Below are 72,089 nucleotides of genomic sequence, written 5' to 3'. Positions count from 1 at the left end.
TTTAACGGCTGGGCACTGGTGGGCATTGGTGGGCACTGGTGGGGGTCTTAGCCACACAGACATTCTGATGCTGGGCACTGGTGGGCACTGGTGTGGGTCTTAGCCACACAGGCACTCTGATGCTGGGCACTAGGGGGCACTGGTGGGGGTCTTAGCGACACACACACTCTGATGCTGGGCACTGGTGGGCACTGGTGGGGGTCTTAGCCACACAGACACTCTGATGCTGGGCACTGGTGGGCACTGGTGGGGGTCTTAGCCACACATACACTCTGATGCTGGGCACTGGTGGGGGTCTTAGCCACACAGACACTCTGATGCTGGGCACTGGTGGGCACTGGTGGGGGTCTTAGCCACACAGACACTCTGATGCTGGGCACTGGTGGGCACTGGTGGGGGTCTTAGCCACACACACACTCTGATTCTGGGCACTGGTGGGCACAGGTGGGGGTCTTAGCCACACACACACACTGACGCTGGGCACTGGTGGGCACTGGTGGGGGTCTTAGCCACACACACTGATGCTGGGCACTGGTGGGTACTGGTGTGGGTCTTAGCCACACAGACACTCTGATGCTGGGCACTAGGGGGCACTGGTGGGGGTCTTAGCGACACACACACTCTGATGCTGGGCACTGGTGGGCACTGGTGGGGGTCTTAGCCACACAGACACTCTGATGCTGGGCACTGGTGGGCACTGGTGGGGGTCTTAGCCACACATACACTCTGATGCTGGGCACTGGTGGGGGTCTTAGCCACACAGACACTCTGATGCTGGGCACTGGTGGGCACTGGTGGGGGTCTTAGCCACACAGACACTCTGATGCTGGGCACTGGTGGGCACTGGTGGGGGTATTAGCCACACACACACTCTGATTCTGGGCACAGGTGGGGGTCTTAGCCACACACACACTCTGATGCTGGGCACTGGTGGGCACTGGTGGGGGTCTTAGCCACACAGACACTCTGTAAATGTATTGCGACTTATATAGCGCACGTATCACCCGAAGGTATCAAGGTGCTTGCTTAGGGAACCCGTCCTGGTATTCCCCTGTGAGATACCCCGGCAGGGTATCCACAAGGTGAAAGCCAGGCATCCCACCGCGAGGGGCCGTAGTGGAGATTAAGCAAGCTATTGCCCAGAGTCGCAGAGTGTGACCCCGTGAGTCGAGTAGGCACCGGAGCGAGAATTGTCGAGTCCGTGGAATTTTTTAGCCCGAGACCCGCCGAGGCGGGGAATCGAACCCTGGTCCACGGCCGATCTCAGCTTCCGGGTCTGCCGCCTCTAACCACTGAGCCACGCTTCTCCACTCTGATGCTGGGCACTGGTGGGCACTGGTGGGGGTCTTAGCCACACACACACTCTGATGCTGGGCACTGGTGGGGGTCTTAGCCAAACAGACACTCTGATGCTGGGCACTGGTGGGCACTGATGGGGGTCTTAGCCACACAGACACTCTGATGCTGGGCACTGGTGGGCACTGGTGGGGGTCTTAGCCACACACACACTCTGATGCTGGGCACTGGTGTGCACTGGTGGGCACTGGTAGGCACTGGTGGGGGTCTTAGCCACACACACACTCTGATGCTGGGTACTGGTGGGCACTGGTGGGGGTCTTAGCCACACACACACTCTGATGCTGGGCACTGGTGGGCACTGGTGGGGGTCTTAGCCACACAGACACTCTGATGCTGGGCACTGGTGGGCACTGGTGGGGGTCTTAGCCACACACACACTCTGATGCTGGGCACTGGTGGGCACTGGTGGGGGTCTTAGCCACACAGACACTCTGATGCTGGGCACTGGTGGGCACTGGGGGGGGTCTTAGCCACACACACACTGTGATGCTGGGCACTGGTGGGCACTGGTGGGCACTGGTGGGGGTCTTAGCCACACAGACACTTTGATGCTGGGCACTGGTGGGCACTGGTGGGGGTCTTAGCCACACACACACACTAATGCTGGGCACTGCTGGGTGTGTTATCTACACACCTCTTACACTTACACTGACATAGCAGACGTATGTGCCACACATCTCCGTATTACACTGGTGATGTGCGGTGACGTACCGTACCCCGAGGTCGATGACGTAGATGCGGCACGTCTCCGTATGACACTGTTGATGTGCGGTGGCGTACCGTACCCTGAGGTCGATGACGTAGGTGCGGCACGTCTCTGTATTACACTGGTTATGTGCTGTAGAGTGTGGCGCAACGTACCCAGACATTACAGTTGTGCAATGGAGATGTGCGCATGTGGCACCACGTACAGGTATGTTGGACTTCGTTGTACTCACCTTCTGCGCCGCCGTCGGTTTCTATGTACGAGGTGGTGGGCATACAGGATTGGGATGACACGGACGATGGCGTTCATGTCCTGCTTGTCACGTACGGGGTGCGGCTCGTGCCGGAGTCTGGTTTTACGGTAGTTTTGAGCTCTCGTAGAAAAAAAGCTGTACGGAGTGTGTTTAACATGGATCGCACTTCCTGGTTCGGAAGACGCGTTCTATTTACGTTCGGACGTAGCGTGGAGCGTCAGCCGACTGCAATTCATATGGACCTTCGATTTGTACGGCGTTTTTTACGAGGCGTACGGAGTGACGCTTTTGGTTGGGATCGTACTTGCTGATTCGGACGGGGACGCTTACAGGTACGATTCGTACGGGGAAAACGCCCCGAACGGCAATTCGGAGCACTCTTTACCGGATCGGAATCGACCCCCAAATGTAAACCGTGTTCAAATGACCATTTATTTTGAAATCTATTTATTTGACACTATCCCAAAAAACTTGCAATTAAAATGTAGTTTGGTTCATAAAGCAGGTGTTTCAAATCATGGTTTCTTGATAAAGGAAAAATCACTTTTAAATACTTGGCTTCTGTGTTTGAATATCTATTTATCTCCTCGGTGGCTGTGACAGAGCTGATATCGTATGTAAATGTTTGGTGAAAAGGGAATACGGGAAATAAAAATCTTATCCTGGCGATTTAATGACAGTAATGAAACGTGTTTAATCTTTCAAGCACTCAAACGTGTGTTTGTTGGTTGAATGCTTGCATTAAGACGCTGAGCGCTGGTGGTACTGCAGTGTGTCGCCTCCTCGCAAGGTTGCAGTGAAGAAATCTCTACGCATTATCTTAGTCACTTTTATCCGCAGACGCCGGCCCCACACCCTAAAGGTTTTTCTTTAGGAAACCAGATTTTAAACAGGCACGGCACAGAACACTATGGTATCAATCATTCAATTTTTAATTATCCACAAAGATTCCCTCTAAACCAGGGTTTTAACAATCACAAAATAGAACATCATGGCTTTAATATACCAACTTTAACCACTTCTCGATGCTGTATGGGCTAGAAGGAGTGGATTGACTCCAGCCTACTGTCATTGAGAAATCTAGTATTCCTGCCAACCCTGTAACGTTTGAAATCTCAATAGTAGGAGGTTCAGACATTCAGGAAGAGGCTACCACGGTCAAATCCCCTTCAATGCAATCCATCCGGAAGGTAGATAATATGGCAGATCAAAATAAAGCTGGAAATCCCATGGGAGGAGTTATCCCAAATATAAAAAAAAATACTGTGGACACATCTGTAGCTGAGGTGCAGTCGGGAGTTTATCATACCCCCCCCCCCCCCCGGAGGATAGTATTCCAGTAAATGAAGGGCAATCACTTAAAATCATTTGCTGGAACATCGCGGGCCTTCGCTCAAAGGTTGAAGACGGAAGTGCCCTGAATTTTATCCAGAACCATAGTGTCATTTGTCTCCAGGAGATATGGGCCATGACAGAACTACATCTGGTAGGATATAAAACCTACTTCACTTCTGCACTAGCAGTAGCCTCGGGTAGGGTTAAGGGAGGTTTCACAATCTTTATAGCTAACACAATTCGGGGATTGAAAACAACGGTAGTACACCTGGATGCAAACTATCAGTTGCTTAGCCTATCGTTTAACAACAAAGAGATCATCCTTCTGCTTAATTTTTACAATAATTTAGCTGAAGGACAGGTCTTGAAGGCCCTGGGTTCCCTACGTGACAAGTCCTCCCAGTTGATTCAGGAGGTAGGAGGTAGAGCTAGTGTAAGTATCGTATGGGGGGTGATTTTAACCAGCATCCTTGCACACGCAGTAACAGTAACATCTGTGGGTTGGTGGATGAATACGAAGAGCCAATTGTGCATTTTAGCCATACTAGCACAAGGTCATATTTGAATGAAGTGCTCTGGGGGCAAGGGACTACATCCCCCAGGTGCCCCGGCGGTCGGGTGACGTCAGCGGAGCGCCCGGAGGCGCGGGAACAAAGGCGGGAGAGCCGAGCGCTGTTGTGCGCGCTCTGGGGAAAAGCTGCCACCACAGGGGAGGTCTGCAGCACAAGATCCCGGTGCCGTGAGGGGAACGGCGGAAAACTCCACTTTGCCAGCAACCCGACCGTCGTGAGGGCAAGGGACTACATCCCCCAGGTGCCCCGGCGGTCGGGTGACGTCAGCGGAGCGCCCGGAGGCGCGGGAACAAAGGCGGGAGAGCCGAGCGCTGTTGTGCGCGCTCTGGGGAAAAGCTGCCACCACAGGGGAGGTCTGCAGCACAAGATCCCGGTGCCGTGAGGGGAACGGCGGAAAACTCCACTTTGCCAGCAACCCGACCGTCGTGAGGGCAAGGGACTACATCCCCCAGGTGCCCCGGCGGTCGGGTGACGTCAGCGGAGCGCCCGGAGGCGCGGGAACAAAGGCGGGAGAGCCGAGCGCTGTTGTGCGCGCTCTGGGGAAAAGCTGCCACCACAGGGGAGGTCTGCAGCACAAGATCCCGGTGCCGTGAGGGGAACGGCGGAAAACTCCACTTTGCCAGCAACCCGACCGTCGTGAGGGCAAGGGACTACATCCCCCAGGTGCCCCGGCGGTCGGGTGACGTCAGCGGAGCGCCCGGAGGCGCGGGAACAAAGGCGGGAGAGCCGAGCGCTGTTGTGCGCGCTCTGGGGAAAAGCTGCCACCACAGGGGAGGTCTGCAGCACAAGATCCCGGTGCCGTGAGGGGAACGGCGGAAAACTCCACTTTGCCAGCAACCCGACCGTCGTGAGGGCAAGGGACTACATCCCCCAGGTGCCCCGGCGGTCGGGTGACGTCAGCGGAGCGCCCGGAGGCGCGGGAACAAAGGCGGGAGAACCTCTCGCACCGCGAGTCGCGCGCGGGAGCGCCGGGCTAAGCCCGGGCAAAGGGCGGGCCCTCTGTGGCCCTCAGAGGCACGAGGAGGACGGGACGGGCCACCCCTTCTGGCTCCTGCTTTGGATAAGGTACAGTCAAGCTCCTCTACTTCCATCCCTATTGCCTTGAACTGCCGATAGCTATCATCAGGATAACTGTACACAGTCACTCAACTTCAATGTCCATCTGGGAGGAGCTGAATGCCCTCTGTGGCACACACTACATCCCGGACGCTCTATCCCCCCCCATAGTGTCTCGAGACACTGCTCAAACTACCTGCTCCCCCCAGGCTTCCCCCGCTACCACCCTCCCTCCACTTACCAATTGCAGCTTCACAGTACCCGGACCCAGTACAGCCTCATCACCTGTGGACAAGGCTGAGTCTCGATCCCCCCTACAATCGTCTCTTCTGGCCCAAATCGAGCGACTGCTTGTTACTGCTCTCTCTCCACTGGTTGCTAAAATACATGATTTGGGAGATAGACTGTGCAGGATTGAACAAACGGTATCTCAGTCATACCCACCGACTAGAATCATTGTTACTCCCATACGCTCTCCCCCCACTAATACCCACAAAAGGCCTACAGACAATGCTCCCAGGATTTTACAAACATGTGATTCCCCTGTTACACCACCGACTCAAAGTGATCACAATATCACCCGTATTCACGAGCATGTCCCACAAAGAGCACCTGTGATCGCACTAGATAGAAGACACTGCATCGATTTACCCCCCGTAGCTGCCCCATATGTCACCATTCTCTCTGGGGTCCCTGCTCTCCGACCAGGAAAACGTGAACTGCATCGGGACCTTTTGAACAAAGCCATATATTGGCTCCAAAACAATAGACCATTACCTTCCCTGCTAGACGGTGGGATACGGGAGCGTCAGAAGGGTGGGGTGGCTTGGTCATCTGCCCAAAAATGTTCCGGGGGACTTGATTCTGGTTAGGTTTAAGGACAGGAATACTGCCCCCTACTTGCGTTCTATCCAGCCAAAACTTGGTGATGGCTCCATTCGTATCTGGGACCTCCATGACTTTTATCCTGGCCCTCGAGCACCGAATCACAATAACAACGGGTGAAAAGGGGGGATTCTGTGTATTGGGGTTTTTATTTTTTAACTGCTTATATGCCAAACTATTTTTAGTTGGGTCTTATCTAGTCCAATCCAATATTCACTGCACTTTATATTGCACTTTATACGCACTTCCAAGGCGACAAATATTACGGCCCCTTTTATTAAAGTGGGGCATAAGAAAATCGAGAGATGCATATAATAAATTGTGAACCCTGGAAGATTACTATTTAAGAGCAATATTGAAATCCAGACGGGACATTACGCTAGAATAAGACAACGGTTCCGCTCGAGGTTATGCTCTATTTATTACTGAATTCATAATTTCCACATGTCGTTTCAATTTTAGCATATACATGGATTTTTTATACTGTTTTTGTAACAAGAATTAATTTTTCTGCTTTCTTGATTGTATGTATGCTTTTATGAATTGTTTTTAACATTTCGAATAAAGCTTTTGAACTGGAACTGGAATGAAGTGCTCTCAGATCTGGGGCTCACGATGGTTAATAAACTAAATGTAAACTCCCATCGGCTGGATCCAACTTTTTTGGGGAGGGGTTATGAGACAACAATAGATTATATCTTAGTATCAAATACTCTGGCCAATAGATTCATGAGCTTTGATTTATTGGTGATCTTCCTCACAGCTCATAGCCAGTGTCTTAACCCAGAACACTCTGCATTTAGCTAAGACAAATGGATATTCCCTAAGATGGGAGAAGGTAGGTGCTGGGGAAATAACCATAAAAGTGATATGTGCAGTTTATCCCTCTATAGGTAAATGCTTAGATCTGAGAGTCCCGGAGGAGGAAGTCCTACATAATTTTGAGGTAATTCTAGGAAAAATAAACGTATTACTAACAGTCAAGATACAAAGAGATTGTCCCAGGAAAACAGGATGGTTTAACCATAAATGTACGGCAGCACATAAAAAACTGAAAATAGCACTAAACAAAACGAACAGAGATCCAGAAGAAATAAGAATTTTAAGAAAGGACTATAATATAGCATGTAGGGAGAGGAAAGCCGAACTAAAACAAGCCCTATGGACCAACTGCATGAAAGCTCCATAGATAGAACTAGTGAGGCATTTTGGAGAGTGCTAAAATCTCCCTTTTTAGTAGATCGTAAAAACCTCCCAACCATGGAAGTAGCCATTGAGCAATCAGCCTGGGTGGAACACTTCTCGAAAATATTCCAGAAAGGCCCGGAACCAGTAGGGATTGACGCAGTATCCAGTGGTAGCGCCCCCCACGGTGGCATATCCCATCTCGCTAGAACTTGCTATAAGCGAGGTTCTTCAAGCGTAAATGCAAGGAAAAATGGGAATGCCCCGGGCCCAGACGGGGTTCCCGTAGATTTGTTTAAGTACAACACGGACCTGTGGGCCCCAATATTGACCAGGGTGTTTGGGGCAGCAATGAAGAAGAGTTTGCTGGCCTCCTGGACTAAATCCATCATGGTCCCTATATTTAAAAAAGGAGACAGGCATGAGGTATCCTGCTATCGCCCGATTTCACTGCTGGACTCGCTGGGCAAGGTGGTGGGGAGAGTAATGCTTGAGCGTTTACAGCAGTGGGCTGACGATGGTGGGATCCTCTCTGACCTCCAGTTCGGGTTCCGAGAGGGCTTTGGGACGACCAAGCAAGCCCCGAATTTATCAATGTTGCTGGGTAAATACGTCTGTGCAAAGCAGGGCAGGTTATACATGGTTTATGTTGACCTGTCCGCTGCTTTTGACTGTGTTTCCCATGTGAAATTGTGGTCCGTCCTGTTATTAATGGGTGTTGATGTTCCTCTGATTGATTTCTTGAGGGAATTATATTCGAATGCCTCCGCGAGGGTACGCTTTGGCGTAAAAGGCGAGTTGTCTGCATCGTTCAGAGTAGAGTGCGGAGTTCGGCAGGGTTGTGTCATGGCCCCCTTTCTCTTTTCACTTTATACAAATGGTTTGGAGGTGGCAATGTTGAAGGGGGGCCAGGATCTACCGCAAGTAAGAAAGCGCCCGATCCCCGCTCTGCTCTATGCGGACGACGCTGTGATACTGGCCCGCACCCCACGCGAACTACAGAAGGCCTTGGATAGGTATGCTGACTTCATGGGCAACCTTGATCTACGAATAAATATAAAAAAGACTTATGTAATGGCAGCAGGTTTAGGGAAAAAAGGGGGTAAAGATATATATTCCTTAATAAAGAAAAACTCGAAATGACTGGCCAATACCCCTACTTAGGCATCATAATTGATGATAGAATGAATTGGAAACCCGCAATTGAGGCCAGGAAACACCATCTAATGCAAGCAATTGCTGCACTCATAAGTTTTTCACAGAAGCTGGGAAAAAGGGATCACTGACATAATATCGAGCGACATAATATCGACTAGCAAAAATATCGTTGACAAAATATCGACAGACAGAATATCGAGTTTGTATCTACAAACAGGTAAGTACAAAAATATCGAGTTAAAAATATCGTTTACAAAAATATAGTTTATACAAATATCGACTTTATTAAAAACAGTGTTAAAATAAATTAATATTAAAAATTAATTACTAAAATATACTTAAAAATATTTAAATTAACTTATAATAATTAAATAATTAATGAAAGTTATATAAAAAAAGTGTTACAATCATATTTGTTAAAACATATATATATAGTAACATAATATAATTAAATAATATCCAATATTATTACCGTACGATAGTGGAAGTGTAAAAATTACTATTCCCACCCCAAAGAGTGCAACAGTAGGGAAAGCGTTGGATAGTGTAGGGATCAAAATTACTATTCCCACTCCAGTGAGTACAACAGTAGGGAAAGCGTTGGATAGCGTAGGGGTAAAAATTACTGTTCCCACTCCAGTGGGTGCAACAGTAGGGAAAGCGTTGGATAGCGTGGGGGTAAAAATTACTATTCCAACTCCAAAGAGTGCAACAGTAGGGAAAGTGTTGGATAGCGTAGGGGTAAAAATTACTAGTCACACTCCAAATAGTGCAACAGTAGGGAAAGTGTTGGATAGCGTAGGGGTTAAAATTACTATTCCCACTCCAAAGAGTGCAGCAGTAGGGAAATCGTTGGATAGCGTAGGGGTAAAAATTACTATTCCCACTCCAGTGGTGCAACAGTAGAGAAAGCGTTGGATAGCGTAGGGGTAAAAATTACTATTCCAACCCCAAAGAGTGCAACAGTAGGGAAAGTTCTGGATAGCGTAGGGGTAAAAATTACTATTCCCACTCCAAATAGTGTAACAGTGGGGAAAGCGTTGGATAGCGTAGGGGTTAAAATGACTATTTCCACTCCAGTGGGTGCAACAGTAGGGAAAGCGTTGGATAGCGTAGGGGTAAAAATTACTATTCCCACTCCAGTGGGTGCAACAGTAGGGAAAGCGTTGGATAAAGTAGGGGTAAAAATTACTATTCCAACTCCAAAGAGTGCAACAGTAGGGAAAGCGATGGATAGCGTAGGGGTAAAAATTACTATTCCCACTCCAAATAGTGCAACAGAAGGGAAAGCGTTGGATAGCGTAGGGGTTAAAATTACTATTCCCACTCCAAAAAGTGCAACAGTAGGGAAAGCGTTGGATAGCGTAGGGGTAAAAATTACTATTCCCACTCCAGTGAGCGCAACAGTAGGGAAAGCATTGGATAGCGTAGAGGTAAAAATTACTATTCCCACTCCAGTGGGTGCAACAGTGAGGAAAGCGTTGGATAGCGTAGAGGTAAAAATTACCATTCCCACTCCAGTGAGTACATCAATAGGGAAAGCGTTGGATAGCATCGAGGTAAAAATTAGTATTCCCACTCCAGAGAGTGCAACAGTAGGGAAAGTAAAAACTTCATATATTTTTTAACAAAATATAAATTAATATCTATAAAAAATTAATTAAAAGTAATTACCAATTTAATATAATATAATAAGTAATCAATTAAAATTACAAATTAAAATTAATTACAATTAATTACTAATTAATACACATTATTTACAAATTAACAATTAATAATTTAACATTTAAAAATTAATTAACAATTAATTCAAATTAAATACAATTAAATAAATTGATTTTTTAAATTAATTATAAATAAATTACTTCCCACCCTATTCCCCTATAAACCCACAAACCGCTACAGAAAATAAATTAGTAAAAATAACATATTTAGCAATTAATCAATTAAATAAAATTAATTGGCAATTCAAATTTAATTAATTACCCATAAAACATTATTTAACAATTAATTCTAAATAAATACCAATAAATAATTTTACATATTTAATTAATTATAAATACATTTCTTCCCACCCAATTCCCCTATAAATCCATAACCCGCTACAGAAAATAAATTAGTAAAATTAACATAATTGGCAATTAATCAATTAATTAAAATGAATTGCCTATTAAAATTTAATTAATGACCAAATATAAAAAATGAATACCAATAAATAAATTTACATATTTAATTAATTATAATTAAATTACTTCCCACCCTATTCCCCTATACACCCACAACTCGCTACAGAAAATAAATTAGTAACATTAACATAATTAGCAATTAATCAATTAATAAAAATTAATTGCCAATTAAAATTTAATTTATTACCAAATATATATTAATGAAGAATTAATTAAAAATGAATACCAATAAATAAATGTACATATTTAATTAATTATAATTAAATTACTTCCCACCCTATTCCCCTATAAACCCACAACCCGCTACAGAATTAAATTACGCAAAAATTAAAAAAACTAAATTCATTAATTCAAATAAATTATAACATAAATACACACTTTTCACACATATAATAACATAATAAACACTATAAAAAAATCGATATTATTAAAAATTCGATATTTTTAATAACCTATATTATATACTTCGATATTTTAACTTTCTATATTTTTAACATTCGATATTACATTACTTACCTTAAAAACAATATTTTTGGTGTCCATATTCTGTCCATTCGATATTTTGTATATTCTATATTTAAAACTCGATATTATGTCCATTCGATATTTTGGAGTCGATATTTTGACTGTTCACCGGGAAAAAGGCCACTCGTAGAATTGTTACATATCTATAGAGCTAAATGCCAGGCGATTGCCCTGTACGGGGCTGGACTGTGGGGGCATGCCAACACTAGTGGCGGAGAACACTTTTTAAGATTTTTATTAGCGGCACCTAAATGCGTTTCCACGTTTGCGTGTCACACTGAATTGGGGATCCCGTATTTGGTGGATTTAGCAAAAATTCAACCACTTTTACTTTGGCGTCGAATCTGGACATCAAGGAAAAACTTACTTACTAAGCAAATAGTGGCAGATTGCATGTCAGTAGACCGCTTATTTAAAATCAGTTGGCTTACGTATGTGAAAAATCTTTTGACTGATCTGGGGCTTGGGAATTATTACACCGCTCCTGAGATGATCTGTGAAATATCCAGAAAGGAATTGAAAGTGAGGGCCTTGAGCCATGTAGAAGAGCTGCGTATCGCCATGGAAGCAAGGAAACTTCCGTTCAACACTCAATGGAGATCCAGACTACCCTTTCAATTCAGCCATACCTATCATATGATCTGTCGCAATTTGAGCGATTTCTTTTGATAAGATTTAGATTTAACATCTTTTATAGACTGGTGGTTTTTCCGGTCCAAAATAGTTGGGATCGAATCCTTTCACCCTGTCGATGTGATGGAACATCAGAGCAGTCAACCATTCACACTGTTCTGTTCTGTAAATTTTATGATGGTCATCGTAAGCTCTGGTTGTTACCGCTGTTAAAATCACTGGGCTTTAGAAGATGTCGCCCAGCCATTGTCTTATAGATACTGCTTACCTATATACCGTGTTAAGTTAGCGTGAGCTTATTAAAGTGTTTAATCGCCATTTTTCCTTTTGCTGCTTTTGCACGCGACACATAATTGTTATTTTACCTTTCAACCTAGAATAGCGTTTTGATTTACATGAGAATAATATGTTATTGCTCTGATATCAGCTTTGTTTGGTAAAATATGTCTGCACAGTGAGTGCTGAAGCTTCCCAGGATAACTCGACACAGTGTTGTTGTAAGGTCTGATCTTTGCACCTTTCTAGACATAACATGAATGCAGCTGCTGCCAAATTCTGGCTTTACGCGCGTTTTATATTGCTTAGCTGAGAGCACACTGTAGTATTCTTGCATCTGGTTTATGCTTTACATGCTTTCTCCACCAGCAGTCCAGCTAGTAGAATGTTGCAGCTATGATGCACAAGAGAATGTTGGGTCTCTGTGGTCTTAGGTTGACAGTTGACATTGGGCTGAGCATCATGCTAGATGCTCCTGGTGGGGCCGTTATACCAACTTAACTGTATATCTTCTAATAAACATCTTAACTACATCTACAGCGTGGGACTACATTACTACATTATTTATGGCGACGATGTATCAACGAACCTACCACTTTTATTGATGAAGTGCAACTAATTTCCAGCAACCAAGCAAAAGAAACCTCTCAAGAAGGAAACCTACAAAAAAAAAGCGTAATTAAGAGAAAGACTAACCTGACAAGCAAGAGACAAGAGGTCACGCCTGTATGCCCCACCAGTGTCCATTTCACCAGACAGCTCATAAACTGGCGTGCATCAACATCTAAAAAATTGAAGCCTTCCAAGTCACAAGAAACCTGATACTTCAAAAAGAAACGTCTGCAGACTTTTAAAGTTTAGAAGGTAAACATGGGCTGTGTGTGTCATTTTACCACCTGGTAAAGGGTTAAAAAGTCGGAAGGTATCCACTTTACAATTTGTGACTGCACTTTTAAATTGACTGTCAACTATGAATGGAAGCGTGTGTAGTAAAATAAATGATCTAACTAAAGAATCTTAGCATTACTAAAGGCGAATGCTTTATCTTGTCTGAAACAGTGGAAAGTAAACTGTCATCGAACATTATATTTTGGAGCGAACAACCATGAAAAGAATGAGAGGCTAACTGAAATGGAAACTAGAACCATCTAGCATGAAAGTTATGGTAATATAGAAATAATTTTTTGGGAAGTTGTGCCATAACCGAACTTGTGCCTAATCTGTGTGGAAGTCAAAGTGACAATGTCAAAGTCTGTTCCTAATTCACCTTTCACCAATGAGTTGGAGAGACTGTGGCAACATTTTGAACCATATACCAGCACTTCTGCCGCTTCAAATTATAAACAAAACCTAGTGTTAAAATCATTGACATCCTCCTTCAGTGGTCTTTCTTTCTATTGCTCATCAGCAGAAAAGCGTTTTATTTTGTGTAAAGAGATGCTTTATTTATCGAGTAATATGGATGTACCTGTTTTAGTCACGAGACTAACTGCTTTCTTGGAGCCAGTACTTCCGTTGGTGAGGAGCTCCTTTCCTCTCCTCTGCCTGCTTGTTATGATGACGAAATAGAACCTTGCTGGAGGGTTCAGTGAAGGGGACGCGTCATCACTCGTCAGCACGTCAGCATGCTTCCACAGTTGTAACGCATCGTGAGCCACCCAGATCCACGTAATGTGCGTACCGCCATTATGGGTTTTCAGTCAGTTCTGGTGTCAATGCTGCTTTGAGAGTATGAGGAGGATAAGCCTTGAAATGATTGTTGGGGCTGCCTTCAAGAAACGAAGGTTAGGGCTGCTTTCTAGAAACGAAGGTTGAATGAAGGCAGTTATACAACGCAGTTCAGCACCGTGACCGGACATCATATTTCCGAAGGGTATTTGAACAAGGTATTTGAACAATGAAAGACAAATTTTACAGCACACAAGTAACGAGGTCCGTCATTAGTATTCCGAAGGGCATGTGAACTTTGATCTACTTTAAAAGAAGGAGAAAAAAAAAAGAACAGCACGCAGCAAACGACTGATGTGTGAAAAGTATATTTAAAATATGTCGTAGTTATACAATTTTTATTTCATGATTTTGTGTTACACTGCCATCTAGTGTCCTTTAGTAGCACAGGACTTCGATTAGGGTTTTATTCAAGTATGTGGAAGGAAATTTCTTTTCTTTGTTCTTCACTCGGATAGCTGTTTATGAGAAATATTTTTATTGGCGCTAGCACCTTTCTCTTTGTTTTTAGGGGATTTATTGTTTAGGAGCTGGTTTCCTTACATTTGTTATTCAGTTGAGGTAGTGCACACCTTTTTACTGATTTCCTTCCCCTTAGTTTTGTGTCTAGCAGCCTAGGCCATTCTTGCGTCTCGCTCTTACTTTACCATTTTGCATTGGCTCATGTAACAGTTCCATTTTTTTTTTTTTTTTTCTGGTGTTTGTGTCTAGGGGGTTCCAGTCCCACCTATGTAATTAGTATTGGGTGTTACTCCCATTTACTTAGTGTTTAGGGGGTATTAGTCCCACCTACTTCAGTTTTGGGTGTTAGTCCCATGTACTTAGTGTTTAGGGGGTATTAGTCCCAACTACTTCAGTTTTGGGTGTTACTCCCATATACTTAGTGTTTAGGGGTATTAGTCCCACCTACTTCAGTTTTGGGTGTTAGTCCCATGTACTTAGTGTTTAGGGGGTATTAGTCCCACCTACGTTTTTTAGTAATGGGTTTTAGTCCCATATACTCAGTTTTTACCTGGATGTTCTCAATATGGTATGTTTTTTCACCGTCCCTCATTGGGGCAGGATTTGGGTTGGAGTCCCTTTTTCCTTAGTTTTACATTCTATTCTTTAGTTTGAGAGGCAGGTTTTGGGTTTCTGTCCCATTATCCTTATTCTTACATTTACTGCAGGAATTTGGGTCTTAGTCCCTCTTTCCTTGTTCTTACATGGACATGTTACTAATTATTTGCTTATTTTTATCTTTTTGGTGGGAAGATGGGTAATGTTGACATCTTTTGTTGTTGTAATTTTTATCCATATTCTCTTGTGTTTCAGATGTTCACACTCTCGTGTTTTGATATTTTATTACTATTATATCCTTGAGAGTTGAACTAGTTTGTACATTTGTTCTTGTACTGTGCCTTTCCTTCTTGCATGCCTGTCTGGCCAGTGGGTGTGTCTGTCGGTTAGTCATCAGTATTTTCAGCTTAATTTTCCTCTTTGTGGTTTCCTTTTGTCCGGTTCTTGTCTTTTTCTTGTTATTTATGGAAAGGAGGATGGGTTTGTTCTTCTGCGTGTTTTTTTCTTTGGTTCTTTCATACCAGCGTTCTTTCCTTTTTGTTCGTGGTCCTTTCTGACCAGCGTTCTTTCCTTTTTGTTTCCATTGTGGAAGAGAGGGGATGATGTAGTATTCTTGCATCTGGTTTATGCTTTACATGCTTTCTCCACCAGCAGTCCAGCTAGTACAATGTTGCAGCTATGATGCACAAGAGAATGTTGCGTCTCTGTGGTCTTAGGTTGACAGTTGACATTGGGATGAGCATCATGCTAGATGCTCCTGGTGGGGCCGTTATACCAACTTCACTGTATATCTTCTAATAAACATCTTAACTACATCTACAGCGTGGGACTACATTACTACACACACGTAACACACTTGATGGTGCTTCGCATGCAGAGAGCTGGTTGAAGATGATGTGATCCTCTGCCAGTGAGATTTTGAGGTATGGGTCCGCCCTGCTAAAACCCAAAGAGACCTTCATAGATATAATATCCTATGCTAGTTGCCTCCTCGCAAGGTTGCATTGATTTTTCACCAATTAGTAGATGCGGATTGACTCGCTGCGCAGACCGATCGCCGTAGCGTTTATATGTAACTATATGGCATGGCTACACAGTGTAGGTGGGCACAGTCTACACTACACGTCCATCAGGAGCGCGTTCGCTCTACCCCCCGCTGCCCACAAGTACAGCAGCTGAGCTCACAGGACGATGCACCTGGCAGTCAGCGACTACTTAACAAATTTAAAGAAAGGACCCTAACTCATTTAGGGCCGGGCCCAGGCGCTCCCACAAGTGTTCAGCGAGGATTCAACATTACTTGATGCGACACAGAAATCCGGTTGCCCTGCACTCCGTTAATTGGAGTTTCGGTATTCTTCATCCTGGGGCATTTTTCTATCCTTTCTAAACGTTGTGGGCATTTTTAAGTAGAACAGGTAGGATGTTTACCTGTGCACGCCCTGCTTGATGCTAAATAAACACTACTTATTACTGTTCAACAAAGCGTGCGTGCTGTTTGGCGAAATGGCGGCCAGCCTGGTTAGATAAACAACAGCTAGTGGAAAAACCCCTGGTATACCAAACGAACTGCTGAAAAATTATTTTTTTAAAGTATGGCAATGAAATCACATGAAACTATGCATATTAATCAAACGTTAACCGATGAAGAATTCAATTTTAAGACATGAATGATTCAACTTCTGTATTCATTTTCATTTTCATGAATTACATGAAGGTTTTGATAATCTGCAAAACTTTTCTTATATCACAGAAAAATCTTCACAATATTATTGTTAAAAAGACAATATAAACATTACTGTCAATTTGCAAAACTAATAATTATAGATACATTATTTTAGTTACACAACCAGAAATAAATTGAAAAAGCCCAATGAATTTCAGGTAGATCCCTTCTTCACGGGCACTGTGAAAAGATAACAATAGTTCAAGTTTGAAAATTCGTATAGAGCACTACTCACCCAGAGGGTCTCAAGGCGCTTTGGGGGAGGAGGGGGTACTTTACTTATCGAATATACAAGTTTTTAGTTGCTTTCTGAAGGAGAGGTGGTTCTGTGTAAGGCGGAGGTGGGTGGGGAGAGAATTCCAGGTCTCGGCCGCTAAGTAGGAGAAGGATCTTCCCCCCATGGTGGATCTATGGATGCGCCGAATTGCAGCGAGGGCTTGATTGGACGATCGTAGTTGGCGGGTGGGGGTGTAGAAGGACAGTCGTATGTTGAGGCATTCGGGTCCTAGGTCGTAGAGGGCTTTGTGTGCGTGGGTGAGGAGACGGAATGTTATTCTCTTGTTGACGGGGAGCCAGTGGAGGTCTTTCAGGTGACCGGAAATGTGAGCTTGACGTGGGATGTCCAGTATGAGTCTGGCTGAGGCGTTTTGGATGCGTTGGAGTTTTTTCTGTAGTTTGGCTGTGGTTCCGGCGTAAAGGGTGTTTCCGTAATCCAGTTGGCTTGTGACCAGTGCGTGGGTGACCTTCTTTCTTGTTTCGGTGGGGATCCAGCGGAAGATTTTTTTGAGCATACATAGGATGTTGAAGCATGATGATGAGACGGCGTTGACTTGTCTGGTTATCGAGAGGGAGGAGTCCAGGATGAAGCCTAGGTTACGTGCGTGTTCCGTAGGTGTGGGTGCGTTTCCCAGGGCCGGTGGCCACCATGAGTCGTCCCAGGCAGCGGGGGTTGAACCTAGGATGAGGACTTCCGTTTTGTCCGAGTTCAGTTTTAAATGGCTGTTCTTCATCCACTCGGCTACTTCTTTCATTCCTTCGTGTAAGTTTGTTTTGGCGGTGTTTGGGTCTTTGGTGAGGGAGAGGATCAGCTGGGTGTCGTCTGCGTAGGAGATGATGTTGAGGTTGTGTTGGCGTGCGATGGCTGCGAGGGGACTCATGTATATATTGAAGAGGGTGGGACTGAGTGATGATCCTTGTGGTACGCCGCAGATGACTTCGGTGGCCTTTGATCTAAAAGGGGGAGGCGGGCTCTCTGGGTTCTTCCGGCGAGGAACGAGATGATCCAGTCGAATGCTTTTCCTTGTATTCCGACGTTGCTAAGGCGTTGTATGAGGGTGCTATGACAGACTGTGTCGAAGGCTGTGGAGAGGTCGAGTAGGATGAGGGCAGCTGTTTCTCCGCTGTCCAGTAGGGTTCGAATGTCTTCTGTTGCTGCGATGAGGACGGTTTCGGTGCTGTTTTTGGCTCGGAAGCCGGACTGTGAGGGGTCGAGGGATTTGTTGGATTCGAGGAAGGCGGCGAGCTGATTGTTGACGGCTTTCTCAATGACTTTGGCAGGGAATGGGAGGAGCGAGATGGGGCGGTAGTTCTTAAGTACAGTGGGGTCTGCTGTGGGTTTCTTTAGAAGGGTGCTGAGTTCGGCATGTTTCCAGCTTTCCGGGAAGGTAGCGGAGTTGAAGGAGCAGTTGATGACGTCACGGAGATGGGCTGCGATAATGGAGTCTGCTTTGTTGAAAATGTGGTGGGGGCATGGGTCGGTTGGCGATCCCGAGTGGATGGAGTTCATCAGGTGGGTGGCGTCTTCAGTGGTGATTGGGTTCCAGTCGCAAAGGATGTTAGAGGGCCGTTTTGGTTCGGAGGTGGGTGGAGTGGACTGGTCTTTGGATTGGTTTCCAAAGCTGTTAGGTATGTCGGCGATTTTGTTGTGGAAGAATGATGCTAGGGAGTCGCAGAGGTCCTGGGAGGGGGTGATGTTGTTGGTGCCGGCGGTGGGGTTGGTAAATTCTTCGACGATGTTGAATAGTTCCTTGCTGTTTTGGGCGTTGTTGTCAGTCAAAACTCACTTTATTCGATTAAATAAAAATCATAAAAGTATGCTATACAAATACATAAAAACATCTTACAAAACTTTAAAAACACTGTACATTTTAAAATTCATTAACAATGCATATAGAACGGCCTAGCACACAATAATTGCACTGTTATCAGGAAATAGTTCATATTCCTTTTTTTTTTTTTTAAATATATGTAAATTGGAGCAAAACTTAGAAATTAATTCATACTACCAGGTGTAGGGCAAACATTTACATTAACTCCATCTAGAGTCCTATGGTGTCTCTTCCGTTTAGCACGAATAGATGCAATCAAAAAATTGGCTACACAGAACATCACCCGATGATTTTCCATTAATTGTAAGAACAACAATGCTGGTTTCAGCTGTAAGAACCCCATTTCCCTCAAAAGAGGCTTGATATACTTTGCCCTGCCTTCAGAGAAGAAGGGACAAAAAAAGATAAAATGTGTCAAATCCTGATCGGAAAAATTATCACATTCACATGGGGCATTTTCCATTGGCAAACACCAATTTTCATAATTTCCCAACAGAAAGTGTGCCTGATTGAATCTAAATTTGGTTAGCAACCAACGATGGTAAGGACGTGTAACAACAGTCAGGTATGGTTGCATTGACATTGAATTAATCAACAAAAAATGTGATCTTACTGTTGGTTTAGAGATTTCAATCGACTCTCGATCCATTTCACGGGACCTAATGAAATTCAGTTTTACCCAGTTAATATCATCTTTGGTCAAATTTTCCGGATTTGAGTATAATTCCGGACGACCCATGAGTGCAGTAGATGATTTGATGTATGCCAACCATTTGATATCAGCCACTCTATCCCGCCCCAAACAATCCTTAATAATTTTATGATTCAGTGTAAGTTTGGGGTTAAGCCAAGTTCTGATCCATAATAAAAGCGGTGCCATGTTTAACATGTCCGCAATATAGCCCATACCCAGCTCTACATGGACCGCAAAAGATGAAGTGGATTGGGGAAGGCCCAGGAGAGATCGTAAAAATTTATTTTCCTCTCTCTGAATCAAAGTTAGATCTTTATAACCCCAGATTGCTGCCCCATACCTGGCTATGGCCATAGTTTTGGCTCTATAAATCGCCAAAATGGCCTCAGGAGGTTTCCCACCCAATCTTTTTGCAAAGCCAAGTATTGCGGCCGATGACTTTTTCACTGCTACTCTTTTATTTGCCACTTGGGGGGCCCAGCTACCCAGGTCATCAAACACCACACCCAGATATGTGAAGATTCTTACTTTTGATATTACTGAGCCATTGCACAAGAGCGTCTTGGTATTGTTCCTCCCTTTCCCCACAAACATCACATGCGATTTCTCCACATTAATTACAAGTTCCAGGTTTTGCATAAAATTCCCAAAGGAGTTTAAGAGGCGTTGCAAGCCTATGGGAGTCCTGGACAGCAGCACTGTATCATCAGCATATAGTAATACTGGTAATTTAGTACCCCCCATACATGGGACGTCTGCAGATGCCGCCGCCAAATTAGCACTTAATGCATTAATATATAAAGAAAATAACATTGGGGCCAAAATACACCCCTGTCGTACTCCCCTCCCAGATTTAAAATCAGCCGTGCACTTCCCATCTTGTGACATGCGTATAGCCGCTTTCAGGTCCCTATGCAAATCGGCCATGAAGTACACCAGTGCCTGGTCTAGGCCCATATCCAGGAGCATGGTCCACAGCTTTGACCTATTAACTAGGTCAAAAGCTGTGGACAGGTCCATAAACGCTAGATAGATTGACCCCCCTGCAGCCACAGTGTATTTGCTGACTATTAGTTGTAGGTTGAGGCACTGGTCCTCAGTGCCTCTGCCAGATCTGAAACCATACTGTGCATCGCACAAGATATCATTACCGGTTTCCCACGTTGCAATCTTATTTAGGATCACCTTCCCTAGTATTTTAAAAGACGAATCCAGCAATGATATCGGCCTATAACATCTTGCGTCCCCCCTCTGGCCCTTCTTGAAGATAGGGACTATTATAGACCGTGACCAGGTCGAAGGCAGTCTACTTTTGTCAATGCTGGCTATATTAAAAATATTTGTAAGGGCAATTGACCATATAGAAGGATTAGATTTATACATGTCTGCAGGGACCCCATCTGGGCCCGGGGCTTTATGGGCAGTTGTATCTTCAATAGCCTTTAGGACTTCCTTAATGGTAAAACGCAAAGGTGGCCCTGGTTGTTCACTTAATGTCGGTACAAATGGGTCTATCTGTAGATTACTCCCATATATTTTTTCTAAGTGGAGCAACCAGTCTTTTTCCGATATATTTAGTTCCAACGGGGAATTTTCCTTCTCGCTGAACAAGGGTGTATTTATGATTTCCCAAAATTTGGAACTATCCTTCAGGGTGGCCCTGTCATAGAGTGAGTCCCAAGCATTATTCTTAATCTCTTTCTTACGTATCTCTACAACAGATTTATAATTTTTCCTTAATCTAGCCACTACTTCGGTATCCCGGGGTGACTTTTTTAATGCTGTCAATAAATCTCTGTGGGCGTTGTTGTCAAGACGATCCTTGAATGCTGATTTCTTGGTGGATCGGATCAGTTGGTGGTGTTTGCGGGTGGCGTTCTTGAAGGTGGTCAGGTTGTCAGTGGTTGGGTTTTTTCTCCAGGCTTTTTCGAGGGTGAGACAGAACTTCTTGGATTTCTTAAGGTCATCGTTGAACGAGGGGGCTTTTTTGCTACCTTGCTTGGTTTGATGGTTTTTCAAGGGTGCTAGTTCGTCGGCGCTGTGGGTGATCCATTGTGTGAGGTTGGTGGCTGCTTGGTTTGGGTCCGATGATTTGGCGGGAGGGTTTTGGTGAAGCGATGTGAAGAGCTGGTCGGTGGTAATTTTGTTCCAGTTTCTTCGGGAAATAGGTTGTGGGGGGTTAAAGAAAGAAACAGAACACAGCGATAAGCATTTTGTCTGAAGTTCATATGTCCATGCTATTACATGATATTCACAAGATACATACTACTACAACGTCCAATAAACGTGCAACTGTGATCAGCCGAAAAGTCTTATGTGTCTTCTCGAGGTCAAAAGAAAACGGAAAAGTCAAGAAAAGCTACCAGCAGAGGTATCTACATGCATAGAAGTGCTTGGAATCTGTGCGCCTGTGTCAAACTCAGTTGCTTCTGAGTGACATAATCGTGAATGGTAACCAACGTGACCACAACCAACAAGTACCTATAAATAAAGACTCACTGCGTATTTTGGGTTGTGTGAAACTTGTCTGTACTGAAAAACTGTAAAGTGAGTATCCTCACTCTGAATGAACATGAAAATGAGGATAATAAGTGTTAAAACTAAAAACAACAGCTGGTGTCTTCCAGTAAACAACCCTCACATAAGTACTTACTGCAATGAGTACGGCAATGGGAATCTTCTCTCTGTAATGGGAATTAAAGCTACTGTCTCCCAAAATGCTGCGCTGAGCCCAAATCTGCAACAAGTCAAGAAACCAAAACTCGCCTTAGTTTTATGACACACTATTGTGACGCAAACCAGAGAAAAACCGTGTTACTGTGCTTGCGATGCTACACGAAGGAAAAACTCACCATGTGCAACTGAACTCGGCAAGTGTGAGGCTCCGTGGCAATGGGAATCTTCTCTCTGTCATAGGAATTAGAGCATACTATCTCCCAAGATACTGCGCTGAGCCAAAATCTACAACAAAGCAAGAAACCAAAACTTGCCTTAGTTTAATGACATGCTATTTTGACACAACCCTAAGATAAACCCTAGTAAATACACTTTTCGGTACTACGCGAAGAAAAAACTCACCATGTGCGACTGTACCCAGCAAATGTAAGGCTCCGTGGCAGTCCGACTAATAAAGATGTATCCACTTCAGAGAATCTCGATCTGTAACACAATGAAGAGAAACCTTCAGCATGTGCCCCCTCGTTGTTAAGTATAACGTGTTTATATTCTTCAGTATGAAGAAGGTGTTGAAAAGCTTACAGTGTGTAAAGAAGCCCTTCCGTGTATCAGCGTATCGTTTCCCAAGGGTAGAGAATCAGACTCAGCTGTTTGCCCACAAACTTACAAAAAAAACGGCGCAACCCGACCGTAATAAACGTAGAAATGGGACTCGCGGAATCCGCCATGTTGGTGTGATGATTCAAAATCAACTCTGATGTTGAACCTCAAAATGACTACACTGAACTAACGTAACTGAACACACAATAGTTGCTGAAATGAATGTGCCCTCCACATCGGTTGATGATGATGCGTTGCAGATCCCGGTAGTTGGCTGGCTACCCCAAGTTGGAGAACTGGTTCGAGAGAAGATCGATAACAAGAAAGAATTTGGTCTTTCCTATCGAGCTCCGGTTCCTGTGCTTGGCGTGAAGGGCACAAGAACAGCCATTTTACCTCCACTACCAGGTCGTAAGGAAAACAGGTTTATTTCAATTGACAATGTCAAGATACACAGAGTTGCCGATTCTTCTTAGTATGACTCCGGCGGTCTCCTGTCCTTCAATTGTGAGAAATTCTGTTTTGGCCACTGCTTCTAATCCTATGCCTGAGGTGGCCCTCGAAATGCCTGCTGTTTCCAGTCCTTTATTAAGTACTTTACCTATGGATCACGTTGATGAACTTGACTACACTTACCCAACTGACTTATCAATGTCAGATTTGCAAACACGTTTGGCCACGGAATCCAGGTTCTCTTTTGACTCTGTTTCACAAAATTCAAAAAAGCCCTCACATTTTGCGATTTATGCCACGTTATTTAAAAAACATTTTTTGATCCCCCCTTGGACATATATTTAGCTGGTACTTTTATCAATTTACCTTTTTATGTCTATTGGTTTTGTGTTTTATTTTTTTCGTCTTATCTATGGTCACTATGTCGAGGAAAGAACATGCATTCGGCATCTTAATGGAACTTTGGCCCCCTTTCCTCGTCACATTCAGCACACCGACTGAAGAGAGACTTGCATTTTGTTAACATCACGGCTTGGCCTGTTCTTGATGGTATTGTGTGGGATGCGGTTAAGTTTCAGATACATGGCCCCACTGAAGTGGTTAATGTCCCAAATGTGCTCAGAGGTAACATGGGGGATGTGGTGAAACAAAATATACGTTCTGATGATTGGGATGTTCAGGCCGTAGTAATATTATTTTCTGATTTGAAATATTATGCTGCCTTTGATGCTGAAGATTTATACTTAGATTCTGCTAATTATGGTGAATTATTTTGCTTCCAACATTTTGGCAATCATTATCTGCATAAAGCAAATTCCAGAAGGGAGACCGTGAATTACACTCAGTGGGAACATTGCCCGGCCCCTACACAAGGCAGTTCGAGTACTTTTTTGAAAAAGTACACTTATTTTACCGACTTCAATCAGTCCAATCCCAAGTCTTTTTATTTCAAAATGACACAGAAACCCATGTCCAAGGTTAGACTTACCGATACCAAATTGTTGTATTCGAAGTACTTTCTAGACAAATTGGCTGTTGAGGGCTATGAGCTATGGAAGGAAACCATTGACCTTAAATCGGTTTGGGGTTCTAAAAGTTGGCAGGTACAAGGCACTGAGGCTTTGCACCGTGCATGTCTCATCCGAAATCATATGTTGTTTTTGAATTCTACTATTTCACAGACTACATGCTTTGGATTGGCTACTTCTAAAAATTAAATGCACCATCTGTCCCTAATTTAGAAGAATATTCCGGTTGGAATAATGTTACAAAGTTTTCCATTAATGAATTGCAGGCCTTATTGCAAAATGCGTCCTTTAACATTTCCAGTTTGGATCCAAAAGGTTGGCTGATGTGGCACAGAAGTTCAGATTCATGCCAACGTCGTTTTCTGGGTTTAGCTGATGGGTTTACAAATGTTAGGCCTGATCCCCGCTTAGATACGGACCATTCTGTCACCACTTATTCAGTAGGAAAATTATGTCAGAGTTGGCTGAAACATTCTACCTTGGCTGCAGTCAAACTGCATCTAGCAAAGCTCACTGATGACGTGGATCTAAACGATTTTATTAAAGGCCCGGCGAGTGGTAGATCTAAAAGAATGATATATGCGATTTACAATGAAATCTGGAAGACTTCACAAATTGAGGCTGCTACACGCCTTAGAGCTATTGATCAAGCAAATTTAGAAAAAGTACTTGCAGTTGTGGATAACAGTATTAACATGCTTTCTTCCCGCATTTACACGTTAAATAACATTGTGTCTTCTGTTGTTGATATTGTGCAAGATGAGGTGTCTGTATTATACCATGGTCAGAATCAATTGCGTTCTATTATGCAATTTGCTTGGACCCTACAAATGCTTAAGTCTGGGTGGGTGCCTTGGTCTTACATGAATGTGTCCTCTCTCTTTTTCCCCTTTTAATTTAACTGACAAGCAGCGCTTGCTTTCAATGCGAGATGCATCTTTTTCCATGTTACACATTGAGAGATTGTATTCTTTACCGTTCTCTGTGGCAGAAGCCGCTGCTGCGACGTGGCTTATCCACGGGTTAATTACATTACCGTTTGCTTTGAATAAATTTACCAATTGTATGCACTATATTGCGATAGGTAGATATGAACCGCTGGGTAGTTCATTTCTCCATGAGGCGTGGTCTCTTCCATTCACAGATCGTTGCCTGAAAGACGAGAAAGAGGTTTATCTTAAAGGGGAGGAGTGCACTGAATCTCCAGATCACTCATTAATATGTAGACACATTCAGTTGCACGGTTCTTGTAACCAGGACGGGCCTAATTTAGCCTGTGTTTTGAAAGGCACTCCAGTTCCCGCAATCGTTCCTACTTTCACATTACTGGTAAATGGTAGTTATTTACTGTTAAATAACGAAGACTGTTGTGGGTTAATTAGAGGTGTCGCTTATGTGGTAACCGTATCAGTACGTATAGTGTGTTGCAAAAAAGTTCTGTATCCTTCTACACATGGGAATTCAGATGTTTCCACCTGGCCGCGAATCCCAACCTTGAAAGCAGAGTTCAATGGTATGAGTAGAATAAGAGCCCTTTTGTCTCAAAAAGAGGCGGCCCTGAGTTCGGCTCGAGAAACATTCGTCCTTCACATAGCTAACACACGCACAGAATTGCAAGCGCTATTGAATACTGATTTGCCATTGCATTTCAGCGAGCTGGTCCATCAAATCTTTCATGCCTCCTCCACTTCTGGCCTGGCACATTTTTTAAAAATAGTTTGCAGTGGTCTCGTGACTTCTTTTGAGAAAATATTTGGGGTCATCCCTGCTTTCTTCCACAGTATATTTTCGAGTCTGTTTGGAGGCTTTCCGGTTTTGCTGGCGCTGGCTGCAGGCGTTCTGGTGATATTTTGTTTTATTAAAAATGTATGCCCCTCCTGTGTTAGAGGCCGCTGAGCCCCTCCTGGAGCTGTTTCGCAACCGGATGCTTGAATACTATGGCACACTGCCGCTTGCGACTTTAGGCACGGCATTTGGATTATCTTTTCGATTTTCCTATTTTACATGTGTCCAGCCTGTGTTTCATTGCCTGAGCTGCGATTTCGACTGGGCCCTTGATTTGTGTCTCTGCAGGACGGTATCTCCTGACGTCGATTTTAATCACCTGATGAGTCCCGTAGTTACTCACGAGTTGGTTTGTTCTGGCAAAAGGATTATGGCCTTGGCAGCGATGCATGGACTAATCGGTCAATGGAACGTACTTGCAGCGGCGCAATATTTCTTGGCACAGAGCTATGTTGAGAATCCACCGAGTTGTCCTCTGATGATGCTAGAGGCTCCAGTGCTGGAGGAGCACGTATGTTCTTTCCCACTAATGAATTGGATGGCTGAGCTGTTTTCGGATGATGACAGTGATTTCATGCTGGAGGCTGTTGCTGCATATTTTGCGTATTCAGTCCTGTCCTAAAAAGACTTTCGTAACTTTTATGATGGCCCCTTCATATTTACAGAATTTTGGAACGCTTTTGCGTGCAAAATTATACACACCCAGACCTATTGACTTGAGTTATAGTGCATTATGGATTGCCATGGTTGAGAACTTTTTACTTGACCTCTATAAGTGATTTTTCAGCGGATATTACAAATTGACCTGACTTGTTGTTATTGAACTCTGTTTTCATGAAGTGCCCCTATTCTGGTCTTAGAAATTCCCGCTACATGGCTACATTCCTTATTTTGTCCGTTCTCGGATCAGTGGGGGGGGTGTCATATAGATACTGCTTACCTATATACCGTGTTAACTTAGCGTGAGCTTATTAAAGTGTTTAATCGCCATTTTTCCTTTTGCTGCTTTTTCACGCGACACATAATTGTTATTTTAGCTTTCAACCTAAAAGAGCGTTTTGATTTACATGAGAATAATATGTTATTGCTCTGATATCAGCTTTGTTTGGTAAAATATGTCTGCACAGTGAGTGCTGAAGCTTCCCAGGATAACTCGACACAGTGTTGTTGTAAGGTCTGATCTTCGCACCTTTCTAGACATAACATAAATGCAGCAGCTGCTGCCAAATTCTGGCTTTATGCGTGTTTTATATTGCTTAGCTGAGAGCACACGTAACACACTTGATGGTGCTTCGCATGCAGAGAGCTGGTTGAAGATGATGTGATCCTCTGTCACTGAGATTTTGAGGTATGGGCCTGCCCTGCTAAAACCCAAAGAGACCTTCATAGATATAATATCCTATGCTAGTTGCCTCCTCGCAAGGTTGCATTGATTTTTCAACAATTAGTAGATGCGGATTGACTCGCTGCGCAGACCGATCGCCGTAGCGTTTATATGTAACTATATGGCATGGCTACACAGTGTAGGTGGGCACAGTCTACACTACACGTCCATCAGGAGCGCGTTCGCTCTACCCCCCGCTGCCCACAAGTACAGCAGCTGAGCTCACAGGACGATGCACCTGGCAGTCAGCGACTACTTAACAAATGTAAAGAAAGGACCCTAACTCATTTAGGGCCGGCCCCAGGCGCTCCCACAAGTGTTCAGCGAGGATTCAACATTACTTGATGCGACACAGAAATCCGGTTGCCCTGCACTCCGTTAATTGGAGTTTCGGTATTCTTCATCCTGGGACATTTTTCTATCCTTTCTAAAAGTTGTGGGCATTTTTAAGTAGAACAGGTAGGATGTTTACCTGTGCACTCCCTGCTTGATGCTAAATAAACACTACCTATTACTGTTCAACAAAGCGTGCGTGCTGTTTGGCGAAATGGCGGTCAGCTTGGTTAGATAAACAACAGCTAGTGGAAAAACCACTGGTATACCGAAAGCACTGCTGAAATTTTTTTTTTTTAAAGTATGGCAATGAAATCACATGAAACTATGCATATTAATCAAACGTTAACCGATGAAGAATTCAATTTTAAGACATGAATGATTCAACTTCTGTATTCATTTTCATTTTCATGAATTACATGAAGGTTTTGATAATCTGCAAAACTTTTCTTATATCACAGAAAAATCTTCACAATATTATTGTTAAAAATACTATATAAACATTACTGTCAATGTGCAAAACTGATAATTATAGATACATTATTTTAGTTACACAACCAGAAATAAATTGAAAAAGCCCAATGCATTTCGGGTAGATCCCTTCTTCACGGGCACTGTGAAAAGATAACAATAGTTCAAGTTCGAAAATTTGTATAGCGCACTACTCACCCAGAGGGTCTCAAGGCGCTTGGGGGGAGGTGGGGGAACTTTACTTATCGAATATCCAAGTTTTTAGTTGCTTTCTGAAGGAGAGGTGGTTCTGTGTAAGGCGGAGGTGGGTGGGGAGAGAATTCCAGGTCTTGGCCGCTAAGTAAGAGAAGGATCTTCACCCCATGGTGGATCTATGGATGCGCGGAATTGCGGCGAGGGCTTGATTGAACGATCGTAGTTGGCGGGTGGGGGTGTAGAAGGACAGTCATGTATTGAGGCATTCGGGTCCTAGGTCATAGAGGGCTTTGTGTGCGTGGGTGAGGAGACAGAATGTTATTCTCTTGTTGATGGGGTGCCAGTGGAGGTCTTTCAGGTGACCGGAAATGTGAGCTTGACGTGGGATGTCCAGTATGAGTCTGGCTGAGGCGTTTTGGATGCGTTGGAGTTTTTTCTGTAGTTTGGGTGTGGTTCCGGCGTAAAGGGTGATTCCTTAATCCAGTCGGCTTGTGACCAGTGCGTGGGTGACCGTCTTTCTTGTTTCGGTGGGGATCCAGCAGAAGATTTTTTTGAGCATACGTAGGATATTGAAGCATGATGATGAGACGGCGTTGACTTGTCTGGTCATCGAGAGGGAGGAGTCTAGGATGAAGCCTAGGTTACGTGCGTGGTCCGTAGGTATGGGTGTGTTTCCCAGGGCCGGTGGCCACCATGAGTCGTCCCAGGCAGCGGGGGATGAACCTAGGATGAGGACTTCCGTTTTGTCCGAGTTCAGTTTTAAACGGCTGTTCTTCATCCACTCGGCTACTTCTTTCATTCCTTCGTGTAAGTTTGTTTTGGCGGTGTTTGGGTCTTTGGTGAGGGAGAGGATCAGCTGGGTGTTGTCTGCGTAGGAGATGATGTTGAGGTTGTGTTGGCGTGCGATGGCTGTGAGGGGACTCATGTATATGTTGAAGAGGGTGGGACTGAGTGATGATCCTTGTGGTACGCCGCAGATGACTTCGGTGGCCTCTGATCTAAAAGGGAGAGGTGGACTCTCTGGGTTCTTCCAGCGAGGAACGAGATGATCCAGTCCAATGCTTTTCCTTGTATTCCGACGTTGCTAAGGCGTTGTATGAGGGTGCTATGACAGACTGTGTCAAAGGCTGCGGAGAGGTCGAGTAGGATGAGGGCAGCTGTTTCTCCGTTGTCCAGTAGGGTGCGAATGTCGTCTGTTGCTGCGATGAGGGCGGTTTCGGTGCTGTGTTTGGCTCGGAAGCCGGACTGTGAGGGGTCGAGGGATTTGTTGGATTCAAGGAAGGCGGCAAGCTGATTGTTGACGGCTTTCTCAATGACTTTGGCAGGGAATGGGAGGAGCGAGATGGAGCGGTAGTTCTTAAGTTCAGTGGGGTCTGCTGTGGGTTTCTTTAGAAGGGCGCTGAGTTCGGCATGTTTCCAGCTTTCCGAGAAGGTAGCGGAGTTGAAGGAGCAGTTGATGACGTCACGGAGATGGGGTGCGATAATGGAGTCTGCTTTGTTGAAAATGTGGTGGGGGCATGGGTCGGTTGGCGATCCCGAGTGGATGGAGTTCATCAGGCGGGTGGTGTCTTCAGTGGTGATTGGGTTCCAGTCGCAAAGGATGTTAGAGGGTGGTTTTGGTTCGGAGGTGGGTGGAGTGGACTGGTCTTCGGATTGGTTTCCAAAGCTGTTATGTATGTCGGCGATTTTGTTGTGGAAGAATGATGCTAGGGAGTCGCAGAGGTCTTGGGAGGGGGTGATGTCGTTGGTGCTGGCGGTGGGGTTGGTAAATTCTTTGACGATGTTGAATAGTTCCTTGCTGTTTTGGGCGTTGTTGTCAAGACGATCCTTGAATGCTGATTTCTTGGTGGATCGGATCAGTTGGTGGTGTTTGCGGGTGGCGTTCTTGAAGGTGGTCAGGTTGTCAGTGGTTGGGTTTTTTCTCCAGGCTTTTTCGAGGGTGCGACAGAACTTCTTGGATTTCTTAAGGTCATCGTTGAACCAGGGGGCTTTTTTGCTACCTTGCTTGGTTTGATGGTTTTTCAAGGGTGCTAGTTCGTCGGCGCTGTGGGTGATCCATTGTGTGAGGTTGGTGGCTGCTTGGTTTGGGTCCGATGATTTGGCGGGAGGGTTTTGGTGAAGCGATGTGAAGAGCTGGTCGGTGGTAATTTTGTTCCAGTTTCTTCGGGAAATAGGTTGTGGGGGGTTAAAGAAAGAAACAGAACTCAGCGATAAGCATTTTGTCTGAAGTTCATATGTACATGCTATTACATGATATTCAAAAGATACATACTACTACTGATAGAGCGCGCGAGGCCACCCGACCAATAGTTTTTCGCCGTTTTCCGGCTTCAGGGCCCATATACTTTCAAATTACCATACACATTGACCAGGTGACTTCACGAGCTCTACCAATTTGTGTGTGTTCCCTACTATTTGTTTCAGCGTACCCGACTTACCATCCACTAACACGGGTACCTAATGACCACAATGAATCAGGGAGCTAGCTGTAAAGAAAAGGCAGCAAAATACAAACCCAACCAATAATGTTCAAATACTGTTTAAATGACCACGGACAACTGGAAGTTTTAAAATGTTTATCTAAAGTTCGTTCTCTTCATGCATCAAGTATACAAGAATGAGACAATCAATGACCAAGATAATGTAAATTATGTAGCTATATAAAAATAATGATAGGGTAATCATTGAAATACTGATATAAAATGCAAGAGAAAAAATACTATGCAATTCAGTAATATCTAAGCATGGGCAGACTCTGTATGGGTAACTATAGGAGGGCCTATAATGAGTAACACGCTTCACTTAAAGTAAAGGGGCCTTTGAACAGTCTAGGAAATGAAGTTCTAGACCATATCAGAAAATTACAAACTGCAATGCAAAATATAATCTCTAACAAGTGAGAAGACATAGGAACAAACTTATGAAAATATGTAATTGACTTTCAGTAGTTGCGGAAAGGCATGGAAAATATAACATATGCAATGATGAACTTTATTAAAGCAAAAGTTAGAAATTCAGAAGGTGCAAGATTTTAAGAGTTTCAGAGCAATATTTACCTAGATTGGTGTGGAAAACCAAACCCTGGCCACGGGTCAGTTAAGGACAGGAAACCCTCAAGGAAAAATACCCCTCAAAGGACAGCAGGTGCAGAATGGACACCCAGGACAGGACAGGATACCCTCGGGATAGGAATCAGGACAGGACCCTCAGGACAGGACAGCAAACCCTCAAGACAGGACCGCTCAGGACAGGACCGGAATCCACAGTTCGGAAGCAACGCCTGCGCTCCACCCGCTCTGCAGCTATCGATCAAGACCCCGATTGGGTCAGCGAACTCCCAGTTAAGTGCTTCGCCAGCACTTTAAGGTTCAGTAGAACCTTAGTCTATGGTCAAATTCGGACAGAGTGCTCCGCAGCTCTCTGTATCTTCAGTCACCTATTGAGTGCGTTGGGTCAGTGACAGGTCAGCTAAACCAGACAAGTCGGACGGCTCCCTAGGGGAACCCAGGGTAGATATACAGTTTGGGGACAGTGTACCACCCCCCAATGTTGCAAAGTGTCAGAATCCCTCAATTTGGATTGGTCCTTAGGTAGGATTTGGGTAACACACCAATCACAACATAGTAATTTAAGCCTACATTTGCATAGTAGGGTACCGCCTAACTAGATTGGGGTTCTCATGAGAACTGGTGCAGAAGTACAATGGCAACTTTAACAATGTTGCTCTGTGAGAACATATGATTGGTTCAGCCGAGTTTTCGGGTCGTTTCTCAGGAGCATCTTGCTCATCACTGCCAACTGGCTGTGTTCCATCAGTCAAGGTCTGCTATGCCTCGGCAAGTCGCGCAGGCGCAGAAGGACCTCCAAAATGGTTCTCGGTACAGACAAACCCCATTCCCCGCGGTACATAAAAAGTAAGCGAAAAACAAATTAATACATAGTAATGTCATTATGAAAACACATCACAGGGTTTGTACTTTTAACTCATCATCAAGAAATAGACTTATGCATTTAAATGTTAGCTACATTGATACGACCACAAGAGCAGTGGCACGAGCAGTACCACATGATGAGCACAGCTATGAATTACGCATGCGCATAACTTTCCCTCCACTTCTGCAGACGCGTCAGGACACGTGAGTGTGGCTGACGCATGCGCAGTAACTAAATACAAGCGGCGGCCATTTTATAAACACGGATTAAAATAGTTAGGAATACACATAGGCAAGCGTCATAAACTTTACTCAAACTTAATATAAATGTTAGTAAGACGTACATTGATTACCTTGTTATACATAAACGAGGTTCTTGACTTCGGCAAGCCGCAAAATATGCGAAGCTTTGCTTCATCAATCCCCTCTTTGATGATATTTACTATCATCACAAAAAATGGAACCAGATGCCAACTTTCTTTCACACTTTATATAACTCTATCTCTTCCAGCAATCTTTCTAACTTTTCTCTCTCAGTTTTAGTAGGGTGAGAAGTCTTCACCTTTTTGTATATCTGATCATTCACTTCCTCCAACTCAATCTCATCCACACTCCGTTTCAACCCTCTTGCATTTACCTCGTACTTCTTGGTGCGCTTGCGGCATTTACAACAGATAAAAATGAGAAATATAATAAGACCTATAATACCAATTGGCATCAGTATCTTGAACAACAAGCTTTTACCTACACTAGCAAGCCAATGACCTACATTTGAGAGACCATCTACCAGTCTCTTCCAGGCACTATCAACCTCGAGTGGTTTGAGTTCCTTTGTCAAATTAGTAATGTTTTTCACATATCTTTTGATCTGTACACTTTTATCCGGAATATAAGTGCAACAATGTTGCGCCTTCAACATCCGGCAGACTCCGCCCTCTTTCGCTAGTAAGGTGTCAAGAGCAAGTCGATTCTGTAAAACCATTGATCTGATCGCAACCATTTCAGTATTGACCAGCAGAAATCCATGAGCTGTTTCAGTAGACAGCACATCTACTATAGTAGACAATTTGCAAATTCTGTGAGTGTTCAGAACCACTCCCACTCCAGGTATCAGTGCACTGAAAATACTACCCATAATTTCACCTATACTTTCTCTTTTACTACGCACTAAGCCATTAGTATCTTCATTGCTTCCAGCTTTTCCATTCACATGGTATATTTTCGGGAAAACAATGCCAAAATAGCAGCTTCCATACCAGTGATCCGGCAATTTGAAATAAGCCTTGTCCCCACAAATATAATAAATTCCAGGAAACACAGGCTCTGACCCATTTTTGAAACCCCAACCTCCAATTACCTTGTAATTATGTTCGCATTCACTGGAACCAATGAAAACATTATTATAATAGCTAGTCTTCTCGCGGTGAAGACATAGCTTGCCTTTCTTTTCAAAATCCAGCAACAGAGCAGGTCCCGCCCCACCATTTGAGGTGCCTTCCATGTTCTCTGCCCACTTTGGCTTTTTCTGACTTTCGTCATTAGCCTTCTTTTGTATTTTAATTCTTCTTTTCTCTGCCATGTTCAGGAACATCTTTTCCTGTTCACGCAAAGAACAAGTCAAGTTATCTCTGTGTGCATCTGCTATGTCAATGTTACCTATGGTCAAGAAGTAGTCTCCCATATATCTTATGGTGTCGCTTTTGGTATGTACAGGATTCAAGTTCCCACGTATAGGAAGTTCAGAAAATATTACGTCATTATTAGAGTAATAGTACTGTAACGGTCCTCTTTTGTAAAATAAACTAGCTAAAATGCTACAGGAGATTCCATATGTTAATGGCAAGTGATGGTATGTCACGCCTTCAGCCACAGAAGTAGGTAGCTTCATGCAGACATAGCAATCTTCAATTTCCATAGTCTCTACATAGTGTATTAATAAGTTTGCAAAAACATTTAAGTGTGTCCTGTTCTTAATTCCATGATAATGTAGTCCTCCCTCATCTGATGCTTCTAAGTCTCGTTTTGTTTGTCTCAGTGCTCTCTCATGTCTTGCTACACTCTGTGTTGTCAACTCCTCACTGTCGGCATTTACAATTTCAGTAGGGACAATGTTAGTATCTTTACTTACAGTGAAGGGTATAAAGATTGTTAGTCCTATCCAAATTACTATCAGTACTACTATACTACATATACACACCTTGCAGCACGTCTTGCAACGACTGCAACTCGGTCTACCATTCACAGTTGAATCAGACATTTCGGCTCAGAAGAAGTTTCTTGACCCCTCTTTGTGTCTTTACACAGCTAGCTTACTTTGTGCAAATTCACGGTGGTTCGTCTTCTTCTTCAGCAGAGTACTCAGGGACGGGCTCTCCGTCGCTTACGTCAGTTATATCAAGATCTTCAAGTTCTTCCAAAACGAGTGTCCATTCAGGAGACTTGTATTTCTTGTTTTGTCTTTTTAATCGTTCACTCCTTCTTTTGGAAGAGTTTTCTTCTTGCTCTGCTATCCGTGCACTTCTCCTTGCTTCTGCACGTTTCTCTTCCACCGTCTTTATCCTTAGCCTTAGTCTCTTTATGAACCTAGGCTCAAGGTTGTTTCTTTTCTTTAGTCTCTTAGTGGGTACTTGGACTTCACCTTCTTCTCTTATCCTCTTATCTTCTTTAGCTTGTGGCAATTCTGCTTCACTTTCTTCTTCTTCTTCCCTTATCTCGCTAGTTCCAGGGCTATCATCAATTTCTTCTGCCTGGTTACTAATCTGGCCTAGTTCAGGAATATTTTGTTTTTGGCTTTTGATTGTCTCTGTCTCTGTTTCTGTTTCTGTTTCCTGAACCCGTTCTTCTAACCCTATCTGATCCTGTTCAAGCACTTCGATCTCTTGATTTTCTTCTGCTCGAACTATCACTCTATGTCTAAGCTGTCCCTTATCCTCATCAGGAGTTAGTGGAGGTGTATCGAACACCTGTTCTGTCCCTGTCTGACCTTCTCCTTCCTCAGTTTTGATGTGAATCTCAGGCGGCTGAGGTTCTTCGCCTGTGCCTTGCTTTTCCTGACTAGTCCACTCTCTACCTTCACTAAGTCGCTCTCTTGTTCTGATAGGATCTTCGGTCAGATCAATCATCGGTATCCATTCTTCTGGCCATATGCTTGGCAGCTCGTCATCAGCTACTCCTGGCTCAGCTTCCTGGACCTCTTCAGCAGGCTGGATTCTTGGCAGTTCGTAGTCAACTACTCCTGGGCCAACGTCTGCTGTTCCTGTAGCCTGACTGGTGCTGGGCTGCTCGTTGTCAGCTACTTCAGGTCTGTCTCCTGCAGAGTCCTCTGCTGGTTGCCCTTCTTCTGCAAATTCTTTGTCTGGTAATACCTTCTGGGTGTGGCCAGCGTGGATCCACTGGGGAACACCTGCGACCTTCACTGCAGTGGTCGTTACCAGGATTACTTGGCGTTTCTTTCCCCACCTTGGTGCCAGACAGTTTGATCGAGTGTGCTTCTTTATTTTGACCCAGTCTCCTGGAACCAAGCTGTGGAGAGGAGTCGTTGGATTGAGGATGCCGTCGTCTCCAATCTGGCGAGAGATAGAACGCACTTGGTCACCCAATCTTCTGCAGTATTCAAGCACCAAATCATCAGTAATACTCAACAGTTTGCTTCCTGGCACCCATGCTTGTCTCATCACTCTTCCCATAATGATTTCATGGGGACTTAGGCCTGTCTTGCGGTCAGGAACACTTCTCAGTCCCATCAGGACCAGAGGCAGGGCCTTCACCCAGGTCATGCCAGTAGCATCTGTCAGCTTTGCTAGTCTGTTTTTGATAGTTCCATTTACTTGTTCCACTATTCCAGAAGCCTCTGGGTGGTATGCACAATGGAGTTTTTGCCTTATTCCAAAGGCCTTACAGAGTTCAGCCAGTATTTCATTCTGGAAATGTCCACCCTTATCTGATTCAATAATGAATGGCACCCCGAATCTAGGTATCAGCTCTTTTAGTAAACACTTCGCTACTGTCAGTGCGTCACTTTGGGGAGTAGGGTAAGCTTCTACCCATTTTGAAAATACGCAAACAATGACAAGGACATATCGCTTCCCTTCACAACGGGGCATGGTGATGAAATCAATCTGTATCCTTACAAAGGGACCCCCTGATCTCCCAATTTTGCTCAGTTCAACCATTGTCCTCTTGCCTGGGTTCATCTGTTGACATGACAGGCACCTCTGGCAGAGGGACTCTGCTACTTTCCTGAACTTCTTACTATACCAAGTCTGTTGAAATACCAGAATCATGGCATCCCTACCAATGTGTGATCCTTCATGTATTAATCTTGCCATTGTGCCAAGCAAGTGTCGGGGTAATACAGGCATACCAGTTGGGCCCAAGATGACACCATCCACACGTCTCGGTCTACACCCATCCTCCTTCCATTTCTCTCTTTCTTGCCAAGGAGCCGACTCCTGCCACTCTCTCACTTCATCCCAAGTAGGCACTTCTTCAAACACCTGAAGTTGGCAGCTGGTTCCTGGCCCCCCTCGTTTTGGATTTACGATATACCGATCTTTGGCGCACCATTGGGCCACTCGGTCAGCATAATCGTTTCCCAGTGATACTTTGTCCATGCTCTTCTTATGAGCACCACATTTTACCACTGCCAGTTCCTTGGGTAACTGGATGGCCTCTAAAAGGTCATGCACAACCTTTGCATTCCGAATGGGAGTACCTGAGGAAGTCAGGAATTCCCTCTGTAGCCACAATTGGCCAAAGTCATGCACAACTCCATAACAGTACTGACTGTCAGTATACACTGTTATGCGTAGGTTCTTCCCAATTTTGCAAGCTTTTATCATAGCAATCAATTCGGCTACCTGTGCAGACTTTATGTTATATAGATAACCTGCTTCTTCAATTTTGGTTAAGGAGACTACAGCATAGGCAGCACTCAGGCCTCCTAGTTCATGTCTTAGACAGGAACCATCTACAAACAGCTCTTTATCATGCTCAGGCAATGGCGTTTCTTTTATGTCTGGGCGGGGTTTTGTGCTGAACTCTGTCAGATCAATGCAATCATGTTCATCATCATCCCCACCTTCCATTTCCAAGGGGTCGGGGAGCAAAGTGGCAGGATTCAGAATACCGCACCTGACAATGCTTACATTTGCTGCACCCACAAGAATCCTCTCGTATTTAGTCAGCCGACTAGGGGTGAGATACTGCGTTTTAGTTCTGGTCAATAGAATTACCACTCCATGTGAAACATACACAGTCACAGGATGTCCCATGACTATGGACTCACTCTGTTCCAAACTTGCACAGGTAGCAGCTACTGCTTTCAGACAGCCTGGTAACCCAGCAGCTACTGGGTCCAAGGTAGCAGAGAAATAGGCCACAGGCCTTCTGGTCGTGCCATGTTCTTGAGTCAGGACTGACAATGCGCAATTATCGCGAGTGTCACAGAATAGGGCAAACTCTTTGGAATAATCTGGCATTCCCAGCGCAGGGGCTGTACACAGACAGTTCTTCAGTCTTGTGAAAGCCATTAGGCTTTCATCGTCCCATTCTACAATGTCTGGCATTCCTCTCGTGGTCATTTTTATCAAAGGCCTGGCTAAGGCTGCAAATCCCAGAATCCATTGCCTGCAGTAGCCTAGTACACCCAGGAACATTCTGACGTCTTTTTGAGTACGGGGCAACTGCATCTTTTGAATTATTCTCACTCTTTCTGATGTGACTTTTCTAACACCCTTTTCTATCTGGTGTCCTAGATATTTCACTGATTTTGCACAGAACTGTAGTTTGTCAGGGGCCACTTTATGCCCTTTCTCACACAGATGATTTAGGAGGGCAATGGTGTCAACTACACAGTCCCTATGACTTTTAGACGCCAGTAGAAGGTCGTCTATGTACTGCACTAAGACAGAGTTCCCAGGTAAGGTCAAAGTCTCTAGACATTTTTTTCAAGATCTGATTAAAGATAGAGGGGCTCTCTGTATACCCCTGAGGGACCCTGTTCCAGCAATACACGTGACCTTCGAAGGCAAATGAGAAAAGAAATTTGCTGTCGGGGTGCAGGGGTATCGAAAAGAATGCATGACACAAATCAATCACAGTGAACCACTCAGCATCCCAAGGAATCTGGTACAGAATCACTGCAGGGTTCGGGACAATAGGGCAGCAAGGAACTACAATTTTGTTTACCTTTCTCAGGTCTTGCACTACCCTATACTTGCCACTAGGCTTCTTGATGCCCATAATCGGTGAGTTGCATGGGCTGCTCATCACTTCCTGTATGATGTCTCCTTCTAATAATTTTTGTATTTCCAGAGTGACACCTGCTTTCACTTCAGCATTCATTCGGTAGGGCTTAGTGTTAGGATATACTGCATTGTCCTTGATGGCTATCTGAATGGGGTCCACATCTTTCATTAATCCCACATCCTTTCCAGTGAAATCCCACACCTCTGGCTTTACTGCTTCCTGGAGTTCTTGGGGCAAGTCCTGCAGGGTCAATCTTTTAATTTCTGAGTCAGGTCTAAGTAACAATAGTTTATAAATGCCATCTTCATCTGGGGTCTGTATTTCAACACCCTTTGGTGTGCAAAAGATGGTACAGTTCATTTTGCACAGCAAATCACGACCCAGTAGATTCACTGGACTGGTGTCACAGACGACAAATCTATGCATCTGTTTAAAATTTCCAATTGAAATCTCCATTGGTTCGGTAACAGGAGTACTAATCAATTGATTAGATACACCCACTACTTGGATATTTTCTCCCGAGAGGGGTAGGTTTGGAACGTCCACTGTTCTTACAGTAGAACGGGTAGCGCCAGTGTCCAACAGAAAGGTGACATCATTTCCGTCTACCTTTCCTTCAATGTATGGTCCAGACTGGTCTACCGGCAAGGAAGCGCCAAGTACGCACTCCTCGTCCTCCCCTCTCAGGCCCCGTCAGTCCTGATCATTACAAAGGAAGGTATCATTTAGCAGATACTGCGAAGTTGCTGTATTTCTGTTCTCACCGCTTTCCCAAACTTCTATCTCCTCACCCTCTGCTTGCTTTCCCCTGTATACCTGCTTGGGTGCTCGAGGCACCTGAACTGTTTTTACCTGGGGTTGAGTCTTTCTTGGCCTTTCTTTCTGCGTCTGTGGAGTTAAATCAGGAGTATTTGCATTATCATCTATTAATTGAGGACACTCGTTACGCCAGTGTCCAATTTCGCCGCACTGATGGCAGGGAAATTTCTTCATAGCCTCTTCCCTGCTAAATTTTGGCCGGGGCTTTCCTCCACCCCCTCCCCCAGGACTTTTGTTCTCAGCATTTTTAACCATGTTACTCAATTGTTTTTCCTGCTGTTCTGCGAGCTTCACCTGAGCCCACATCACTTTTTCCTTAAGGGCCTTTTTCTTTTCTGCCATCTCGTCCTCGCAGTACTTAGCGTACCGCAGGACCTCATCCATTTTCTTTGTATGCCAGCAGATTTTATTATCTTTTATCCACTGACAAATTTCAGGTCTTAAACCATTTACAAACCTGTAAATAAAATGCGTCATGTCCTTCAAATCGATGTTATCAATACCACTGTATGTTTTAAATACCTGCAATAACCTCTCATAGAAGGAGTGCACTGTCTCGTCCCTTTCCTGTGTTGTTCTATCTATTTTTGTCCAATCAGTTTCCTTTGCGGGCACCTTTTCTTTCAAATGCTGAATCACCTGCTCATATTTTCGCATGACATCTTTTGATGGCTCCCCTGTTTCCTTATTTCTTGGGTACTCCTCACTGGGCCAGTCTATGGCTATTTTACACTGGGTCCATAAATCCATCGGAACCACAATGTCGAAAAACCCATCCAGGTCTTTCCACAGACATTTCTGTACCTTCACGAACCTTTCCACCTGCCTGTACCAGTCCACTGGTTTCTCTCGTAATTTTGGAAAATCGTTCGTAAAGGACACAATATCCTGTCTAGACCAGGGGACATGCACATATTTCCCTCCAGGTACTTCGCGCATGGGGCATAACTGTTCAGGTTTCTCCACCTCCCTTAAAGCAAATTCATGAGTCACTTGTCGGGAGCGAGCCTCTTCCCTCTTTTTCGCCCACCTGCTTCTCCATCTTTCCACATCTCCCCATTTCTGTAGTACTCCCAATAATTCTTTAATCTGCAGCTTTTTCCCTGCCACATTCAAGTGCTCTATATCTTTGTCTGAGAAGTCTGCTCTGTACGGTTTCTGTAAGGGCTTGGATTTTGAGATATCTACCCCCATACTAACTGCTGTTTCGGTCAGTTTTTCGTGGAGCACTCTGGTGTTCCTTGTAAAGCTTTTACATATAAACGACAATTCTTCTTCAGAGTAGGTATTCAATCGATCCAACCCCACATTTCCTGCCATTAATTCTTCTATTTCCACCCTCAGCTTGTAAAGGTCTAAAGGTTTCGTTTGCGGAGTCTGTTTCTCTAATTCACGACTCCAACTTTCAATTTCATCTGGAGTTACCAGAGAGACATTCCTAGTGCCTGTTGCGGATTCTAATTTAATCTCTTTCGCATTAAAAGGGTTATGCCTCTGCTGCATTCCCTTTCCGGTCGGTTTGTTTGGCAAGTCCAAGAACGCAACTTCAGACTCGCACTCACTGGACTGATCATCTATGATTATCGGTTCCTGTCTCGGGGTTGCCATGACTGGGGTCATAACTGGAGTAATCGGATTTCCCTGACCATTTCCGTATAACGGGACAACTGGTCCAATAGTTACTGGAATAGTCAATGCCTCAGGGCTGGTATTTAACTGGGAGATTTTCTGAATTATTTCTGTCCTTTGTCTAGCTAGAGCCTCTTGCTCCTTTTCCACTAGTATCCTTCTTAAAGTCGTGTCATGTAATATCTGTGGGGTCAAGGGAGGAGTAAAACTCGGGGCAGTAGGATGCGTTTCACTTGGTCCCCCACCATAATTCGGTTTCGGAAATAAAGTTCCAGTGTTAAAGGACCTGCGCTCTTCCCCATATGGAGGTTGAATAAAAGGCAGTCCTGAATTCGATGGTTTCTCTTCGCTTTCATACAAGGGTCTGGGGAAAAAAACTTTCGTACTTGAATATTTTTCTTCCTGGCTTGCGGGCACTTTGGGATATATATCCCTTGTTTCCGCCGGTTCGGGTTTCTCAGGATAGGGCAATACTTGACCACCCCCTCCCAGTCCTAAGAATCTGTCTTCTTCCTTGAGGAAGTGGCATCGGGGAGCATCTCCTACACTGGAAGGGCGGGTTCCCTCATTATAAGGTGGCGGACTTCTGGTACAGATGTCATCTATCAGTTCATCATCTGATTCCCCCGGGGCCCCCCAATGCTTACACTTTTCAGTACTTTTCTCACCCGCTGCAGGGTTATGACATGCCGGCATCATGGGAAACAGACCCTCAACAATCATGCTCTGCCTCCACTGTTTCATCCTTTTATCCCTGGACTCCTGTTTCAGCCTGGGGTACCACTTGGTCAAACCCTTGTCCATTCGGGGTCTCTCTCTTTCAAAAGCCTCAATCTCCCATTCCTCTAATGCCTCATACTGCGTTAGTCTCGGTCTGGGATGCAATTCGTTCATCCGAGTCCTTAAATTAAATAGGATCCTACCATTGAAAGTACATCTAACGGAAAAGCCAATACTCCGTCATCTTTTGTGTACTTCACCCAATTCTCCAACCACACACAGGTATTGTACCCTCGGTCAAACATCATGAATGAGGCAGGAGTATTAGGTGGTGGGACAAGAACACCTTCCCTAGATTTAATTGGTTTGTCCGTTTTGAAATAATTTTTCACCTTACTTACAAGGGACAATTTTCTCTTGGTTCCGTACATAATATCGTATCTATTAGTTTTCCACTGATCCCTTTCAAACCCTAGGTGCCTTGGATCAGGTCGAGTTCCTGTAGTCTGCGAGTGCCACATACGACTTCTACGCTAAACTTTGTTTACAAACTACCTCCAATCAGAACGCGCTTCAGAAATCCGTGCGACCAATGGGTGCACGGCTCTGAATAAGCTCCGCCAATGGGTGCGCGGCCCCTTCGTGAGACAGTTCCCACGCTCTGGCGCTCACCCCTCCTTTACAATTCCAGCTCCGTTACCCGCCCGCTGCTTCTACCAATCCCAGCGCGGCACAGAGTGACGTCAGAGGCGCTTCGCGACTGACTCCCTCCCTTCACAAGGTAACGGAAACTTTCTTTCTTTTAAAGTGCTCAGTGCTTGGTTATTTTACAGCAAATACACATTCGCCACAGTGCTCAAGTGTCTAGACAGAAAAAGAATTGTTTTACTGCAAGTAAACTACTTCCATTTACTTTTCACTCGCTGCGGGCAGATCTCTTCCGCCTACCCTTCACTCTAACATCGGTGAACCTGTTGTTCCCCTAAACTCATCCACTTCTTTCCGGGATATATTCCGAATTTAAGGTTTCTCAGCGGACCCCTCTGCTTTCACGCTAGCTCCGAGGAACCTGCTACTCTTCCGATGTGACCCTTACTAGGTTACGTCACTATGGGAATTTTGCCAATGAACCCCGTTACTGTCATTTATTCACACATGTATTCAGAAAACCCTAGTTAGTGCTTCCCGGTTATCCTAACCTGCACCTAACTTTCCTCGAGCCTGTGACCTCAGGACAATGGATTCTATTCACCACTTGCCCTTTCAATTCCCCGGGGAGTTCGGACAACATGAAACAATACGGTTTACAAATGCATGGATTAGTACATATAACAATATAAGAACAAGAATAATAACAATACAAAAATTCATAAGTTTCAGCAGCGTATTCACAAGAGAATGATCAGGTCTCTTAGAACAGCCGCTCTTCTAGCAGCATCAATATACTAGCAGCTTCCGACTCAACTAGTTCAACTAATCCCTGCCTTACTCTCAACTAGTCCCTAACCATCCTCTAGCTACCAGTAAAACTGATAGAGCGCGCGAGGCCACCCGACCAATAGTTTTTCGCCGTTTTCCGGCTTCAGGGCCCATATACTTTCAAATTACCATACACATTGACCAGGTGACTTCACGAGCTCTACCAATTTGTGTGTGTTCCCTACTATTTGTTTCAGCGTACCCGACTTACCATCCACTAACACGGGTACCTAATGACCACAATGAATCAGGGAGCTAGCTGTAAAGAAAAGGCAGCAAAATACAAACCCAACCAATAATGTTCAAATACTGTTTAAATGACCACGGACAACTGGAAGTTTTAAAATGTTTATCTAAAGTACGTTCTCTTCATGCATCAAGTATACAAGAATGAGACAATCAATGACCAAGATAATGTAAATTATGTAGCTATATAAAAATAATGATAGGGTAATCATTGAAATACTGATATAAAATGCAAGAGAAAAAATACTATGCAATTCAGTAATATCTAAGCATGGGCAGACTCTGTATGGGTAACTATAGGAGGGCCTATAATGAGTAACACGCTTCACTTAAAGTAAAGGGGCCTTTGAACAGTCTAGGTAATGAAGTTCTAGACCATATCAGAAAATTACAAACTGCAATGCAAAATATAATCTCTAACAAGTGAGAAGACATAGGAACAAACTTATGAAAATATGTAATTGACTTTCAGTAGTTGCGGAAAGGCATGGAAAATATAACATATGCAATGATGAACTTTATTAAAGCAAAAGTTAGAAATTCAGAAGGTGCAAGATTTTAAGAGTTTCAGAGCAATATTTACCTAGATTGGTGTGGAAAACCAAACCCTGGCCACGGGTCAGTTAAGGACAGGAAACCCTCAAGGAAAAATACCCCTCAAAGGACAGCAGGTGCAGAATGGACACCCAGGACAGGACAGGATACCCTCGGGATAGGAATCAGGACAGGACCCTCAGGACAGGACAGCAAACCCTCAAGACAGGACTGCTCAGGACAGGACCGGAATCCACAGTTCGGAAGCAACGCCTGCGCTCCACCCGCTCTGCAGCTATCGATCAAGACCCCGATTGGGTCAGCGAACTCCCAGTTAAGTGCTTCGCCAGCACTTTAAGGTTCAGTAGAACCTTAGTCTATGGTCAAATTCGGACAGAGTGCTCCACAGCTCTCTGTATCTTCAGTCACCTATTGAGTGCGTTGGGTCAGTGACAGGTCAGCTAAACCAGACAAGTCGGACGGCTCCCTAGGGGAACCCAGGGTAGATATACAGTTTGGGGACAGTGTACCACCCCCAATGTTGCAAAGTGTCAGAATCCCTCAATTTGGATTGGTCCTTAGGTAGGATTTGGGTAACACACCAATCACAACATAGTAATTTAAGCCTACATTTGCATAGTAGGGTACCGCCTAACTAGATTGGGGTTCTCATGAGAACTGGTGCAGAAGTACAATGGCAACTTTAACAATGTTGCTCTGTGAGAACATATGATTGGTTCAGCCGAGTTTTCGGGTCGTTTCTCAGGAGCATCTTGCTCATCACTGCCAACTGGCTGTGTTCCATCAGTCAAGGTCTGCTATGCCTCGGCAAGTCGCGCAGGCGCAGAAGGACCTCCAAAATGGTTCTCGGTACAGACAAACCCCATTCCCCGCGGTACATAAAAAGTAAGCGAAAAACAAATTAATACATAGTAATGTCATTATGAAAACACATCACAGGGTTTGTACTTTTAACTCATCATCAAGAAATAGACTTATGCATTTAAATGTTAGCTACATTGATACGACCACAAGAGCAGTGGCACGAGCAGTACCACATGATGAGCACAGCTATGAATTACGCATGCGCATAACTTTCCCTCCACTTCTGCAGACGCGTCAGGACACGTGAGTGTGGCTGACGCATGCGCAGTAACTAAATACAAGCGGCGGCCATTTTATAAACACGGATTAAAATAGTTAGGAATACACATAGGCAAGCGTCATAAACTTTACTCAAACTTAATATAAATGTTAGTAAGACGTACATTGATTACCTTGTTATACATAAACGAGGTTCTTGACTTCGGCAAGCCGCAAAATATGCGAAGCTTTGCTTCATCACTACAACGTCCAATAAACGTGCAACTGTGATCAGCCGAAAAGTCTTATATGTCTTCTCAAGGTCAAAAGAAAACAGAAACGTCAAGAAAAGCTACCACCAGAGGTATCTACATGCATAGAAGTGCTTGGAATCTGTGCGCCTGTGTCCAACTCAGTTGCTACTGAGTGACATAATCGTGAATTTTAACCAAAGTGACCACAACCAACAAGTACCTATAAATAAAGACTCACTGCGTATTTTGGGTTGTGTGAAATTTGTCTGTACTGAAAACCTGTAAAGTGAGTCTCCTCACTCTGAATGAACATGAAAATGAGGATAATAAGTGTTAAAACTAAAAACAACAGCTGGTGTCTTGCAGTAAACAACCCTCACATAAGTACTTACTGCAATGAGTACGGCAATGGGAATCTTCTCTCTGTAATGGGAATTAAAGCTACTGTCTCCCAAAATGCTGCGCTGAGCCCAAATCTGCAACAAGTCAAGAAACCAAAACTCGCCTTAGTTTTATGACACACTATTGTGACGCAAACCAGAGAAAAACCGTGTTACTGTGCTTGCGATGCTACACGAAGGAAAAACTCACCATGTGCAACTGCACTCGGCAAGTGTGAGGCTCCGTGGCAATGGGAATCTTCTCTCTGTCATAGGAATTAGAGCATACTATCTCCCAAGATACTGCGCTGAGCCAAAATCTACAACAAAGCAAGAAACCAAAACTTGCCTTAGTTTAATGACACGCTATTTTGACACAACCCTAAGATAAACCCTAGTAAATACACTTTTCGGTACTACGCGAAGAAAAAACTCACCATGTGCGACTGCACCCAGCAAATGTAAGGCTCCGTGGCAGTCCGACTAATAAAGATGTATCCACTTCAGAGAATCTCGATCTGTAACACAATGAAGAGAAACCTTCAGCATGTGCCCCCTCGTTGTTAAGTATAACGTGTTTATATTCTTCAGTATGAAGAAGGTGTTGAAAAGCTTGCCGTGTGTAATGAAGCCCTTCCATGTATCAGCCGTATCGTTTCCCAAGGGTAGAGAATCAGACTCAGCTGTTTGCCCACAAACGTACAAAAAAAACGGCGCAACCCGACCGTAATAAACGTAGAAATGGGACTCGCGGAATCCGCCATGTTGGTGTGGTGATTCAAAATCAACTCTGATGTTGAACCTCACAATGACTGCACTGAACTAATGTAACTGAACACACAATAGTTGCTGAAATGAATGTGCCCTCCACATCGGATGATGATGATGCGTTGCAGATCCCGATAGTTGTCTGGCTACCCCAAGTTGGAGAACTGGTTCGAGAGAATATCGATAACAAGAAAGAATTTGGTCTTTCCTGTCGAGCTCCGGTTCCTGTGCTTGGCGTGAAGGGCACAAGAACAGCCATTTTACCTCCACTACCAGGTCGTAAGGAAAACAGGTTTATTTCAATTGACAATGTCAAGATACACAGAGTGGCCGATTCTTCTTAGTATGACTCCGGCGGTCTCCTGTCCTTCAATTGTGAGAAATTCTGTTTTGGCCACTGCTTCTTATCCTATGCCCGAGGTGGCCCTTGAAATGCCTGCTGTTTCCAGTCCTTTATTAAGTACTTTACCTATGGATCACGTTGATGAACTTGACTACACTTACCTAACTGACTTATCACTGTCAGATTTGCAAACACGTTCGGCCACGGAATCCAGGTTCTCTTTTGACTCTGTTTCACAAAATTCAAAAAAGCCCTCACGTTTTGCGATTTATGCCACGTTATTTAAAAAACATTTTTTGATCCCCCCTTGGACATATATTTGGCTGGTACTTTTATCAATTTACCTTTTTATGTCTATTGATTTTGTGTTTTATTTTTTTCGTCTTATCGATGGCCACTATGTCGAGGAAAGAACATGCATTCGGCATCTTAATGGAACTTTGGCCCCCCTTTCTTCGTCACATTCAGCACACCAACTGAAGAGAGACTTGCATTTTGTTAACATCACGGCTTAGCCTGTTCTTGATGGGATTGTGTGGGATGCGGTTAAGTTTCAGATACATGGCCCCACTGAAGTGGTTAATGTCCCAAATGTGCTCAGAGTTAACATGGGGGGTGTGGTGAAACAAAATATACGTTCTGATGATTGGGATGTTCAGGCCGTAGAAACATTATTTTCTGATTTGAAATATTATGCTGCCTTTGATGCTGAAGATTTATACTTAGATTCTGCTAATTATGGTGAATTATTTTGCTTCCAACATTTTGGCAATCATTATCTGCATAAAGCAAATTCCAGAAGGGAGACCGTGAATTACACTCAGTGGGAACTTTGCCCGGCCCCTACACAAGGCAGTTCGAGTACTTTTTTGAAAAAGTACACTTATTTTACCGACTTCAATCAGTCCAATCCCAAGTCTTTTTATTTCAAAATGACACAGAAACCCATGTCCAAGGTTAGACTTACCGATACCAAATTGTTGTATTCTAAGTACTTTCTAGACGAATTGGCTGTTGAGGGCTACGAGCTATGGAAGGAAACCATTGACCTTAAATCGGTTTGGGGTTCTAAAAGTTGGCAGGTACAAGGCACTGAGGCTTTGCACCGTGCATGTCTCATCCCAAATCATATGTTGTTTTTGAATTCTACTATTTCACAGACTACATGCTTTGGATTGGCTACTTCTAAAAAATTAAATCCACCATCTGTCCCTAATTTAGAAGAATATTCCGGTTGGAATAATGTTACAAAGTTTTCTATTAATGAATTGCAGGCCTTATTGCAAAATGCGTCCTTTAACATTTCCAGTTTGGATCCAAAAGGGTGGCTGATGTGGCACAGAAGTTCAGATTCATGCCAACGTCGTTTTCTGGGTTTAGCTGATGGGTTTACACATGTTAGGCCTGAACCCCGCTTAGATACGGACCATTCTGTCACCACTTATTCAGTAGGAAAATTATGTCAGAGTTGGCTGAAACATTCTACCTTGGCTGCAGTCAAACTGCATCTAGCAAAGCTCACTGATTACGTGGATCTAAATGATTTTATTAAAGGCCCGGCGAGTGGTAGATCTAAAAGAATGATATATGCGATTTACAATGAAATCTGGAAGACTTCACAAATTGAGGCTGCTACACGCCTTAGAGCTATTGATCAAGCAAATTTAGAAAAAGTACTTGCAGTTGTGGATAACAGTATTAACATGCTTTCTTCCCGCATTTACACGTTAAATAACATTGTGTCTTCTGTTGTTGATATTGTGCAAGATGAGGTGTCTGTATTATACCATGGTCAGAATCAATTGCGTTCTATTATGCAATTTGCTTGGACCCTACAAACGCTTAAGTCTGGGCGGGTGCCTTGGAATTACATGAATGTGTCCTCTCTCTTTGCCCTTTTTAATTTAACTGACAAGCAGCGCTTGCTTTCAATGCGAGATGCATCTTTTTCCATGTTACACATTGAGAGATTGGAGTCTTTACCGTTCTTTGTGGCAGAAGCCGCTGCTGCGACGTGGCTTATCCACGGGTTAATTACATTACCGTTTGCTTTGTACAAATTTACCAATTGTATGCACTATATTGCGATAGGTAGATATGAACCGCTGGGTAGTTCATTTCTCCATGAGGCGTGGTCTCTTCCATTCACAGATCGTTGCCTGAAAGACGAGAAAGAGGTTTATCTTAAAGGGGAGGAGTGCACTGAATCTCCAGATCACTCATTAAAGTAGACACATTCAGTTGCACGGTTCTTGTAACCAGGACGGGTCTAATTTAGCCTGTGTTTTGAAAGGCACTCCAGTTCCCGCAATCGTTCCTACTTTCACATTACTGGCAAATGGTAGTTATTTACTGTTAAATAACGAAGACTGTTGTGGGTTAATTAGAGGTGTCGCTTATGTGGTAACCGTATCAGTACGTATAGTGTGTTGCAAAAACATTCTGTATCCTCCTACACATGGGAATTCAGATGTTTCCATCTGGCCGCGAATCCCAACCTTGAAAGCAGAGTTCAATGGTATGAGTAGAATAAGAGCCCTTTTGTCTCAAAAAGAGGTGGCCCTGAGTTCGGCTCGAGAACCATTCGTCCTTCACATAGCTAACACACGCACAGAAGTGCAAGCGCTATTGAATACTGATTTGCCATTGCATTTCAGCGAGCTGGTCCATCAAATCTTTAATGCCTCCTCCACTTCTGCCCTAGCACATTTTTTAAAAATAGTTAGCAGTGGTCTCGTGACTTCTTTTGAGAAAATATTTGGGGTCATCTCTGCTTTCTTCCACAGTATATTTTCGAGTCTGTTTGGAGGCTTTCCGGTTTTGCTGGCGCTGGCTGCAGGCGTTCTGGTGATATTTTGGTTTATTAAAAATGGATGCCCCTCCTGTGTTAGAGGCCGCTCAGCCCCTCCTGGCGCTGTTTCGCAACCGGATGCTTTAATACTATGGCACACTGCCGCTTGCGACTTTAAGCACGGCATTTGGATTATCTTTTCGATTTTCCTATTTTACATGTGTCCAGCCTGTGTTTCATTGCCTGAGCTGCGATTTCGACTGGGCCCTTGATTTGTGTCTCTGCAGGACGGTATCTCCTGACGTCGATTTTAATCACCTGATGAGTCCCGTAGTTACTCACGAGTTGGTTTGTTCTGGCAAAAGCATTATGGCCTTGGCAGCGATGCATGGACTAATGGGTCAATGGAACGTACTTGCAGCGGCGCAATATTTCTTGTCACAGAGCTATGTTGAGAATCCACCGAGTTGTCCTCTGATGATTCTAGAGGCTCCGGTGCTGGAGGAGCACGTATGTTCTTTCCCACTAATGAATTGGATGGCTGAGCTGTTTTCGGATGATGACAGTGATTTCATGCTGGAGGCTGTTGCTGCATATTTTGCGTATTCAGTCCTGTCCTAAAAAGACTTTCGTAACTTTTATGATGGCCCCTTCATATTTACAGAATTTTGGAACGCTTTTGCGTGCAAAATTATACACACCCAGACCTATTGACTTGAGTTATAGTGCATTATGGATTGCCATGGTTGAGAACTTTTTACTTGACCTCTATAAGTGATTTTTCAGCGGATATTACAAATTGACCTGACTAGTTGTTATTGAACTCTGTTTTCATGATGTGCCCCTATTCTGGTCTTAGAAATTCCCGCTACATGGCTACATTCCTTATTTTGTCCGTTCTCGGATCAGTGGGGGGGGTGTCATATAGATACTGCTTACCTATATACCGTGTTAAGTTAGCGTGAGCTTATTAAAGTGTTTAATCACCATTTTTCCTTTTGCTGCTTTTGCACGCGACACATAATTGTTATTTTAGCTTTCAACCTAGAAGAGCGTTTTGATTTACATGAGAATAATATGTTATTGCTCTGATATCAGCTTTGTTTGGTAAAATATGTCTGCACGGTGAGTGCTGAAGCTTTCCAGGATAACTCGACAGAGAGTTGTTGTAAGGTCTGATCTTCGCACCTTTCTAGACATAACATGAATGCAGCTGCTGCCAAATTCTGGCTTTACGCGCGTTTTATATTGCTTAGCTGAGAGCACACATAACACACTTGATGGTGCTTCGCATGCAGAGAGCTGGTTGAAGATGATGTGATCCTCTGCCACTGAGATTTTGAGGTATGGGCCAGCCCTGCTAAAACCCAAAGAGACCTTCATAGATATAATATCCTATGCTAGTTGCCTCCTCGCAAGGTTGCATTGATTTTTCACCAATTAGTAGATGCGGATTGACTCGCTGCGCAGACCGATCGCCGTAGCGTTTATATGTAACTATATGGCATGGCTACACAGTGTAGGTGGGCACAGTCTACACTACACGTCCATCAGGAGCGCGTTCGCTCTACCCCCCGCTGCCCACAAGTACAGCAGCTGAGCTCACAGGACGATGCACCTGGCAGTCAGCGACTACTTAACAAATGTAAAGAAAGGACCCTAACTCATTTAGGGCCGGGCCCAGGCGCTCCCACAAGTGTTCAGCGAGGATTCAACATTACTTGATGCGACACAGAAATCCGGTTGCCCTGCACTCCGTTAATTGGAGTTTCGGTATTCTTCATCCTGGGGCATTTTTCTATCCTTTCTAAAAGTTGTGGGCATTTTTAAGTAGAACAGGTAGGATGTTTACCTGTGCACTCCCTGCTTGATGCTAAATAAACACTACTTATTACTGTTCAACAAAGCGTGCGTGCTGTTTGGCGAAATGGCAGGCCAGCCTGGTTAGATAAACAACAGCTCGTAGACAAACCACTGGTATACCAAACGCACTGCTGAAAAATTATTTTTTTAAAGTATGGCAATGAAATCACATGAAACTATGCATATTAATCAAACGTTAACAGATGAAGAATTCAATTTTAAGACATGAATGATTCAACTTCTGTATTCATTTTCATTTTCATGAATTACGTGAAGGTTTTGATAATCTGCAAAACTTTTCTTATATCACAGAAAAATCTTCACAATATTATTGTTAAAAAGACAATATAAACATTACTGTCAATTTGCAAAACTGATAATTATAGATACATTATTTTAGTTACACAACCAGAAATAAATTGAAAAAGCCCAATGCATTTCAGGTAGATCCCTTCTGCACGGGCACTGTGAAAAGATAACAATAGTTCAAGTTCGAAAATTTGTATAGCGCACTACTTACCCAGAGGGTCTCAAGGCGCTTGGGGGGAGGGGGGGGGGAGTACTTTACTTGTCGAATATCCAAGTTTTTAGTTGCTTTCTGAAGGAGAGGTGGTTCTGTGTAAGGAGGAGGTGGGTGGGGAGAGAATTCCAGGTCTTGGCCGCAAAGTATTAGAAGGATCTTCCCCCCATGGTGGATCTATGGATGCGCGGAATTGCGGCGAGGGCTTCATTGGATGATCGTAGTTGGCGGGTGGGGGTGTAGAAGGACAGTCGTGTGTTGAGGCATTCGGGTCCTAGGTCGTAGAGGGCTTTGTGTGCGTGGGTGAGGAGATGGAATGTTATTCTCTTGTTGACGGGGAGCCAGTGGAGGTCTTTCAGGTGACCGGAAATATGAGCTTGACATGGGATGTCCAGTATGAGTCTGGCTGAGGCGTTTTGGATGCGTTGGAGTTTTTTCTGTAGTTTGGCTGTGGTTCCGGTGTAAAGGGTGTTTCCGTAATCCAGTCGGCTTGTGACCAGTGCGTGGGTGACCTTCTTTCTTGTTTCGGTGGGGATCCAGCGGAAGATTTTTTTGAGCATACATAGGATGTTGAAGCATGATGATGAGACGGCGTTGACTTGTCTGGTTATCGAGAGGGAGGAGTCCAGGATGAAGCCTAGGTTACGTGCGTGTTCCGTAGGTGTGGGTGCGTTTCCCAGGGCCGGTGGCCACCATGAGTCGTCCCAGGCAGCGGGGGTTGAACCTAGGATGAGGACTTCCGTTTTGTCCGAGTTCAGTTTTAAATGGCTGTTCTTCATCCACTCGGCTACTTCTTTCATTCCTTCGTGTAAGTTTGTTTTGGCGGTGTTTGGGTCTTTGGTGAGGGAGAGGATCAGCTGGGTGTCGTCTGCGTAGGAGATGATGTTGAGGTTGTGTTGGCGTGCGATGGCTGCGAGGGGACTCATGTATATGTTGAAGAGGGTGGGACTGAGTGATGATCCTTGTGGTACGCCGCAGATGACTTCGGTGGCCTCTGATCTAAAAGGGGGAGGCGGACTCTCTGGGTTCTTCCGGCGAGGAACGAGATGATCCAGTCGAATGCTTTTCCTTGTATTCCGACGTTGCTAAGGCGTTGTATGAGGGTGCTATGACAGACTGTGTCGAAGGCTGTGGAGAGGTCGAGTAGGATGAGGGCAGCTGTTTCTCCGCTGTCCAGTAGGGTTCGAATGTCTTCTGTTGCTGCGATGAGGACGGTTTCGGTGCTGTGTTTGGCTCGGAAGCCGGACTGTGAGGGGTCGAGGGATTTGTTGGATTCGAGGAAGGCGGCGAGCTGATTGTTGACGGCTTTCTCAATGACTTTGGCAGGGAATGGGAGGAGCGAGATGGGGCGGTAGTTCTTAAGTACAGTGGGGTCTGCTGTGGGTTTCTTTAGAAGGGTGCTGAGTTCGGCATGTTTCCAGCTTTCCGGGAAGGTAGCGGAGTTGAAGGAGCAGTTGATGACGTCACGGAGATGGGCTGCGATAATGGAGTCTGCTTTGTTGAAAATGTGGTGGGGGCATGGGTCGGTTGGCGATCCCGAGTGGATGGAGTTCATCAGGTGGGTGGCGTCTTCAGTGGTGATTGGGTTCCAGTCGCAAAGGATGTTAAAGGGCCGTTTTGGTTCGGAGGTGGGTGGAGTGGACTGGTCTTTGGATTGGTTTCCAAAGCTGTTAGGTATGTCGGCGATTTTGTTGTGGAAGAATGATGCTAGGGAGTCGCAGAGGTCCTGGGAGGGGGTGATGTTGTTGGTGCCGGCGGTGGGGTTGGTAAATTCTTTGACGATGTTGAATAGTTCCTTGCTGTTTTGGGCGTTGTTGTCAAGACGATCCTTGAATGCTGATTTCTTGGTGGATCGGATCAGTTGGTGGTGTTTGCGGGTGGCGTTCTTGAAGGTGGTCAGGTTGTCAGTGGTTGGGTTTTTTCTCCAGGCTTTTTCGAGGGTGAGACAGAACTTCTTGGATTTCTTAAGGTCATCGTTGAACGAGGGGGCTTTTTTGCTACCTTGCTTGGTTTGATGGTTTTTCAAGGGTGCTAGTTCGTCGGCGCTGTGGGTGATCCATTGTGTGAGGTTGGTGGCTGCTTGGTTTGGGTCCGATGATTTGGCGGGAGGGTTTTGGTGAAGCGATGTGAAGAGCTGGTCGGTGGTAATTTTGTTCCAGTTTCTTCGGGAAATAGGTTGTGGGGGGTTAAAGAAAGAAACAGAACACAGCGATAAGTGGTTAATGTCCCAAATGTGCTCAGAGTTAACATGGGGGGTGTGGTGAAACAAAATATACGTTCTGATGATTGGGATGTTCAGGCCGTAGAAACATTATTTTCTGATTTGAAATATTATGCTGCCTTTGATGCTGAAGATTTATACTTAGATTCTGCTAATTATGGTGAATTATTTTGCTTCCAACATTTTGGCAATCATTATCTGCATAAAGCAAATTCCAGAAGGGAGACCGTGAATTACACTCAGTGGGAACTTTGCCCGGCCCCTACACAAGGCAGTTCGAGTACTTTTTTGAAAAAGTACACTTATTTTACCGACTTCAATCAGTCCAATCCCAAGTCTTTTTATTTCAAAATGACACAGAAACCCATGTCCAAGGTTAGACTTACCGATACCAAATTGTTGTATTCTAAGTACTTTCTAGACGAATTGGCTGTTGAGGGCTACGAGCTATAGAAGGAAACCATTGACCTTAAATCGGTTTGGGGTTCTAAAAGTTGGCAGGTACAAGGCACTGAGGCTTTGCACCGTGCATGTCTCATCCCAAATCATATGTTGTTTTTGAATTCTACTATTTCACAGACTACATGCTTTGGATTGGCTACTTCTAAAAAATTAAATCCACCATCTGTCCCTAATTTAGAAGAATATTCCGGTTGGAATAATGTTACAAAGTTTTCTATTAATGAATTGCAGGCCTTATTGCAAAATGCGTCCTTTAACATTTCCAGTTTGGATCCAAAAGGGTGGCTGATGTGGCACAGAAGTTCAGATTCATGCCAACGTCGTTTTCTGGGTTTAGCTGATGGGTTTACACATGTTAGGCCTGAACCCCGCTTAGATACGGACCATTCTGTCACCACTTATTCAGTAGGAAAATTATGTCAGAGTTGGCTGAAACATTCTACCTTGGCTGCAGTCAAACTGCATCTAGCAAAGCTCACTGATTACGTGGATCTAAATGATTTTATTAAAGGCCCGGCGAGTGGTAGATCTAAAAGAATGATATATGCGATTTACAATGAAATCTGGAAGACTTCACAAATTGAGGCTGCTACACGCCTTAGAGCTATTGATCAAGCAAATTTAGAAAAAGTACTTGCAGTTGTGGATAACAGTATTAACATGCTTTCTTCCCGCATTTACACGTTAAATAACATTGTGTCTTCTGTTGTTGATATTGTGCAAGATGAGGTGTCTGTATTATACCATGGTCAGAATCAATTGCGTTCTATTATGCAATTTGCTTGGACCCTACAAACGCTTAAGTCTGGGCGGGTGCCTTGGAATTACATGAATGTGTCCTCTCTCTTTGCCCTTTTTAATTTAACTGACAAGCAGCGCTTGCTTTCAATGCGAGATGCATCTTTTTCCATGTTACACATTGAGAGATTGGAGTCTTTACCGTTCTTTGTGGCAGAAGCCGCTGCTGCGACGTGGCTTATCCACGGGTTAATTACATTACCGTTTGCTTTGTACAAATTTACCAATTGTATGCACTATATTGCGATAGGTAGATATGAACCGCTGGGTAGTTCATTTCTCCATGAGGCGTGGTCTCTTCCATTCACAGATCGTTGCCTGAAAGACGAGAAAGAGGTTTATCTTAAAGGGGAGGAGTGCACTGAATCTCCAGATCACTCATTAAAGTAGACACATTCAGTTGCACGGTTCTTGTAACCAGGACGGGTCTAATTTAGCCTGTGTTTTGAAAGGCACTCCAGTTCCCGCAATCGTTCCTACTTTCACATTACTGGCAAATGGTAGTTATTTACTGTTAAATAACGAAGACTGTTGTGGGTTAATTAGAGGTGTCGCTTATGTGGTAACCGTATCAGTACGTATAGTGTGTTGCAAAAACATTCTGTATCCTCCTACACATGGGAATTCAGATGTTTCCATCTGGCCGCGAATCCCAACCTTGAAAGCAGAGTTCAATGGTATGAGTAGAATAAGAGCCCTTTTGTCTCAAAAAGAGGTGGCCCTGAGTTCGGCTCGAGAACCATTCGTCCTTCACATAGCTAACACACGCACAGAAGTGCAAGCGCTATTGAATACTGATTTGCCATTGCATTTCAGCGAGCTGGTCCATCAAATCTTTAATGCCTCCTCCACTTCTGCCCTAGCACATTTTTTAAAAATAGTTAGCAGTGGTCTCGTGACTTCTTTTGAGAAAATATTTGGGGTCATCTCTGCTTTCTTCCACAGTATATTTTCGAGTCTGTTTGGAGGCTTTCCGGTTTTGCTGGCGCTGGCTGCAGGCGTTCTGGTGATATTTTGGTTTATTAAAAATGGATGCCCCTCCTGTGTTAGAGGCCGCTCAGCCCCTCCTGGCGCTGTTTCGCAACCGGATGCTTTAATACTATGGCACACTGCCGCTTGCGACTTTAAGCACGGCATTTGGATTATCTTTTCGATTTTCCTATTTTACATGTGTCCAGCCTGTGTTTCATTGCCTGAGCTGCGATTTCGACTGGGCCCTTGATTTGTGTCTCTGCAGGACGGTATCTCCTGACGTCGATTTTAATCACCTGATGAGTCCCGTAGTTACTCACGAGTTGGTTTGTTCTGGCAAAAGCATTATGGCCTTGGCAGCGATGCATGGACTAATGGGTCAATGGAACGTACTTGCAGCGGCGCAATATTTCTTGTCACAGAGCTATGTTGAGAATCCACCGAGTTGTCCTCTGATGATTCTAGAGGCTCCGGTGCTGGAGGAGCACGTATGTTCTTTCCCACTAATGAATTGGATGGCTGAGCTGTTTTCGGATGATGACAGTGATTTCATGCTGGAGGCTGTTGCTGCATATTTTGCGTATTCAGTCCTGTCCTAAAAAGACTTTCGTAACTTTTATGATGGCCCCTTCATATTTACAGAATTTTGGAACGCTTTTGCGTGCAAAATTATACACACCCAGACCTATTGACTTGAGTTATAGTGCATTATGGATTGCCATGGTTGAGAACTTTTTACTTGACCTCTATAAGTGATTTTTCAGCGGATATTACAAATTGACCTGACTAGTTGTTATTGAACTCTGTTTTCATGATGTGCCCCTATTCTGGTCTTAGAAATTCCCGCTACATGGCTACATTCCTTATTTTGTCCGTTCTCGGATCAGTGGGGGGGGTGTCATATAGATACTGCTTACCTATATACCGTGTTAAGTTAGCGTGAGCTTATTAAAGTGTTTAATCACCATTTTTCCTTTTGCTGCTTTTGCACGCGACACATAATTGTTATTTTAGCTTTCAACCTAGAAGAGCGTTTTGATTTACATGAGAATAATATGTTATTGCTCTGATATCAGCTTTGTTTGGTAAAATATGTCTGCACGGTGAGTGCTGAAGCTTTCCAGGATAACTCGACAGAGAGTTGTTGTAAGGTCTGATCTTCGCACCTTTCTAGACATAACATGAATGCAGCTGCTGCCAAATTCTGGCTTTACGCGCGTTTTATATTGCTTAGCTGAGAGCACACATAACACACTTGATGGTGCTTCGCATGCAGAGAGCTGGTTGAAGATGATGTGATCCTCTGCCACTGAGATTTTGAGGTATGGGCCAGCCCTGCTAAAACCCAAAGAGACCTTCATAGATATAATATCCTATGCTAGTTGCCTCCTCGCAAGGTTGCATTGATTTTTCACCAATTAGTAGATGCGGATTGACTCGCTGCGCAGACCGATCGCCGTAGCGTTTATATGTAACTATATGGCATGGCTACACAGTGTAGGTGGGCACAGTCTACACTACACGTCCATCAGGAGCGCGTTCGCTCTACCCCCCGCTGCCCACAAGTACAGCAGCTGAGCTCACAGGACGATGCACCTGGCAGTCAGCGACTACTTAACAAATGTAAAGAAAGGACCCTAACTCATTTAGGGCCGAGCCCAGGCGCTCCCACAAGTGTTCAGCGAGGATTCAACATTACTTGATGCGACACAGAAATCCGGTTGCCCTGCACTCCGTTAATTGGAGTTTCGGTATTCTTCATCCTGGGGCATTTTTCTATCCTTTCTAAAAGTTGTGGGCATTTTTAAGTAGAACAGGTAGGATGTTTACCTGTGCACTCCCTGCTTGATGCTAAATAAACACTACTTATTACTGTTCAACAAAGCGTGCGTGCTGTTTGGCGAAATGGCAGGCCAGCCTGGTTAGATAAACAACAGCTCGTAGACAAACCACTGGTATACCAAACGCACTGCTGAAAAATTATTTTTTTAAAGTATGGCAATGAAATCACATGAAACTATGCATATTAATCAAACGTTAACAGATGAAGAATTCAATTTTAAGACATGAATGATTCAACTTCTGTATTCATTTTCATTTTCATGAATTACGTGAAGGTTTTGATAATCTGCAAAACTTTTCTTATATCACAGAAAAATCTTCACAATATTATTGTTAAAAAGACAATATAAACATTACTGTCAATTTGCAAAACTGATAATTATAGATACATTATTTTAGTTACACAACCAGAAATAAATTGAAAAAGCCCAATGCATTTCAGGTAGATCCCTTCTGCACGGGCACTGTGAAAAGATAACAATAGTTCAAGTTCGAAAATTTGTATAGCGCACTACTTACCCAGAGGGTCTCAAGGCGCTTGGGGGGAGGGGGGGGGAGTACTTTACTTGTCGAATATCCAAGTTTTTAGTTGCTTTCTGAAGGAGAGGTGGTTCTGTGTAAGGAGGAGGTGGGTGGGGAGAGAATTCCAGGTCTTGGCCGCAAAGTATTAGAAGGATCTTCCCCCCATGGTGGATCTATGGATGCGCGGAATTGCGGCGAGGGCTTCATTGGATGATCGTAGTTGGCGGGTGGGGGTGTAGAAGGACAGTCGTGTGTTGAGGCATTCGGGTCCTAGGTCGTAGAGGGCTTTGTGTGCGTGGGTGAGGAGATGGAATGTTATTCTCTTGTTGACGGGGAGCCAGTGGAGGTCTTTCAGGTGACCGGAAATATGAGCTTGACATGGGATGTCCAGTATGAGTCTGGCTGAGGCGTTTTGGATGCGTTGGAGTTTTTTCTGTAGTTTGGCTGTGGTTCCGGTGTAAAGGGTGTTTCCGTAATCCAGTCGGCTTGTGACCAGTGCGTGGGTGACCTTCTTTCTTGTTTCGGTGGGGATCCAGCGGAAGATTTTTTTGAGCATACATAGGATGTTGAAGCATGATGATGAGACGGCGTTGACTTGTCTGGTTATCGAGAGGGAGGAGTCCAGGATGAAGCCTAGGTTACGTGCGTGTTCCGTAGGTGTGGGTGCGTTTCCCAGGGCCGGTGGCCACCATGAGTCGTCCCAGGCAGCGGGGGTTGAACCTAGGATGAGGACTTCCGTTTTGTCCGAGTTCAGTTTTAAATGGCTGTTCTTCATCCACTCGGCTACTTCTTTCATTCCTTCGTGTAAGTTTGTTTTGGCGGTGTTTGGGTCTTTGGTGAGGGAGAGGATCAGCTGGGTGTCGTCTGCGTAGGAGATGATGTTGAGGTTGTGTTGGCGTGCGATGGCTGCGAGGGGACTCATGTATATGTTGAAGAGGGTGGGACTGAGTGATGATCCTTGTGGTACGCCGCAGATGACTTCGGTGGCCTCTGATCTAAAAGGGGGAGGCGGACTCTCTGGGTTCTTCCGGCGAGGAACGAGATGATCCAGTCGAATGCTTTTCCTTGTATTCCGACGTTGCTAAGGCGTTGTATGAGGGTGCTATGACAGACTGTGTCGAAGGCTGTGGAGAGGTCGAGTAGGATGAGGGCAGCTGTTTCTCCGCTGTCCAGTAGGGTTCGAATGTCTTCTGTTGCTGCGATGAGGACGGTTTCGGTGCTGTGTTTGGCTCGGAAGCCGGACTGTGAGGGGTCGAGGGATTTGTTGGATTCGAGGAAGGCGGCGAGCTGATTGTTGACGGCTTTCTCAATGACTTTGGCAGGGAATGGGAGGAGCGAGATGGGGCGGTAGTTCTTAAGTACAGTGGGGTCTGCTGTGGGTTTCTTTAGAAGGGTGCTGAGTTCGGCATGTTTCCAGCTTTCCGGGAAGGTAGCGGAGTTGAAGGAGCAGTTGATGACGTCACGGAGATGGGCTGCGATAATGGAGTCTGCTTTGTTGAAAATGTGGTGGGGGCATGGGTCGGTTGGCGATCCCGAGTGGATGGAGTTCATCAGGTGGGTGGCGTCTTCAGTGGTGATTGGGTTCCAGTCGCAAAGAATGTTAAAGGGCCGTTTTGGTTCGGAGGTGGGTGGAGTGGACTGGTCTTTGGATTGGTTTCCAAAGCTGTTAGGTATGTCGGCGATTTTGTTGTGGAAGAATGATGCTAGGGAGTCGCAGAGGTCCTGGGAGGGGGTGATGTTGTTGGTGCCGGCGGTGGGGTTGGTAAATTCTTTGACGATGTTGAATAGTTCCTTGCTGTTTTGGGCGTTGTTGTCAAGACGATCCTTGAATGCTGATTTCTTGGTGGATCGGATCAGTTGGTGGTGTTTGCGGGTGGCGTTCTTGAAGGTGGTCAGGTTGTCAGTGGTTGGGTATTTTCTCCAGGCTTTTTCGAGGGTGAGACAGAACTTCTTGGATTTCTTAAGGTCATCGTTGAACGAGGGGGCTTTTTTGCTACCTTGCTTGGTTTGATGGTTTTTCAAGGGTGCTAGTTCGTCGGCGCTGTGGGTGATCCATTGTGTGAGGTTGGTGGCTGCTTGGTTTGGGTCCGATGATTTGGCGGGAGGGTTTTGGTGAAGCGATGTGAAGAGCTGGTCGGTGGTAATTTTGTTCCAGTTTCTTCGGGAAATAGGTTGTGGGGGGTTAAAGAAAGAAACAGAACACAGCGATAAGCATTTTGTCTGAAGTTCATATGTCCATGCTATTACATGATATTCACAAGATACATACTACTACAACGTCCAATAAACGTGCAACTGTGATCAGCCGAAAAGTCTTATGTGTCTTCTCGAGGTCAAAAGAAAACGGAAAAGTCAAGAAAAGCTACCAGCAGAGGTATCTACATGCATAGAAGTGCTTGGAATCTGTGCGCCTGTGTCAAACTCAGTTGCTTCTGAGTGACATAATCGTGAATGGTAACCAACGTGACCACAACCAACAAGTACCTATAAATAAAGACTCACTGCGTATTTTGGGTTGTGTGAAACTTGTCTGTACTGAAAACCTGTAAAGTGAGTCTCCTCACTCTGAATGAACATGAAAATGAGGATAATAAGTGTTAAAACTAAAAACAACAGCTGGTGTCTTCCAGTAAACAACCCTCACATAAGTACTTACTGCAATGAGTACGGCAATGGGAATCTTCTCTCTGTAATGGGAATTAAAGCTACTGTCTCCCAAAATGCTGCGCTGAGCCCAAATCTGCAACAAGTCAAGAAACCAAAACTCGCCTTAGTTTTATGACACACTATTGTGACGCAAACCAGAGAAAAACCGTGTTACTGTGCTGGCGATGCTACACGAAGGAAAAACTCACCATGTGCAACTGAACTCGGCAAGTGTGAGGCTCCGTGGCAATGGGAATCTTCTCTCTGTCATAGGAATTAGAGCATACTATCTCCCAAGATACTGCGCTGAGCCAAAATCTACAACAAAGCAAGAAACCAAAACTTGCCTTAGTTTAATGACACGCTATTTTGACACAACCCTAAGATAAACCCTAGTAAATACACTTTTCGGTACTACGCGAAGAAAAAACTCACCATGTGCGACTGTACCCAGCAAATGTAAGGCTCCGTGGCAGTCCGACTAATAAAGATGTATCCACTTCAGAGAATCTCGATCTGTAACACAATGAAGAGAAACCTTCAGCATGTGCCCCCTCGTTGTTAAGTATAACGTGTTTATATTCTTCAGTATGAAGAAGGTGTTGAAAAGCTTGCAGTGTGTAAAGAAGCCCTTCCGTGTATCAGCGTATCGTTTCCCAAGGGTAGAGAATCAGACTCAGCTGTTTGCCCACAAACTTACAAAAAAAACGGCGCAACCCGACCGTAATAAACGTAGAAATGGGACTCGCGGAATCCGCCATGTTGGTGTGATGATTCAAAATCAACTCTGATGTTGAACCTCAAAATGACTACACTGAACTAACGTAACTGAACACACAATAGTTGCTGAAATGAATGTGCCCTCCACATCGGATGATGATGATGCGTTGCAGATCCCGGTAGTTGGCTGGCTACCCCAAGTTGGAGAACTGGTTCGAGAGAAGATCGATAACAAGAAAGAATTTGGTCTTTCCTATCGAGCTCCGGTTCCTGTGCTTGGCGTGAAGGGCACAAGAACAGCCATTTTACCTCCACTACCAGGTCGTAAGGAAAACAGGTTTATTTCAATTGACAATGTCAAGATACACAGAGTTGCCGATTCTTCTTAGTATGACTCCGGCGGTCTCCTGTCCTTCAATTGTGAGAAATTCTGTTTTGGCCACTGCTTCTAATCCTATGCCTGAGGTGGCCCTCGAAATGCCTGCTGTTTCCAGTCCTTTATTAAGTACTTTACCTATGGATCACGTTGATGAACTTGACTACACTTACCCAACTGACTTATCAATGTCAGATTTGCAAACACGTTTGGCCACGGAATCCAGGTTCTCTTTTGACTCTGTTTCACAAAATTCAAAAAAGCCCTCACATTTTGCGATTTATGCCACGTTATTTAAAAAACATTTTTTGATCCCCCCTTGGACATATATTTAGCTGGTACTTTTATCAATTTACCTTTTTATGTCTATTGGTTTTGTGTTTTATTTTTTTCGTCTTATCTATGGTCACTATGTCGAGGAAAGAACATGCATTCGGCATCTTAATGGAACTTTGGCCCCCTTTCCTCGTCACATTCAGCACACCGACTGAAGAGAGACTTGCATTTTGTTAACATCACGGCTTGGCCTGTTCTTGATGGTATTGTGTGGGATGCGGTTAAGTTTCAGATACATGGCCCCACTGAAGTGGTTAATGTCCCAAATGTGCTCAGAGTTAACATGGGGGATGTGGTGAAACAAAATATACGTTCTGATGATTGGGATGTTCAGGCCGTAGTAATATTATTTTCTGATTTGAAATATTATGCTGCCTTTGATGCTGAAGATTTATACTTAGATTCTGCTAATTATGGTGAATTATTTTGCTTCCAACATTTTGGCAATCATTATCTGCATAAAGCAAATTCCAGAAGGGAGACCGTGAATTACACTCAGTGGGAACATTGCCCGGCCCCTACACAAGGCAGTTCGAGTACTTTTTTGAAAAAGTACACTTATTTTACCGACTTCAATCAGTCCAATCCCAAGTCTTTTTATTTCAAAATGACACAGAAACCCATGTCCAAGGTTAGACTTACCGATACCAAATTGTTGTATTCGAAGTACTTTCTAGACAAATTGGCTGTTGAGGGCTATGAGCTATGGAAGGAAACCATTGACCTTAAATCGGTTTGGGGTTCTAAAAGTTGGCAGGTACAAGGCACTGAGGTTTTGCACCGTGCATGTCTCATCCGAAATCATATGTTGTTTTTGAATTCTACTATTTCACAGACTACATGCTTTGGATTGGCTACTTCTAAAAATTAAATGCACCATCTGTCCCTAATTTAGAAGAATATTCCGGTTGGAATAATGTTACAAAGTTTTCCATTAATGAATTGCAGGCCTTTTTGCAAAATGCGTCCTTTAACATTTCCAGTTTGGATCCAAAAGGTTGGCTGATGTGGCACAGAAGTTCAGATTCATGCCAACGTCGTTTTCTGGGTTTAGCTGATGGGTTTACAAATGTTAGGCCTGATCCCCGCTTAGATACGGACCATTCTGTCACCACTTATTCAGTAGGAAAATTATGTCAGAGTTGGCTGAAACATTCTACCTTGGCTGCAGTCAAACTGCATCTAGCAAAGCTCACTGATGACGTGGATCTAAACGATTTTATTAAAGGCCCGGCGAGTGGTAGATCTAAAAGAATGATATATGCGATTTACAATGAAATCTGGAAGACTTCACAAATTGAGGCTGCTACACGCCTTAGAGCTATTGATCAAGCAAATTTAGAAAAAGTACTTGCAGTTGTGGATAACAGTATTAACATGCTTTCTTCCCGCATTTACACGTTAAATAACATTGTGTCTTCTGTTGTTGATATTGTGCAAGATGAGGTGTCTGTATTATACCATGGTCAGAATCAATTGCGTTCTATTATGCAATTTGCTTGGACCCTACAAATGCTTAAGTCTGGGTGGGTGCCTTGGTCTTACATGAATGTGTCCTCTCTCTTTTTCCCCTTTTAATTTAACTGACAAGCAGCGCTTGCTTTCAATGCGAGATGCATCTTTTTCCATGTTACACATTGAGAGATTGTATTCTTTACCGTTCTCTGTGGCAGAAGCCGCTGCTGCGATGTGGCTTATCCACGGGTTAATTACATTACCGTTTGCTTTGAATAAATTTACCAATTGTATGCACTATATTGCGATAGGTAGATATGAACCGCTGGGTAGTTCATTTCTCCATGAGGCGTGGTCTCTTCCATTCACAGATCGTTGCCTGAAAGACGAGAAAGAGGTTTATCTTAAAGGGGAGGAGTGCACTGAATCTCCAGATCACTCATTAATATGTAGACACATTCAGTTGCACGGTTCTTGTAACCAGGACGGGCCTAATTTAGCCTGTGTTTTGAAAGGCACTCCAGTTCCCGCAATCGTTCCTACTTTCACATTACTGGTAAATGGTAGTTATTTACTGTTAAATAACGAAGACTGTTGTGGGGTTAATTAGAGGTGTCGCTTATGTGGTAACCGTATCAGTACGTATAGTGTGTTGCAAAAAAGTTCTGTATCCTCCTACACATGGGAATTCAGATGTTTCCACCTGGCCGCGAATCCCAACCTTGAAAGCAGAGTTCAATGGTATGAGTAGAATAAGAGCCCTTTTGTCTCAAAAAGAGGCGGCCCTGAGTTCGGCTCGAGAAACATTCGTCCTTCACATAGCTAACACACGCACAGAATTGCAAGCGCTATTGAATACTGATTTGCCATTGCATTTCAGCGAGCTGGTCCATCAAATCTTTCATGCCTCCTCCACTTCTGGCCTGGCACATTTTTTAAAAATAGTTAGCAGTGGTCTCGTGACTTCTTTTGAGAAAATATTTGGGGTCATCCCTGCTTTCTTCCACAGTATATTTTCGAGTCTGTTTGGAGGCTTTCCGGTTTTGCTGGCGCTGGCTACAGGCGTTCTGGTGATATTTTGTTTTATTAAAAATGTATGCCCCTCCTGTGTTAGAGGCCGCTGAGCCCCTCCTGGCGCTGTTTCGCAACCGGATGCTTGAATACTATGGCACACTGCCGCTTGCGACTTTAAGCACGGCATTTGGATTATCTTTTCGATTTTCCTATTTTACATGTGTCCAGCCTGTGTTTCATTGCCTGAGCTGCGATTTCGACTGGGCCCTTGATTTGTGTCTCTGCAGGACGGTATCTCCTGACGTCGATTTTAATCACCTGATGAGTCCCGTAGTTACTCACGAGTTGGTTTGTTCTGGCAAAAGGATTATGGCCTTGGCAGCGATGCATGGACTAATCGGTCAATGGAACGTACTTGCAGCGGCGCAATATTTCTTGGCACAGAGCTATGTTGAGAATCCACCGAGTTGTCCTCTGATGATGCTAGAGGCTCCAGTGCTGGAGGAGCACGTATGTTCTTTCCCACTAATGAATTGGATGGCTGAGCTGTTTTCGGATGATGACAGTGATTTCATGCTGGAGGCTGTTGCTGCATATTTTGCGTATTCAGTCCTGTCCTAAAAAGACTTTCGTAACTTTTATGATGGCCCCTTCATATTTACAGAATTTTGGAACGCTTTTGCGTGCAAAATTATACACACCCAGACCTATTGACTTGAGTTATAGTGCATTATGGATTGCCATGGTTGAGAACTTTTTACTTGACCTCTATAAGTGATTTTTCAGCGGATATTACAAATTGACCTGACTTGTTGTTATTGAACTCTGTTTTCATGAAGTGCCCCTATTCTGGTCTTAGAAATTCCCGCTACATGGCTACATTCCTTATTTTGTCCGTTCTCGGATCAGTGGGGGGGGGGGTGTCATATAGATACTGCTTACCTATATACCGTGTTAACTTAGCGTGAACTTATTAAAGTGTTTAATCGCCATTTTTCCTTTTGCTGCTTTTTCACGCGACACATAATTGTTATTTTAGCTTTCAACCTAAAAGAGCGTTTTGATTTACATGAGAATAATATGTTATTGCTCTGATATCAGCTTTGTTTGGTAAAATATGTCTGCACAGTGAGTGCTGAAGCTTCCCAGGATAACTCGACACAGTGTTGTTGTAAGGTCTGATCTTCGCACCTTTCTAGACATAACATAAATGCAGCAGCTGCTGCCAAATTCTGGCTTTACGCGTGTTTTATATTGCTTAGCTGAGAGCACACGTAACACACTTGATGGTGCTTCGCATGCAGAGAGCTGGTTGAAGATGATGTGATCCTCTGTCACTGAGATTTTGAGGTATGGGCCCGCCCTGCTAAAACCCAAAGAGACCTTCATAGATATAATATCCTATGCTAGTTGCCTCCTCGCAAGGTTGCATTGATTTTTTACCAATTAGTAGATGCGGATTGACTCGCTGCGCAGACCGATCGCCGTAGCGTTTATATGTAACTATATGGCATGGCTACACAGTGTAGGTGGGCACAGTCTACACTACACGTCCATCAGGAGCGCGTTCGCTCTACCCCCCGCTGCCCACAAGTACAGCAGCTGAGCTCACAGGACGATGCACCTGGCAGTCAGCGACTACTTAACAAATGTAAAGAAAGGACCCTAACTCATTTAGGGCCGGCCCCAGGCGCGCCCACAAGTGTTCAGCGAGGATTCAACATTACTTGATGCGACACAGAAATCCGGTTGCCCTGCACTCCGTTAATTGGAGTTTTGGTATTCTTCATCCTGGGACATTTTTCTATCCTTTCTAAAAGTTGTGGGCATTTTTAAGTAGAACAGGTAGGATGTTTACCTGTGCACTCCCTGCTTGATGCTAAAAAAACACTACCTATTACTGTTCAACAAAGCGTGCGTGCTGTTTGGCGAAATGGCGGTCAGCTTGGTTAGATAAACAACAGCTAGTGGAAAAACCACTGGTATACCGAAAGCACTGCTGAAAATTTTTTTTTTTAAAGTATGGCAATGAAATCACATGAAACTATGCATATTAATCAAACGTTAACCGATGAAGAATTCAATTTTAAGACATGAATGATTCAACTTCTGTATTCATTTTCATTTTCATGAATTACATGAAGGTTTTGATAATCTGCAAAACTTTTCTTATATCACAGAAAAATCTTCACAATATTATTGTTAAAAATACTATATAAACATTACTGTCAATGTGCAAAACTGATAATTATAGATACATTATTTTAGTTACACAACCAGAAATAAATTGAAAAAGCCCAATGCATTTCGGGTAGATCCCTTCTTCACGGGCACTGTGAAAAGATAACAATAGTTCAAGTTCGAAAATTTGTATAGCGCACTACTCACCCAGAGGGTCTCAAGGCGCTTGGGGGGAGGTGGGGGAACTTTACTTATCGAATATCCAAGTTTTTAGTTGCTTTCTGAAGGAGAGGTGGTTCTGTGTAAGGCGGAGGTGGGTGGGGAGAGAATTCCAGGTCTTGGCCGCTAAGTAAGAGAAGGATCTTCACCCCATGGTGGATCTATGGATGCGCGGAATTGCGGCGAGGGCTTGATTGGACGATCGTAGTTGGCGGGTGGGGGTGTAGAAGGACAGTCATGTGTTGAGGCATTCGGGTCCTAGGTCATAGAGGGCTTTGTGTGCGTGGGTGAGGAGACAGAATGTTATTCTCTTGTTGATGGGGTGCCAGTGGAGGTCTTTCAGGTGACCGGAAATGTGAGCTTGACGTGGGATGTCCAGTATGAGTCTGGCTGAGGCGTTTTGGATGCTGTTATATCCCTGTATTAGATCATTCCTAGAATGATCATACGTCATGTAGAGTGTTTGGTATGTCATGTAGAATGTGTATAAGCAGGAATGGTCAGTTGGAGATTACCTGCCTGCCGTGGATGTATAAGCTGTCTTTTTTCTGCAATAAATCTACTTGGAACTTCATTATGTGTGGTCTCACAGATGTAATTACCACATAATTACTGGCGACGATCGGGAGAACAAAACCACCGACTGTAGAGGAGTTCAAGACAGCGTTCACTATTAAGGAAGGTTTACTTCAAGTCAAGATAAAATTTCTTTTCAAGGAAACCTGTTTGCCTGCACCTTATTCGCGGTAAAATCGTTGCCGCGCTATATGATTATATAACAACGTTTACTTTTCTAACTTTGCTACTCAAAACTTAAAGGACAACAAGAATACCAATTACAGCAATTCAGAAAGGCTGCCGCCGACGGGAAACACTTCTGTGGAGCAAACCGATAACGAGACTACAACCGTGAGTGAAAAGTTACTATTTTGAACAAATCTGTCTTTTCAGCCGCATTTAGTGCATCTTACCGTTGGATGGTGCATCATTTAAACGGCAGCATAACCCTGCGCACCCGCCACAGAATCTTCGTGTGTCTTAGCAACACACCAAAGACTCCATTCCGCGTCTGTGAGCATTTCTCCGGCGGACGAACGGAGTGCATCCGGGGAAGTACCCTTTCACCCTACTGACGTCTGACGTCAGCAACGTGCCGCCATTTTGTGGATTTTCTTCGTGTTTCTTCACAGGGAGCTTTTTCACGGAGCGTTTGTTCAAAACAAAACAACTTGGTCAGCACATTCTACAGAAAATTAATTTTAGCAGGTATCGACTATTTTTATCAACAGTCTACAAGAAATAGTTTAAAAAAAATAAATAAAAAAATAACAACAAATTTTTAATTTCTTTCTTGATAATTACAATGTCCAATATTGCTGCCCCACCCCATTTTTTACAAACTGCTGGTGAACCTAGTATTGAGTGGGATCTATGGTATCCGATGTTCCTAGCCTATGTTGATGTACTGGAAAAAGATGGATGTTCAGCAAAGCGCAAATTAGCACTCCTTAGACACTGCCTTGGTGGGGCAGGTATCAAAGAATTTGATAATCTTCCGCCCATTGATGGTGCTGGAGATATTGATGTATTTGAAAAAGCTTCTAGACAAATGAAAATCCGTTTTGGCAGGAAAATAAACACAGTCATGGAACGTTTTAAGTTTTATTCCCGCGTCCAAAAACTAGATGAATCGATCGAAGACTATGTTTCTGCTTTACGTTCATTAGCTTGTTCTTGCGCATTTGAGACCATTTCTTACGAACAAGTACTACGAGATCAAATAATGATGCGCACAAAAAGTAAGAAAATTCAGGAGAGACTTTGGCTGGGCACGGAATCTTCCCTAAGTGCTGTCGTTAACATTGCGAAGGGAATTGAACAATCAGAACTGTTTGTTTCTGAGATTAGGGGCCAAACATCTAAATCACAAGTCCCTGAGACTGAAGTTGCATTAGTAAAAGGTCAACCTTCTTCATCTGGTCCTAATAAATTTCCCTCCAAGAAAGACAATGAAAAGAAATTTCCAGATAATAGGAGTGTTACAGATAATAAGTTTTCTTACAGGAGAAATATATCTTGTTATAGATGTGGCAGTTCAAACCATTTAGGGAATTACCGAGGATGTCCAGCGTGGGACAGAGTATGTGTTAAATGTAAAAGAAAAGGTCATTTTGCCAATGTGTGTCGTTCTTCCCAAAGAGTTAACTACATTTCTCAAGAAGAGGAAGAAGTTTTACAGAGTTTCAATTGTATTCTGTCTGTTGATGAATCGGAACAAAAAGAATTTCCCTCTTACACTATTTTAATCGATAATCAACCCATTCTTTTAATGATGGATTCTTGTTCATGGTATTCCATTATTGGTCTGAGTCTTTTCAAAAGCTTTTGGGGAGATAGAAAATTATCATATCCTGACATTTCTTCAGGTGGCTATTCTGGGCAGAAAATAAATATTGAAGGTTTCTTTTGGGCTGATATTCAAGTAGAAGATAGGTACACCAAAGGGAAAGTATACGTAGCTACCAAAGGTGTCGCTATCCTAGGGTGGCCACATCAGGGGTTATTGGGGATCAAACTCGACCCCAATGCCAATCCTCCAGTGTATTTGGGTGATCCATCCATACTAAGCATTAGTGATTTAGGTGATAATACCATCTTTGTAGAAGACACTAAAAAAATTTTTCCTGAAGTTTTTAGTGATTCTCTAGGAAACTTTACAGATTTCAAACACAAGATTATTCTTAACGAGGATGCTGTTTCAGTCAGACACAGAGTCAGGAATGTTCCCCTAGCATATCGTGAGAAACTTAAGGAAATATTGGGAGATCTAGTGTCTAAACATATCATAGAGCCAATAGAGTCCTCCTCTTGGGTTTCTCCCGTAGTTTTATCCCTTAAGAGTTCTGGTGAGCTCCGCCTATGTGTGGATCTCCGCAATTTAAATAAAGAAATATGGATTGATAAACACCCTCTCCCTAACATTCATGAACTGATTTCCTCACTCATGGGTGCCACTGTATTTTCCACGATTGATTTGGCCAGTGCCTACCACCAGGTTGAATTGCACGAAGAATCGAGGAAATTAACAGCTTTTGTGACTCCAGAAGGCATGTTTCAATACTTAAGGATGCCTTTTGGACTTGCCAGTGCTGCCTCTGTCTTTCAGCGTTTGATGAAAGAAGTTCTTGCCGACTGTAATGGAGCTGTCGCGTTCCAAGACGATATACTAATTTTCGGTAAAGATCTTAAAGAACATGATCACAATCTACATTGTGTATTATCCAACGTCCGAAGAAAAGGTCTTACTTTAAAATTCAATAAGTGTAAGTTTAGACAACCAAAAGTGGAGTATCTTGGGCACGAGATTTCTAAAGATGGCATCAAACCAAAGTTTAATCACGTTAAAAGCATTACTGTTGCTCCTATTCCTTCTTCTAAAGAGCAATTATTGTCCTTCTTAGGACTTACTGAGTTTTATGGAAAATTTGTTAAGGATTATTCTACAATTGTACACCCTTTACGGTCCTTGTTAAAAAAGCAAGCTAAATTTATATGGGGTAAAGAACAGCAGTCCTCCTTTGACACTTTAAAGAGTAAAATCATCAATGCTCCCTTCCTGAAACCTTTTTCAGTCCACAATGAGTGTATAGTTTGTGTGGATGCGAGTAATGTGGGCCTGGGTGCGGTGTTGATGCAAAAGGATCATTTAGGTGAATGTGTGGTATCTTATGCATCCAGAACATTGCGAGATGCTGAATTTAACTATTCCACAATAGAAAAAGAGCTTCTCGCTTGCACTTGGGCGACTCAGCATTTTCGCCAATTTCTTTGGGGAACAAAATTTACATTGAGAACAGATCACAAACCACTTGTAAATATGTTGTCAGCTGGGGGTGGAAGAACCCTCACTGCTCGTCTTGCACGTCTTGCTGCCAAATTGCAAGAATATCGATGTGAGGTGGTTTATGTTCCTGGACGCTCTAACGTGCATGCAGATTGCATGTCACGTTTTCCCATTAGTAATTCTTCTGACAAGAATAACTCTGATGAGTGTGATGTGGCATTCACCTTGTATGATGTTAACTTAATAGCTGGGAAAGATCATGAAAACCTTATAACCGAGAGTAGTTGGGCTACCGCCATGGGTCAAGATATGGCTCTTGAGAAAGTTAAAATCTTTTTGAAAAATGGTTGGCCTGAAGAGAAGAGAATGAGCGGTGATTTAGCTTCCTTTTATAAGGTAAAGGACGAATTAATGGAAATTAATGGTATGATATATAGAGAAGATAAAATTGTTCCTCCGAGTGGTATTAGAGACTCTATTTGTGGTCTGGCCCATGAGGGCC

The sequence above is a fragment of the Lissotriton helveticus genome, chromosome 7 (assembly GCF_964261635.1).
Source record: "Lissotriton helveticus chromosome 7, aLisHel1.1, whole genome shotgun sequence".
NCBI lineage: Eukaryota > Metazoa > Chordata > Amphibia > Caudata > Salamandridae > Lissotriton > Lissotriton helveticus.
This window is presented reverse-complemented; position numbering follows the sequence as displayed.